This window comes from Oncorhynchus mykiss, chromosome 27, assembly GCF_013265735.2.
Source record: "Oncorhynchus mykiss isolate Arlee chromosome 27, USDA_OmykA_1.1, whole genome shotgun sequence".
In the NCBI taxonomy this organism is placed as follows: domain Eukaryota; kingdom Metazoa; phylum Chordata; class Actinopteri; order Salmoniformes; family Salmonidae; genus Oncorhynchus; species Oncorhynchus mykiss.
In genome coordinates this window covers 29217164-29289252 of record NC_048591.1, presented here as the reverse complement: position 1 = coordinate 29289252, position 72089 = coordinate 29217164, and the positions used below count along the sequence as shown (strand labels likewise).

General features: G+C 42.2%; 2 protein-coding genes and 1 long non-coding RNA gene across 3 annotated transcripts in view; 2 read left to right on the top strand and 1 right to left on the bottom strand.

Moving 5' to 3' along the window:
- LOC110507927 overlaps positions 1-3597 on the bottom strand; it is a 5680-nt gene extending 2083 nt beyond the window's left edge. Inside the window, exons 1-4 of the mRNA XM_021588348.2 lie at positions 2446-3597; positions 2159-2216; positions 1800-1859; positions 1383-1646 (exon numbers count right to left, since the gene is read on the bottom strand). Coding sequence (XP_021444023.2) covers positions 1383-1646; positions 1800-1859; positions 2159-2216; positions 2446-2967 — 904 coding nt within the window. The 5' untranslated portion in view covers positions 2968-3597. The remainder of the gene's footprint in view (positions 1-1382; positions 1647-1799; positions 1860-2158; positions 2217-2445) is intronic.
- A 242-nt stretch (positions 3598-3839) lies between these two features.
- On the top strand, positions 3840-11258 carry LOC110507265. The gene is made up of 5 exons (XR_002471095.2): positions 3840-4158; positions 4776-4879; positions 6945-7075; positions 9996-10160; positions 10280-11258. It is a non-coding gene; the product is annotated as an uncharacterized LOC110507265 (long non-coding RNA).
- A 26449-nt stretch (positions 11259-37707) lies between these two features.
- LOC110507151 lies at positions 37708-71388 on the top strand. The gene is made up of 11 exons (XM_036965627.1): positions 37708-37945; positions 49978-50091; positions 50585-50793; positions 57598-58621; positions 63616-64071; positions 64545-64644; positions 68294-68442; positions 68672-68784; positions 69235-69324; positions 69560-69682; positions 70371-71388. Exons 1-11 carry the CDS (start codon positions 37891-37893, stop codon positions 70590-70592), a joined length of 2655 nt encoding a protein of 884 aa, XP_036821522.1. The 5' UTR covers positions 37708-37890; the 3' UTR covers positions 70593-71388.
- The last annotated feature ends 701 nt before the right edge of the window (positions 71389-72089 follow it).

Below are 72089 nucleotides of genomic sequence, written 5' to 3'. Positions count from 1 at the left end.
CTAAGAACCCCAAACTTTTGAACGGTAGTGTATGTGTATGTTTTATTATTCTGTTTTTATTATAATGTATACAGGGCTCTCTAGTAAAATTGATTTTTCATCTCAATGTGACTCTCTGTTTAAATAAAGGTTAAATAAAAAACATGTAAAAAATATTGTAGTGTTTTTGTGGACTGTATTGTAATAAAACTCAGTTTTTGGTTTATTATCTTTGACATAGCAGTGGGGGCTTTGTCCTTGAGGAAATCTAAAGGACAAAATACTCAAAGAGCACATTTTCCATAACCTGTAGGTAGGACTAAGGTCTGAACAGACAGTTCAGGGCTTCTGTAAGGAACACAATACATGGTCTATAATTGGCATGTAGGTTTCTCACTTATGGGTGGAACATATTAGGATATGGGGGAGGGTAATGGACAGGGTATATGCAAATGAAATATTGTAGTATATACACTATAGTAATTACCGTAATGTTTTTGCAGACAGTAGTGTTTTTGTGGATGTGACTAGTATTTACTGTAGTGTTTGTGGTCTGTAGCATACTGTAGTATTTACTATAGTATTTTACAGTATACTACACCATTCTATAGTAAGTACTACACATAATAGAGATATACTACAGTGTGTCGTATAGTATTCTACAGTATAGTACAGTTTACTACTGAATTCTATAGAAAGTATCGTAGTATTCTATAGTAAACTGTAGTATTTTTTCATGTGAGATAGGCATGAGTGAGCAATAATATGTGAAATATCAATGCGGTTCCCATCCCATATTACCTCGCTAAGTATCCCTATTCCCTAAGTACAGCTCTGTCGACAGTGCCAGTCATCATGGTCAACAACCACTAATAGGTATTTGGCCTGACTCCCTACAGTTAATGATGAAGCTGCACATTTCTGTCATATTTAATGCAAATCAACAGATTGTTTATGGTTTGTTGCTGGGCTAAAATTTTTAGAGTTTTCTGTTGTTTACAGAGAGCAGATGTCAATATGCCTTGTAAGCCAAAATGTAATTGTTCAATAAAAAATGCAATTGTTTAGTGGTTCAGCCAAGCGCTGGGATATCCCTGCTGACATCCTGTTCACCACTAGGTGGCACCACAGAGCAGAGTTGAAGGATGTGAATGAACTTTATGTAGGACAGACAGCCTGTGTCCTGTGTGCGGGAGCATTTGCACAAGACTGTCTGTATGTATTTGTAGGCTACAACATGATTGTGTAAGAAATGTAGCCCATGGGAATTCATATTTATCTCCATCAGTAGGAATTTATCAGCATGCCAGAAGCTAAGACTATTATTATCAAAGCAGGGATTTGTACTTGTTCTGCCACTACCAGTAAATCATGGCCAGGTGGATTAGGGTGCACTTCCTCACCTATCCTGTAGAGGGTGCTGTTGCATACGTCCACCTCCCAGTAGAACTGACCCCTGATGATGACCACGTCCCCACACACCTGAGGGAGGGGATGGGGGGCAGACTCCTGGGATTCAGTGCTTGTTACTGACCCTGTGACCCTGTTTCCATGATGGCGAGAGGGTAGTGGCGGAGGGCTTGGTCCGTGGAACGTCACAGTGAGAGAAGAGGTGGAGAGATGGAGGGATGGAGCAGCAGCAGAGGGGTCCAGGGTGAACGTCAGACCTGGGAAGGGAGAGATGAAGACGAAAGAGCAGGTGAAACCTGATTTCCTCTAACCAGGGGCATTGTAATTAATAACATTTGTATTTTTACTCTTCTTCTACACAGTATATCAAGACATCCTTGGATAAAGAGTCTTGCATTGGACTCACTGACCTGAGACAGACTGTTCCATCTCCTCCTCTCGTAGATCTATAGTTCCCTCCAGTGATGAGCCTGCATCCATGGATACGCAGAGAGAAAAGAGACCGTTAAAACAGACACAACACAGTTGGCGCCATTTAAAGCCTTACTCAGTAAAGCATGTAGGGAAGTAAGCCTGCCAGATTCTCCTTAACCCACTTCATTCTCCCTTTCCCATGAGGCCTGACGGTATTCAGAGGAACTAGAGGCCCAACACCGTGATGAGTAACAGCAACAACAATAACAACTGCCTGGCATGTCTCCCAGTTTTAACCTTGAGCTCACAAAATGTGTCTAACCTAGACTAACTGCCAAGGTGCCATTTCACTCACCACATGCAGCAGTGATCTGGTCCGTGACATCCTCTTTGTCTCTGCCGAATGGATTCCTCTGCATGTGGGATTAGTGGAGGTGGGGTGGGAAGGAATGGGAAGATGTGTTAGGGAGGCTTATGTCACTGGGTCACTTGGAAGGGGTGACCTGTATCCATCCAAAGATTGAATAGGGCAATGGGAGAAGATTGTGCATCCATAAGGCTAGTGTGCCTCTCACTTGTCTAAAACAAAGATGAAATAAGCCTACCTATCCAACATGAAAAGAAAAGAACAAGCTTAGTTACCTGTGAGAAGGCCTTCATCCCTTCTTCCGCCTGGTCCCCAGCACTACTGGCTGTCCACCCAGGGGTCAGGGTGGGGTCGGGGGGCAGGCAACAGGTGGCAGAAGCCCACTCCCAGCATGGCAGCTCCACAGGGTGGCGACAGCAAGGGCACAGCACGGCACACACAGGCGTACTGGTAGAGCGGTGGTGGGCAGAATAGGTGCCACCACGGGAAGCATGGGACACACCGTCCCCTTCCTCATCCAGTACACATTGCCCTGCCCCCTCTCCACATCGCCCTGCCCCCTCTCCACCTCCTACACAGCGCCCACACAGGGTATGGGAGCATGGTAGGAGAAGGGCAACGTCAAAACCACGCCTACAGGACGGGCATAGAGAAGATTTAGCCAAATCATGATGACCCTCCTCTTCTCCCTTCTCTTCCTCTTCTTGTTCCGCCTCTTTTCCCTCCTCTTCTTCCTCACCCTGCTGATTGTCAATCTTTTGTTGTGTTCCGTCAAGACGGGGTGGTGTCCTACGCATTATTGGCAGATGAAAAGTTGAGTTGAATGCATTTATAGCTCAATATCATATCACATTTGTCAAATTTATTTTGCCTTCACCAAAGCAAAGGTCAGCATAGTAAACCTGTCTCTACAGTCGACATGTACTGTCGACAATTCAGTAGTAAGGGGGCCATCCCTGAATTAAGTCTTTAACCATTACAGTATTCCGAGAGCCTTTCCTTGGTCAACACAAAGGACACATGCTCTCCTATCTTCCTTAGAAATACACAATGAGGAGAGATCCCCCACTGTACAAAGATATCCTTTTCTAGGAGATTTCAAAAGAGATTTTTCCTCAACAGGTCACAAAGATATCCAACTCTGGTAAATCAAAGATCCTCTTCTTTGACAGATCAAAGATGTCCCCCACACAGATGGATGATGGATGACACAGTAGGCTGCATTCACACGGAGTGAGATGTTAGAGCTAGACCTATTTCTGTCCTTTTCTTCTGCCTCACTTTTGCTGTTCTATCTATCTCCCTATGCTGATGTTGAGCATGCTGTGCTACGTAGGTTGGCAAGACAGACAGAGGAAAATAAAATAAATGAAACAGAGAAAGAGAAAGGCAAATAGGAGAAAGAGAGAGAGAGAGCAACAGCCAGAGAAGAGAGCAGCCTTTTATTAGACACTCATTGCTTGCCGTTGCCATGGTGATGGCCTTCCATAAAGACGTCAGTAAAGCCGGCCCACTGAATGAAGACACACACACGCACACACGCACACACGCACACACGCACACACACACACTAGTGATTAATGTAATGGTCACACGCAGACACTCATAGACACTAATTTGTCATGCAAACCTTTTCCTTTCTGTATCCCTCTCTCCGTGTCTCCTCCTGTACTACGTAGATTATCTGAAAGGGTTTTCGCTACATGATGTGAATTTAAAGATCTGCCCCAGCTCTATCACCGTGGTTACACTTTCTGTCTGTCTCCATATGGGCTGGTGGGGCCATTGTTCCCCGGGCCACTCTACAACACCAGGGCCAGGTTGTGGTCAGCTAAAAATGGGCTTCTGGGGTGAAAGGGTGCAGGACGGAGGAGGGGTAGGAAGTAGGAGGAGGAAAGAGGGGAAGCAGGAGGATAAAGAGGGAGCTCAGTTGGTATAGCATGGCGCTTGCAACACCAGCATAGTGGATTTGATTTCCGGGACCACCTGTAAGTAAAAATATATGCCCCTATTTGGATAAAAGTGTTTGCAAAATGGTATATATTATTATATATACTGTATATTATAGGAGGACTACTGCGGCTGGGCAGAGAGGTAGGGGACTTATCTCTCCACTGAACTATTTCTAGTGTCTTTCACTCTAAACACCAAGCACGGCTTTTAATCCAATCTTGATATCAGCATAATTCACAGTGTGTGTGTGGTAGGAGTTGGAGTGGATAATGTAAACGGCATGAGAGTGCTCAGTGCTGACCAAACCTGCACGCAGTATGCATGTCCAAAGGTAATTTCTTAGCAAGCAAAATCCAGTGTGGTAGATTAGGCAATAGCTTCTATACATCCAGACATTATCAATATCCCAGGGATTAGATTATCTATTAACCCATGAAAGGAAATTGAGTTTGCCTAGGCCTACTCACAGGCACAATGACAATGTAGAAAATAAGAGATGATCAAACGATACTCATATTATAGTATCTTCTTTGAGCTAAAAGACAACCGGTTTGTCTTGTTCTATTCAGATGTGTTTTCCTGTATCCCATTTCATACCACTTTTGGGAGAGTTCTCAGGGGGACAATTGTTTCTCTTATGTTCCCACTGTAGACAGTGTCGCAAACGCCTATGATTCCCCTCCTGGATTAAATGGAACATGGGGACGAGCACCATGGAAGAAAATGCTGCTATTGAGGGGCGTCATGCGCACAAGAGTGAGTTATGGCTTTAAGCAGTGGGTATCCAACTGCGCTTTGCAATAGGCCTATATAAGATACTAATACACATGCAATGTGAATTATTTATGTTTTTGTTATCAGTGTGGTTTATTAGACCCCTCAAGTGATGATATATTAGTAAAATAAGTATATGCATGGTGAAAATATGTATGCTTTACTGAAAATGTGACACACTAACATAACATGTGACATACAAAGGGGAATTGTGTGCATTATTCATTGATATGCATTTCTTTAAGATGTTATTGGAATACACTACATTAGCAAAAGTATGTGGACACTTGCTGGTCGAACGTCTCATTCCAAAATCATGGGCATTAATATGGAGTTGGTCCCCCCCCTCTGCTGCTATAACAGCCTCCATTCTTCTGGGAAGGATTTCCACTAGATGTTGGAACATTGCTGCGGGGACTGGCTTCCATTCAGCCAAAAGAGCATTAGTGAGGTCGGCACTAATGTTGGCCGATTAGGCCTGGCTTGCAGTCGGTGTTCCAATTCATCCCAAAGGTGTTCGATGGGGTTATCAGGGCTCTGTGCAGGCCAGTCAAGTTCTTCCACACCGATCTCGGTGAACCATTTCTGTATGGACCTTGCTTTGTGCACGTGGGTATTGTCATGCTGAAACAGGAAAGGGCCTTCCCCCAACTGTTGCCACAGAATCGTCTTGAATGTCATTGTATGCTGTAGCGTTAAGATTTCCATTCACTGGAACTAAGGGGTCTAGCCCGAACCATGAACAACAGCCCCAGACCATTATTCTTCCTCCACCAATCTTTACAGTTGGCACTATGCATTCGGGCAGATAGCGTTCTCCTGGCATCCGCCAAACCCAGATTCGTCCTTCGGACTGCCAGATGGTGAAGCGTGATTCATCACTCCAGAGAATGCGTTTCCACTGCTCCAGAGTCCAATGGCGGAAAGCTTTACACCTCTCCAGCTGACGCTTGGCATTGCGAATGGTGATCTTAGGCTTGTGTGCGGCTGTTCGGCCATGGAAACCCATTTAATAAAGCTCCTGATGAACAGTTCTTGTGTTGATGTTGCTTCCAGGGGCAGTTTGGAACTCGGTAGCCAGTGTTGCAACCGAAGACAGACGATTTTACGCGCTACTCGTTCAGTTCTGTGGGCTTGGATGGCCTATCACTTAACAGCTGAACAGGTTGCTCCTGGACATTTCCACTTAACAATAACAGCACTTACAGTTGACCAGGGCAGCTCTAGCGAGGCAGAAATTTGACAAACTGATTTGTGGGAAAGGTGGCATCCTATGACTGTGCCATGTAGAAAGCCACTGAGCTATTCAGTAAGGCCTATCTACTGACAATGTTTGTCTATGGAGATTGCATGGCTGCGTGCTTGATTTTATACACCTGTCAGAAACGAGTGTGGCTGAAATAGCCGAATCTACTAATTTGAAGGGGCGTCCACATACTTTTGTATCTATATTGTGTGTCTTTTAAAATGTACCCCAATACATCTTTTAGGCATCTGAATGATGATCTTTCGTTTGTGCAAAACAATAAACATTTTTAAGGAGAAATATACACATCAGTTTAATAGTAAATATTCTATTGGGCCTATCCTTTTTAGATCATACATAGAAATATCATGTTTAGACTTGCCCAATAGAATTTTGAACTTTGATTTTATATATGGAAGATAAGATATCTGTTATGGTCTTTTGTTGGACCAGAGGGAAATCAGAGAATGGAACTTGGCATTCTTTTTGTTATTGAGCAGAACTTGTTGAAGCAGCTCAGTTCACCTGTTGGGTAATCTATGGACAGTAATAAAACAATGGCTTTTCTCAAGAAGATAACACTTGGCTTGGCTCCTGTGTTAAAAGAGTTTCAAAAAAGTCCCAAAGAAACACCCTGTGTAAGAGACATTAGGCGGAAACATATTGTGTGAATGTGGTCAAATCTACCTCTTTTAGAGCCACTGAACTGGTGGAGAAACAGAGGCCATCTTGGTTTTAGTCTGGGACACATTCACCATTGTAATCCTAAACCTAAATAATCTCTGCTCTTCACTCCTTTAGGACTTTTACTCCTGTTGTTGCTCGTGGTTTCTTCTAAGGTACCCAACGTCCAGACGAGATCAATCGACTTTGTGTGAGACACACACGACTGGAGAAACATGAACAACATGAAGGACCTGGAAGTTGCCATGGTGAGAAACAGACTTACACATTCTGTGTATCTTATCTGTATTATACAGTGCCTTGCGAAAGTATTCGGCCCCCTTGAACTTTGCGACCTTTTGCAACATTTCAGGCTTCAAACATAAAGATATAAAACTGTATTTTTTTGTGAAGAATCAACAACAAGTGGGACACAAACATGAAGTGGAACAACATTTATTGGATATTTCAAACTTTTTTAACAAATCAAAAACTGAAAAATTGGGCGTGCAAAAATATTCAGCCCTTTTACTTTCAGTGCAGCAAACTCTCTCCAGAAGTTCAGTGAGGATCTCTGAATGATCCAATGTTGACCTAAATGACTAATGATGATAAATACAATCCACCTGTGTGTATGTAACAGTATAAGTTTAGACCGTCCCCTCGCCCATACCCGGGCGCGAACTAGGGACCTTCTGCACACATCAACAACTGACACCCACGAAGCATCGTTACCCATCGCTCCACAAAAGCCGCGGCCCTTGCAGAGCAAGGGGAACTACTACTTCAAGGTCTCAGAGCAAGTGACGTCACTGATTGAAACGCTATTTAGCGCCCACGCTAACTAAGCTAGCCGTTTCACATCCGTTACATGTAATCAAGTCTCCGTATCAATGCACCTGCACTGTGATAGTCTCAGAGGTCCGTCAAGAGCGCAGAGAGCATCATGAAGAACAAGGAACACACCAGGCAGGTCCGAGATACTGTTGTCAAGAAGTTTAAAGCCGGATTTGGATACAAAAAGATTTCCCAAGCTTTAAACATCCCAAGGAGCACTGTGCAAGCGATAATATTGAAATGGAAGGAGTATCAGACCACTGCAAATCTACCAAGACCTGGCCGTCCCTCTAAACTTTCAGCTCATACAAGGAGAAGACTGATCAGAGATGCAGCCAAGAGGCCCATGATCACTCTGATGAACTGCAGAGATCTACAGCTGAGGTGGGAGACTCTGTCCATAGGACAACAATCAGTCGTATATTGCACAAATCTGGCCTTTATGGAAGAGTGGCAAGAAGAAAGCCATTTCTTAAAGATATCCATAAAAAGTGTTGTTTAAAGTTTGCCACAAGCCACCTGGGAGACACACCAAACATGTGGAAGAAGGTGCTCTGGTCAGATGAAACCAAAATTGAACTTTTTGGCAACAATGCAAAACGTTATGTTTGGCGTAAAAGCAACACAGCTGAACACACCATCCCCACTGTCAAACATGGTGGTGGCAGCATCATGGTTTGGGCCTGCTTTTCTTCAGCAGGGACAGGGAAGATGGTTAAAATTGATGGGAAGATGGATGGAGCCAAATACAGGACCATTCTGGAAGAAAACCTGATGGAGTCTGCAAAAGACCTGAGACTGGGACGGAGATTTGTCTTCCAACAAGACAATGATCCAAAACATAAAGCAAAATCTACAATGGAATGGTTCAAAAATAAACATATCCAGGTGTTAGAATGGCCAAATCAAAGTCCAGACCTGAATCCAATCGTGAATCTGTGGAAAGAACTGAAAACTGCTGTTCACAAATGCTCTCCATCCAACCTCACTGAGCTCAAGCTGTTTTGCAAGGAGGAATGGGAAAAAATGTCAGTCTCTCGATGTGCAAAACTGATAGAGACATACCCCAAGCAACTTACAGCTGTAATCGCAGCAAAAGGTGGCGCTACAAAGTATTAACTTAAGGGGGCTGAATAATTTTGCACGCCCAATTTTTCAGTTTTTGATTTGTTAAAAAAGTTTGAAATATCCAATAAATGTCGTTCCACTTCATGATTGTGTCCCACTTGTTGTTGATTCTTCACAAAAAAATACAGTTTTATATCTTTATGTTTGAAGCCTGAAATGTGGCAAAAGGTCGCAAAGTTCAAGGGGGCCGAATACTTTTGCAAGGCACTGTATACTGAACACAAATATAAATGCAACATGCAACAATTTCAAAGATTTTTCAGAGATGTGGTTCATATGGAAAAAATCAGTCAATTGAATTAAATTCATTAGGCCCTAATCTATAGATTTCACTTGACTGGGAATACAGATATGCATCTGTTGGTCACAGATACTGTGACTTAAAAATATAGGCCTCACAATTGGCCTCAGGATCTCGTCACAGTATTTTTGTGCATTCAAATTGCCATCAATAAAATGCAACTGTGTTCGTTGTCGTAGCTTATGCCTGCCCATACCATAACCCCACTGCCACCATGGGGCTACTCTGTTCACAATGTTGACATCAGCAAACCGCTCGCCCACAGGCCATACACATGGTTTGCGGTTGTGAGGCCGGTTGGACGTACTGCCAAACGATGTTGTAGGCGGCTTATGGTAGAGAAATTAACATTAAATTATCTGGTAATAGCTCTGGTGGACATTCTTGCAGTCAGCATGCCAATTGCACGCTCCCTCAAAACATGAGACATTTGTGGCATTGTGTTTTGTGACAAAACTGCACATTTTTAGAGTGGCCTTTTATTGTCCCTTATATTGTCCCCATGTGTAATGATCATGCTCTTTAATCAGCTTATTGATATGCCACACCTGTCAGGTGGATGGATTATCTTGACAAAGGAGAAATGCTCACTCAAATTTGTGCACAAAATTTGAGAGAAATAAGCTTTTTGTGCATATGGAACTTTTCTGGGATCTTTTATTTCAGTTTATGAAACATGTTGCATTTATATTTTGGTTCAGTGTATCTTTACCATTTCTTTGATCCATCCAGATTACCTGTAGTGGTTCAGACCAACTCCACTCCTCCCTTCAGCTACCCTGTGTCAGAATTCTAAAGGCCTCCTGGGATCAGAAATCCCAAAATCTAATTGATAAATTCAAAGTTTTAAATTGATTGCGCGTTTGTCTCAGTCTTTGTGTGTGTGTGTGTGTGTGTGTGTGTGTGTGTGTGTGCATCCCTAGCTACAACAGAAGCATGCTGAGGTGAGAGGGGCTCTGGGGGTATTGTTGGACAGTGTGGGGAGAATGAGGACACACACCAAACTCAGCTGTCAGTTATCTTTGCTGGAGAGACTAGAGCATGGAATCACAAACTACCTGCACATAGTCACCAACCTGGACATCACGGTGAGATGGAGCACGCACGCACACACACACACACATTAATTCTTGCCAGCCCTCTCTCTCTTGTCCTCTCTCCTATTCTCCCCTCACAAATACTTGACTGTGTGTCTGTTGGTCCACAGGATGACTTGACAGACTCAGATCCAGACCCAGGCTGTCCCAGCCAGCAGAGCCAGAGTCTGAACCAAGTGCCGCAGCTGTATGGCAGGGTGCTCCGGGGGAAGCTAGAGTGGCTCTCAATGGACCTCAGAGACAGCTGCTTGGGACAGAGATGATAACCTGGGATTTCTTCTCTCTCCCTTATCAATGCTGAACTGGATGAAGAATCTAGGGTGACCAGAAGACTGCACTAGCACTTCCTGGTGGAAGCTGTCTGTACAACATGGCAGTGTTTTGCTGCCACCTGGATTTATTGATGGAGTTACAGAGCCCTCTTCTGGTGATATACAGCATGGCATGGTGTGGCACTCGTTGAGGAAATAGGTGGGATCTGAGTAGGCTACAAATGGCTGCTATCAGAAGCAGGCACTGCCAGAGTCCAATACCCAGACCAAAGAGACTGGACCTATGCTCTTATTAGATATGACAATTCTAAAGACTGTTGGCCCCACTTTAAAGTGCTACTGTGCCAACACTTGCTACATTATTTTCTCAAATGGGAATATCCACAGAGTAAAGGTAGCCATACTATGCATGGATTTCCACAGCCATGTCAGGAGGGAAAGAAACATCCATGGTGGAAATATAGTTGGTTAAAATCGATTACTGCACTGGTTGGAAGAGGAATATTCATCAAAGCCATGCTTTTGAAGAATGACTGGTTTGGAAAAAGTTGTGCCTAAAAACAATCAAAATATCACGAGGGAGAAAGTGTATTCTATATGTAGCCTCTCTCTTTGGTAATATGATGTATATGATTGATATTAAAGTGCCCATGTCAACAAACACTGATATTTTATATTGGAACAATATTTGCTCATATTTCTGTATTTGCTTAAAATTTTAAATGTGCACAATATGGTCTATATTATGAAGTTTTCTAACAAAATGAAATCATTGATAAAGTGCATTCCATTAAAGGCCCAGTGCAGTAATCATTCAGTTTTTATTGTGTTTTGTGTCATTTTGTACAACAGATGACGAAACTAACACTGTAAAAGTGTGAAAAAACATGATCAGTATTATTTCCTGATAGTTGCTGGTTGAAAATACAATCCACACAGTACCTTCTAATCAGTAGGTTTGAGAAGGGTGCAATTGTGGCCAGCAATTCGGGGCGCTGCTGCATGTGGGCATTCTTGCATCTGCAGGAACCCCTCTTCATACTTCTATTGGTACATTTTTAAGCTAAGACTCCGCTACACAGTCAGGAGGTGGGGGCACTCCAGTACAGTAGCTGGCGGTAATCAGTGGTGTAGTGGAGGGTATATACCCACTTTTTTGGTGGGAATTGCATATATTAACTTCTTAATCCTCACGATGCGTATCAAAGTAGTGTAGTGGAGGTATACACTGTATCAACTAAGGCTGATGCAACTGATAAGAAGGTTTAGTTTAAACTATTATTTCTTCACATTTTCACTGCAGCACTGTGCACACGGCGGTAGGCCTATGCGCAAATGTTCCAATTTGTGGGAAAACACCATTCTAAAATGTGCACCACACGTGAGTGGTTTCATGGACAGAGATGGAAATATCTGTTTGAAATTTAGAAAGAGGGGAGATCTAAAGATGCAACAACTCATGGGTTGCAGATTTGATTTAAACTTTACTTTAACAGGTAAGACATATTGAGACCTAGGTCTCTTTTCAAATGTGCCCAGTATGATAGAGCATAAATATACACAATATTATATTATATATATAAATACAATATATATATATATATTATATATATATAAAATCAGCAAAAAAAGAAACCCCTTTTTCAGGACACTGTCTTTCAAAGATAATTCGTAAAAATCTAAATAGCTTCACAGATCTTCATTGTAAAGGGTTTAAACACTGTTTCAGACGCTTGTTCAATGAACCATTAACAAATAATGAACATGCACCTGTGGAACGGTCATTAAGAGACTAACAGCTTATAGACGGTAGGTAATTAAGGTCACAGTTATGAAAACATAGGACACAAAAGAGGCCTTTCTACTGACTCTGAAAAACACCAAAACAAAGATGCCCAGGGTCCCTGTTCATCTGCGTGAACGTGCATTAGGCATGCTGCAAGGAGGCACGAGGACTGCAGATGTGGCCAGGGAAATAAATTGCAATGTCCGTACAGTGAGACGTCTCAAACAGCACTACAGGGAGACAGGATGGACAGCTGATCGTTCTCGCAGTGGCAGACCACGTGTAACAAGTACAGGATGGCAACAACAACTGCCTGAGTTACTCCAGGAACACACAATCCCTCCATCAGTGCTCAGACTGTCCGCAATAGGTTGAGAGAGGCTGGACTGAGGGCTTGTAGGCCTGTTGTAAGGCAGGTCCTCACCAGACATCACTGGCAACAACGACGCCTATGGGCACAAACTAATCGTCGCTGGACCAGTCAGGACAGGCAAAAAGTGTCCACTGACGGGTCACGGTTTTGTCTCACCAGGGGTGATCGTCTGATGCGCATTTATCGTCGAAGGAATGATCGTTACGCCTGTACTCTGGAGCGGGATCGTTTTGGAGATGGAGGGTCCGTCATGGTCTGGGGCGGTGTGTCACAGCATCATCGGCCTGAGCTTGTTGTCATTGCAGGCAATCTCAACGCTGTGCATTACAGGGAAGACATCCTCCTTCCTCATGTGGTGCCCTTCCTGCAGGCGCATCCTGACATGACCCCCAGCATGACAATGCCACCAGCCATACTGCTCATTCTGTGTGTGAATTCCTGCAAGTCAGGAATGTCAATGTTCTGCCATGGCCAGCAAAGAGCCCGGATCTCAATCCCATTGAGCACGTCTGGGACCTGTTGGATCAGAGGATGAGGACTAGGGCCATTCCTGTCATGTACTGTCATGTTGTGTCTTGTCTCTGTCCTTTCCCTTCACCCTGTCTCCCTCTGCTGGTCGTTGTTAGGTTACCTTTTCTCCCCCGCTTTCCCCCAGCTGTTCCTTGTCTCCTCTGACTACCCATTCACCCCGTTTCCCACCTGTTCCCTTTTTCCCTCTGATTAGGTCCCTATATCTCTCTCTGTTTCTGTTCCTGTCCTTGTCGGATTCTTGTTTGTTGTGTTTCATGCCTGAGCCAGACTATCGTCATGTTTGCTGTAACCTTGTCCTGTCCTGTCGGAATCTGCCGGTCTATCTGAGCCTACCTATGTTTGGTTATTAAAGAAGCTCTGTTTAAGTTAGTTCGCTTTTGGGTCCTCATTCACTCACCGTAACAATTCCCCCCAGAAATGTCTGGGAACTTGCAGGTGCCTTGGTGGAAGAGTGGGGTAACATCTCAGAACTTGCAAATCTGGTGCAGTCCATGAGGAGGAGATGCACTGCAGTACTTAATGCAGCTGGTGGCCACAGCAGATACTGACTGTTACTTCTGATTTTGACCTCCCTTTGTTCAGGGACACATTATTCAATTTCGTTAGTCACATGTCTGTGGAACTTGTTCAGTTTATGTCTCTGTTGTTGAATCTTGTTATGTTCATACAAATATTTACACATGAAAATAAAAGCAGTTGACAGTGAGAGGACATTTCCTTTTTTGCTGAGTTTATATATATATATATATATATATATATATATATATATATATACAGTGCCTTGCGAAAGTATTCGGCCCCCTTGAACTTTGCGACCTTTTGCCACATTTCAGGCTTCAAACATAAAGATATAAAACTGTATTTTTTTGTGAAGAATCAACAACAAGTGGGACACAATCATGAAGTGGAACGACATTTATTGGATATTTCAAACTTTTTTAACAAATCAAAAACTGAAAAATTGGGCGTGCAAAATTATTCAGCCCCTTTACTTTCAGTGCAGCAAACTCTCTCCAGAAGTTCAGTGAGGATCTCTGAATGATCCAATGTTGACCTAAATGACTAATGATGATAAATACAATCCACCTGTGTGTAATCAAGTCTCCATATAAATGCACCTGCCCTGTGATAGTCTCAGAGGTCCGTTAAAAGCGCAGAGAGCATCATGAAGAACAAGGAACACACCAGGCAGGTCCGAGATACTGTTGTGAAGAAGTTTAAAGCCGGATTTGGATACAAAAATATTTCCCAAGCTTTAAACATCCCAAGGAGCACTGTGCAAGCGATAATATTGAAATGGAAGGAGTATCAGACCACTGCAAATCTACCAAGACCTGGCCGTCCCTCTAAACTTTCAGCTCATACAAGGAGAAGACTGATCAGAGATGCAGCCAAGAGGCCCATGATCACTCTGGATGAACTGCAGAGATCTACAGCTGAGGTGGGAGACTCTGTCCATAGAACAACAATCAGTCGTATATTGCACAAATCTGGCCTTTATGGAAGAGTGGCAAGAAGAAAGCCATTTCTTAAAGATATCCATAAAAAGTGTTGTTTAAAGTTTGCCACAAGCCACCTGGGAGACACACCAAACATGTGGAAGAAGGTGCTCTGGTCAGATGAAACCAAAATTGAACTTTTTGGCAACAATGCAAAACGTTATGATTGGCGTAAAAGCAACACAGCTGAACACACCATCCCCACTGTCAAACATGGTGGTGGCAGCATCATGGTTTGGGCCTGCTTTTCTTCAGCAGGGACAGGGAAGATGGTTAAGATTGATGGGAAGATGGAGCCAAATACAGGACCATTCTGGAAGAAAACCTGATGGAGTCTGCAAAAGACCTGAGACTGGGACAGAGATTTGTCTTCCAACAAGACAATGATCCAAAACATAAAGCAAAATCTACAATGGAATGGTTCAAAAATAAACATATCCAAGTGTTAGAATGGCCAAGTCAAAGTCCAGACCTGAATCCAATCGAGAATCTGTGGAAAGAACTGAAAACTGCTGTTCACAAATGCTCTCCATCCAACCTCACTGAGCTCGAGCTGTTTTGCAAGGAGGAATGGGAAAAAATGTCAGTCTCTCGATGTGAAAAACTGATAGAGACATACCCCAAGCGACTTACAGCTGTAATCGCAGCAAAAGGTGGCGCTACAAAGTATTAACTTAAGGGGGCTGAATAATTTTGCACGCCCAATTTTTCAGTTTTTGATTTGTTAAAAAAGTTTGAAATATCCAATAAATGTCGTTCCACTTCATGATTGTGTCCCACTTGTTGTTGATTCTTCACAAAAAAATACAGTTTTATATCTTTATGTTTGAAGCCTGAAATGTGGCAAAAGGTCGCAAAGTTCAAGGGGGCCGAATACTTTCGCAAGGCACTGTATACTGAACACAAATATAAATGCAACATGCAACAATTTCAAAGATTTTTCAGAGATGTGGTTCATATGGAAAAAATCAGTCAATTGAATTAAATTCATTAGGCCCTAATCTATAGATTTCACTTGACTGGGAATACAGATATGCATCTGTTGGTCACAGATACTGTGACTTAAAAATATAGGCCTCACAATTGGCCTCAGGATCTCGTCACAGTATTTTTGTGCATTCAAATTGCCATCAATAAAATGCAACTGTGTTCGTTGTCGTAGCTTATGCCTGCCCATACCATAACCCCACTGCCACCATGGGGCTACTCTGTTCACAATGTTGACATCAGCAAACCGCTCGCCCACAGGCCATACACATGGTTTGCGGTTGTGAGACCGGTTGGACGTACTGCCAAACGATGTTGGAGGCGGGTTATGGTAGAGAAATTAACATTACATTATCTGGTAATAGCTCTGGTGGACATTCTTGCAGTCAGCATGCCAATTGCACGCTCCCTCAAAACATGAGACATTTGTGGCATTGTGTTTTGTGACAAAACTGCACATTTTTAGAGTGGCCTTTTATTGTCCCTTATATTGTCCCCATGTGTAATGATCATGCTCTTTAATCAGCTTCTTGATATGCCACACCTGTCAGGTGGATGGATTATCTTGACAAAGGAGAAATGCTCACTCAAATTTGTGCACAAAATTTGAGAGAAATAAGCTTTTTGTGCATATGGAACTTTTCTGGGATCTTTTATTTCAGTTTATGAAACATGTTGCATTTATATTTTGGTTCAGTGTATCTTTACCATTTCTTTGATCCATCCAGATTACCTGTAGTGGTTCAGACCAACTCCACTCCTCCCTTCAGCTACCCTGTGTCAGAATTCTAAAGGCCTCCTGGGATCAGAAATCCCAAAATCTAATTGATAAATTCAAAGTTTTAAATTGATTGCGCGTTTGTCTCAGTCTTTGTGTGTGTGTGTGTGTGTGTGTGTGTGTGTGTGTGTGTGTGTGTGTGTGTGTGTGTGTGTGTGTGTGTGTGTGTGTGTGTGTGTGTGTGTGTGTGTGTGTGTGCATCCCTAGCTACAACAGAAGCATGCTGAGGTGAGAGGGGCTCTGGGGGTATTGTTGGACAGTGTGGGGAGAATGAGGACACACACCAAACTCAGCTGTCAGTTATCTTTGCTGGAGAGACTAGAGCATGGAATCACAAACTACCTGCACATAGTCACCAACCTGGACATCACGGTGAGATGGAGCACGCACGCACACACACACACACATTAATTCTTGCCAGCCCTCTCTCTCTTGTCCTCTCTCCTATTCTCCCCTCACAAATACTTGACTGTGTGTCTGTTGGTCCACAGGATGACTTGACAGACTCAGATCCAGACCCAGGCTGTCCCAGCCAGCAGAGCCAGAGTCTGAACCAAGTGCCGCAGCTGTATGGCAGGGTGCTCCGGGGGAAGCTAGAGTGGCTCTCAATGGACCTCAGAGACAGCTGCTTGGGACAGAGATGATAACCTGGGATTTCTTCTCTCTCCCTTATCAATGCTGAACTGGATGAAGAATCTAGGGTGACCAGAAGACTGCACTAGCACTTCCTGGTGGAAGCTGTCTGTACAACATGGCAGTGTTTTGCTGCCACCTGGATTTATTGATGGAGTTACAGAGCCCTCTTCTGGTGATATACAGCATGGCATGGTGTGGCACTCGTTGAGGAAATAGGTGGGATCTGAGTAGGCTACAAATGGCTGCTATCAGAAGCAGGCACTGCCAGAGTCCAATACCCAGACCAAAGAGACTGGACCTATGCTCTTATTAGATATGACAATTCTAAAGACTGTTGGCCCCACTTTAAAGTGCTACTGTGCCAACACTTGCTACATTATTTTCTCAAATGGGAATATCCACAGAGTAAAGGTAGCCATACTATGCATGGATTTCCACAGCCATGTCAGGAGGGAAAGAAACATCCATGGTGGAAATATAGTTGGTTAAAATCGATTACTGCACTGGTTGGAAGAGGAATATTCATCAAAGCCATGCTTTTGAAGAATGACTGGTTTGGAAAAAGTTGAGCCAAAAAACAATGAAAATGTCAAGAGGGAGAAAGTGTATTCTATATGTAGCCTCTCTCTTTGGGAATATGATGTATATGATTGATATTAAAGTGCCCATGTCAACAAACACTGATATTTTATATTGGAACAATATTTGCTCATATTTCTGTATTTGCTTAAAATTTTAAATGTGCACAATATGGTCTATATTATGAAGTTTTTTAACAAAATGAAATCATTGATAAAGTGCATTCCATTAAAGGCCCAGTGCAGTAATCATTCAGTTTTTATTGTGTTTTGTGTCATTTTGTACAACAGATGACGAAACTAACACTGTAAAAGTGTGAAAAAACATGATCAGTATTATTTCCTGATAGTTGCTGGTTGAAAATACAATCCACACAGTACCTTCTAATCAGTAGGTTTGAGAAGGGTGCAATTGTGGCCAGCAATTCGGGGCGTTGCTGCATGTGGGCATTCTTGCATCTGCAGGAACCCCTCTTCATACTTCTATTGGTACATTTTTAAGCTAAGACTCCGCTACACAGTCAGGAGGTGGGGGCACTCCAGTACAGTAGCTGGCGGTAATCAGTGGTGTAGTGGAGGGTATATACCCACTTTTTTGGTGGGAATTGCATATATTAACTTCTTAATCCTCACGATGCGTATCAAAGTAGTGTAGTGGAGGTATGCACTGTATCAACTAAGGCTGATGCAACTGATAAGAAGGTTTAGTTTAAACTATTATTTCTTCACATTTTCACTGCAGCACTGTGCACACGGCGGTAGGCCTATGCGCAAATGTTCCAATTTGTGGGAAAACACCATTCTAAAATGTGCACCACACGTGAGTGGTTTCATGGACAGAGATGGAAATATCTGTTTGAAATTTAGAAAGAGGGGAGATCTAAAGATGCAACAACTCATGGGTTGCAGATTTGATTTAAACTTTACTTTAACAGGTAAGACATATTGAGACCTAGGTCTCTTTTCAAATGTGCCCAGTATGATAGAGCATAAATATACACAATATTATATTATATATATAAATACAATATATATATATATATATATATATATATATATATATATATATATATATATAAAATCAGCAAAAAAAGAAACCCCTTTTTCAGGACACTGTCTTTCAAAGATAATTCATAAAAATCTAAATAGCTTCACAGATCTTCATTGTAAAGGGTTTAAACACTGTTTCAAATGCTTGTTCAATGAACCATGAACAAATAAAGAACATGCACCTGTGGAACGGTCATTAAGAGACTAACAGCTTATAGACGGTAGGTAATTAAGGTCACAGTTATGAAAACATAGGACACAAAAGAGGCCTTTCTACTGACTCTGAAAAACACCAAAACAAAGATGCCCAGGGTCCCTGTTCATCTGCGTGAACGTGCATTAGGCATGCTGCAAGGAGGCACGAGGACTGCAGATGTGGCCAGGGAAATAAATTGCAATGTCCGTACAGTGAGACGTCTAAAACAGCACTACAGGGAGACAGGATGGACAGCTGATCGTTCTCGCAGTGGCAGACCACGTGTAACAAGTACAGGATGACAACAACAACTGCCTGAGTTACTCCAGGAACACACAATCCCTCCATCAGTGCTCAGACTGTCCGCAATAGGTTGAGAGAGGCTGGACTGAGGGCTTGTAGGCCTGTTGTAAGGCAGGTCCTCACCAGGCATCACTGGCAACAACGACGCCTATGAGCACAAACTCATCGTCGCTGGACCAGTCAGGACAGGCAAAAAGTGTTCACTGACGGGTCACGGTTTTGTCTCACCAGGGGTGATGGTCTGATGCGCGTTTATCGTCGAAGGAATGATCGTTACGCCTGTACTCTGGAGCGGGATCGTTTTGGAGGTGGAGGGTCCGTCATGGTCTGGGGCGGTGTGTCACAGCATCATCGGCCTGAGCTTGTTGTCATTGCAGGCAATCTCAACGCTGTGCATTACAGGGAAGACATCCTCCTTCCTCATGTGGTGCCCTTCCTGCAGGCTCATCCTGACATGACCCTCCAGCATGACAATGCCACCAGCCATACTGCTCATTCTGTGTGTGAATTCCTGCAAGTCAGGAATGTCAATGTTCTGCCATGGCCAGCAAATAGCCCAGATCTCAATCCCATTGAGCACGTCTGGGACCTGTTGGATCAGAGGATGAGGACTAGGGCCATTCCCCCCAGAAATGTCTGGGAACTTGCAGGTGCCTTGGTGGAAGAGTGGGGTAACATCTCAGAACTTGAAAATCTGGTGCAGTCCATGAGGAGGAGATGCACTGCAGTACTTAATGCAGCTGGTGGCCACAGCAGATACTGACTGTTACTTCTGATTTTGACCCCCCTTTGTTCAGGGACACATTATTCAATTTCGTTAGTCACATGTCTGTGGAACTTGTTCAGTTCATGTCTCAGTTGTTGAATCTTGTTATGTTCATACAAATATTTACACATGAAAATAAAAGCAGTTGACAATGAGAGGACATTTCCTTTTTTGCTGAGTTTATATATATATATATACAGTGCCTTGCGAAAGTATTCGGCCCCCTTGAACTTTGCGACCTTTTGCCACATTTCAGGCTTCAAACATAAAGATATAAAACTGTATTTTTTTTGTGAAGAATCAACAACAAGTGGGACACAATCATGAAGTGGAACGACATTTATTGGATATTTCAAACTTTTTTAACAAATCAAAAACTGAAAAATTGGGCGTGCAAAATGATTCAGCCCCTTTACTTTCAGTGCAGCAAACTCTCTCCAGAAGTTCAGTGAGGATCTCTGAATGATCCAATGTTGACCTAAATGACTAATGATGATAAATACAATCCACCTGTGTGTAATCAAGTCTCCGTATAAATGCACCTGCACTGTGATAGTCTCAGAGGTCCGTCAAAAGCGCAGAGAGGATCATGAAGAACAAGGAACACACCAGGCAGGTTCGAGATACTGTTGTCAAGAAGTTTAAAGCCGGATTTGGATACAAAAAGATTTCCCAAGCTTTAAACATCCCAAGGAGCACTGTGCAAGCGATAATATTGAAATGGAAGGAGTATCAGACCACTGCAAATCTACCAAGACCTGGCCGTCCCTCTAAACTTTCAGCTCATACAAGGAGAAGACTGATCAGAGATGCAGCCAAGAGGCCCATGATCACTCTGGATGAACTGCAGAGATCTACAGCTGAGGTGGGAGACTCTGTCCATAGGACAACAATCAGTCGTATATTGCACAAATCTGGCCTTTATGGAAGAGTGGCAAGAAGAAAGCCATTTCTTAAAGATATCCATAAAAAGTGTTGTTTAAAGTTTGCCACAAGCCACCTGGGAGACACACCAAACATGTGGAAGAAGGTGCTCTGGTCAGATGAAACCAAAATTGAACTTTTTGGTAACAATGCAAAACGTTATGTTTGGCGTAAAAGCAACACAGCTGAACACACCATCCCCACTGTCAAACATGGTGGTGGCAGCATCATGGTTTGGGAGTGCTTTTCTTCAGCAGGGACAGGGAAGATGGTTAAAATTGATGGGAAGATGGATGGAGCCAAATACAGGACCATTCTGGAAGAAAACCTGATGGAGTCTGCAAAAGACCTGAGACTGGGACGGAGATTTGTCTTCCAACAAGACAATGATCCAAAACATAAAGCAAAATCTACAATGGAATGGTTCAAAAATAAACATATCCAGGTGTTAGAATGGCCAAGTCAAAGTCCAGACCTGAATCCAATCGTGAATCTGTGGAAAGAACTGAAAACTGCTGTTCACAAATGCTCTCCATCCAACCTCACTGAGCTCAAGCTGTTTTGCAAGGAGGAATGGGAAAAAATTTCAGTCTCTCGATGTGCAAAACTGATAGAGACATACCCCAAGCAACTTACAGCTGTAATCGCAGCAAAAGGTGGCGCTACAAAGTATTAACTTAAGGGGGCTGAATAATTTTGCACGCCCAATTTTTCAGTTTTTGATTTGTTAAAAAAGTTTGAAATATCCAATAAATGTCGTTCCACTTCATGATTGTGTCCCACTTGTTGTTGATTCTTCACAAAAAAATACAGTTTTATATCTTTATGTTTGAAGCCTGAAATGTGGCAAAAGGTCGCAAAGTTCAAGGGGGCCGAATACTTTCGCAAGGCACTGTATATATATATATATACAGTACCGTTCAAAAGTTTGGGGTCACGTAGAAATGTCCTTGTTTTTGAAAGAAAAGCAAACATTTTTTGCGCATTAAAATAACATCAAATTGATCAGAAATACAGTGTTGACATTGTTCATTTTGTAAACAACTATTGTAGCTGGAAACAGCTGATTTTTAATGGAATATCTACATAGGTGTACAGAGGCCCATTATCAGCAACCATCACTCCTGTATTCCAATGGCATGTTGAGTTAGCTAATCCAAGTTTATCATTTTAAAAGGCAAATTGATAATTAGAAAACCCTTTTACAATTATGTGGGCACAGCTGAAAACTGTTGTTCTGATTATTATTATTATATATATTTTTTGATGTCACCTTTATTTAACCAGGAGAGCCAGTTGAGAACAAGTTATCATTTACAATTGCGACCTGACCAAGATAAAGCAAAGCAGTGGGACACAAAACAACACAGAGTTACACATATACAAACGTACAGTCAATAACACAAAATAAAATGAAAATAGAAACATCTATATACAGTGTGTGTGAATGTAGAAGAGTAAGGAGGTAGGCAATAAATAGGATAATAAGAAAATAATTACAATTCAGGATTAATACTGGAGTGGTAGATGTGCAGATGATGATGTGCAAGTAGAGATACTGGGGTGCAAAAGAGCAAGAGGGTAAGTGAGGTAGTCGGTGTGCTATTTACAGATAGGCTGTGTACAGGTACAGTAAGCTGCTCTGACAGTTGATGCTTAAAGTTAGAGAGGGAGATATTTTTTGAAAAGCTCTGTTTACATATGAATCTTAATGTTAATATATTATAACATGAATGAAAATGACATATATATGGATGTCGCCAAAAAAAAAAGATTGGTAAATGTTGAATTAATATGGAAATGACTAAAAGTAACTCCACTTCATGTAACTGTTATTTAGAGATTTTTGCAATTTGTTCCAGTCATTGACAGCAAAGGACTGGAAGGAAAGGTGGCCAAAGGAAGTGTTGGCTTTGGGGATGACCAGTGCAATATACCTGCTGGAGCGCGTGCTATGGGTGGGTGTTGCTATGGTGACCAGTGAGCTGAGATAAGGCGGGGCTTTACCTTGCAAAGAATTATAGATGACCTGGTGCCAGTGGGTTTGGCGACGGATATGTAGTGAGGGACAGTATACAGGTCGCAGTGGTGGGAAGTATATGGGGCTTTGGTGATAAAACGGATGGTCATTTTTTTTATTTGTAATTTTTACCCCCTTTCTCTCCCCAATTTCGTGGTATCCAATTGTTAGTAGCTACTATCTACCATCGCTACAACTCCCGTACGGGCTCGGGAGAGACGAAGGTTGAAAGTCATGCGTCCTCCGATACACAACCCAACCAAGCCACACTGCAACTTAACACAGCGCGCATCCAACCCGGAAGCCAGCCGCACCAATGTGTCGAAGGAAACACCATGCACCTGGCAACCTTGGCTAGCGTGCACTGCACCCGGCCTGCCACAGGAGTCGCTGGTGCTCGATGAGACAAGGATATCCCTACCGGCCAAACCCTCCCTAACCCGGACGACGCTATGCCAATTGTGCGTCGCCCCACGGACCTCCCGGTCGCGGCCAGTTACGACAGAGCCTGGTTTCCAAGTCACCCGGGAGGCTACATCCAGTTTTCTGAGTGTTGGGGGTTGGGGACTATTTTGTAAATGACATCGCCAAAGTCAAGGATCGGTAGGATAGTTATACAAGGGTATGTTTGGCGGCATGAGTGAAGACGGCTTTGTTGCGAAGTAGGAAGCCAATTCTAGATTTCATTTTGGATTGGAGATGCTTAATGTGAGTCTGGAAGGAGAGTTTACAGTCTAACCAGACACCTAGAAGCAATAAGAAGCAATACAACTGGCCTTCTTTAGACTAGTTGAGTATTTGGAGCATCAGCATTTGTGTGTTCGAGTACAGGCTCAAAATTGCCTGAAACAAAGATCTTTCTTCTGAAACTCGTCAGTCTATTCTTTTCTGAGAAATGAAGGCTATTCCATGTGAGAAATTGCCAAGAATCTAACAAGAATAGAAAGAGGAGTGGGAGGCCCTGGTGCACAACTGAGCAAGAGGACAAGTACATTAGAGTGTCTAGTTGGAGAAACAGACGCCTCACAAGTCCTAAACTGGCAGCTTCATTAAATAGTACCCGCAAAACACCAGTCTCAATGTCAACAGTGAAGAAGTGACTCCGGGATGCTGGCCTTCTAGGCAGAGTTGCAAAGAAAAAGTAATCTCAGACTGGCCAATAAAAATAAACGATTAAGATGGGCTAAAGAATACAGACGCTGGACAGAGGAACTCTGCCTAAAAGGCTAGCATCCCGGAGTCGCCTCTTCTCTGTTGACAAAGAGACTGGTGTAATGTTGTGTTAAAATGGTGCCGGAAGAAATGGCAGCAGTTTTATGGTCGCCCAACCAATTGTGCTATTATGTGTTTTTTTTCACGTTATTTGTAACTTATTTTGTACATAATGTTTCTGCAACCGTATCTTTCGGCAGAAAAGAGCTTCTGGATATCAGGACAGCGATCATTCACCTCGGATTAGACAAAGATTTTTCTACAACAAGCAAGAATCACATGATATTCTCCAAACACCCGGCAGGGTCGACATCCCCGTTATTTGCAAGAGGAAGCGACGGGTACAGAGGACAAAGACCCAGATGCCTCGTCAGGGACCTGCAGAAGACGAGTGCACGAAATCTAAGGAAGTCTCTAGATTTTGCTCGCCTGAAGTAATGAATATTGTGATAAATTGCAGGCCACACTACTTGCCTAGAGAGTTTTCAGCTATACTTTTCGTAGCTGTTTATTTACCACCACAGACAGATGCTGGCACTAAGACCGCACTCAGTCAGCTGTATAAGGAAATAAGCAAACAGGAAACCACTCACCCAGAGGCGGCTCTCCTAGTGGCCAGAGATTTTAATGCAGGGAAACTTAAATCAGTTCTACCAAATTTCTATCAACATGTTAAATGTGCAGCCAGCGGGAAAAAAAATAGCACCTGTACTCCACACACACAGAGACACGTACAAAGCTCTCCCTCGCCTTCCATTTGGTAGATCTGACCACAACTCTATCCTCCTGATTCCTGCTTACAAGCAAAAATTCAAGCAGGAAGCACCAGTGACTCAGTCTATAAAAAAAGTGGTCAGATGAAGCGGATGATAAACTACAGGACTTTTTTACTATCACAGACTGGAACATGTTCTGGGATTCTTTCGATGGTATTGAGGAGTACACCACATCAGTCACTGGCTTTATCAATAAGTGCATCGAGGACGTCGTCCCCACAGTGACTATACGTACATACCCCAACCAGAAGCCAGGAGCTAAAGGGTAGAGCTGCCGGTTTCAAGGTGCGGGACTCCTGCTATTACTAATGCTGCAGAAATGTGCTTGAAAGCACTCTCCAGATCCATCGGATGTTGTGATCACAATATAGTAGCCATATCGAGGAAAACCAAAGTTCCAAAGGCTGGACCTAAAATAGTGTATAAGAGGTCACACAATAAGTTTTGCAGTGATTCATATGTTGTTGATGTAAAGAATATTTGTTGGTCCATGGTGTGTAACAAGGAGCAAACAGACGCTTGACACATTTACGAAATTGCTTATTCCAGTAACTAAGAAAATGACTGCAAACACTGTTAAATCCTTGTGGATTGATGAGGAATTGAAAAAGTGTATGGTTGAGAGGGATGAGGGAAAAGGAATGGTAAATAAGCACAACCGATTGGCAAATGTACTGCAAATTGAGAACTCGTGACTAAACTGAAAAAGAAACTACACTATGAAACACAGATAAATGACATAAAAAGAATGACAGTAAAAAGCTTTAATGATTTTTTTAATTGGCAAGATTAGCGAATTTAGGCATGACATGCCAGCAACAAAATGCTGACACCACACATCCATGTTTAACTGACCAAATTATGAAAGACAAGAAATGCAATTTTGAATTCCGTAAAGTGAGTGTGGAAGAGGTGAAAAAATTATTGTTGTTTATCAACAATGACAAATCACCGGAGTCTGACAACTAGGATGGAAAATAACTGAGGATAATAGTGGATGATACTGCTACTCCTATTTGCCATATCTTCAATTTAAGCCTACTAGAAAATGTGTGCCCTCAGGCCTGGAGGGAAGAAAAAGTCATTCCGCTACCTAAGAATAGTAAAGGCCCCTTTACTGGCTCAAATAGCTGACAAAGCAGCCTATTACCAATCCTTAGTAAACTTTTGTGAAAAAAATTGTGTTTGACCAGACACAATGCTATTTTACAGTAAACAAATTGACAACTGACTTTCAGCACGCTTATAGGGAAGGAACTTCAATAAGCACAACACTTGCACAACTGACTGATGATTGGCTGAGAGAAATTTATGATAAAACGATTGTGGGTGCTATTTTGACAGACTTCAGTGACACTTTTGACATAATCGATCATAGTCTGCCCCTGGAAAAACGTGTTATGGCTTCACACCTCCTGCTATATTGGGGATAAAGAGTTACTTGTCTAACAGAACACAGAGGGTGTTCTTTAATGGAAGCCTCTCCAACATAATCCAGGTAGAATCAGGAATTCCCCAGGGCAGCTGTCTAGGACCCTTACTTTTTTCAATCTTTACTAACAACATGCCACTGGCTTTGAGTAAAGTGTGTCTATGTATACAGATGACGCAACACTATACACGTCAGCTACTACAGAGAATGAAATGACTGCAACACTTAACAAAGATCTGCAATTAGTTTCAGAATGGGAGGCAAAGGAATAAGGTAGTCATAAATATTTGAAAACTAAAAGCATTGTATTTGGGACAAATTATTCACTAAACCCTGAACCTCAACTAAATCTTGTAATGAATAATGTGGACATTGAGCAAGTTGAGGTGACTAAACTGCTTGGAGTAACCCTGAATTGTAAACTGTCATGGTCAAAACATATTGATACAACCGGAGCGGAGATGCGGAGAAGTCTGTCCATGATAAAGCACTGCTCTATCTTCTTAACAGCAACAAGGCAGGTCCTACAGGCTTTAGTTTTGTTGCACCTGGACTACTGTTCAGTCATGTGGTCAGGTGCCACAAAGAGGGACTTAGGAAAATTGCAATTGGCTCAGAACATGGCAGCACGGCTGGCCCTTGGACGTACACTGAGAGCAAACATTAATCATATGTGTGTCAATCTCTCCTGGCTCAAAGGAGAGATTGACTTCATCCCTAAATGTATTTTTGAGAGGTATTGACATGTTGAAAGAACAGAGCTGTCTGTTTAAATGACTAGAACACAGCTCAGGCACCCATGCATACCCCACAAGACATGCCACCAGAGGTCTCTTCACAGTCCCCAAGTCCAGAACAGACTATGGGAGGCGCACATTACTACAGCCATTAGTACTGTACATGGAACTCTATTGCACATCAGGTAACTGATGCAAGCAGTAGAATCAGATTAGAAAATGTATAAAAATGCACTTTATGGAACAGCGGGGACTGTGAAGCAACTCAAACATAGGCGCAGACACATGCATACACACACATTGTCACAGAGCCTGGAGTGGTGGGTGCGGAGTAAAGCGCAGAGAGCAGAGGATAATGGAGGAAACCGGACTTTATTGCGGCATCCGACACTAACGCCCAAAACAACAGGCGAATATCAAAAAAATGTCCAACCCGACACAGGGCACAAACAGACAGGAACACTACACGCAACAATCTCGACTAACAGAAAACAAGCCCGCACAAAAACAGGTGGGCCTAACAGGCTTAAATAGGCCTGAGACAGGTGTAACCAATAAGACAGAAAAGGAAAAGGGGATCGGTGGCAGCTAGTAGACCGGCGACGACGACAGCCGAGCGCCGCCCGAACAGGCAGGGGAGCCACTTTTGGTGGAAGTCGTGACACACATGTTAACATACGCACTATACACACACGTACACATGGATTTTGTGTTGCATACATGTGGTAGTGGAGTAGGGGCCTGAGAGCACACACTTAGTGTGTTGTGAAATCTGTTATGAATGTATTGTAATGATTTTAAAATGGTATAACTGCCTTAATTTTGCCGGATCCTAGGAAGAGTATGAGTTTTTTTTTGCAGACCCTAGGAAGAGTATGAGTATGAGAGTTTTCATAGCCAATCATTCAGAGTTAGAGATAGCAGGTGCGGTAGACAGAGAGAGTCCTAAACAGCAGGTCCGAGACAAGGTAGCATGTCCAGTGAACAGGTCAGGGTTCCATAGCCGCAGGCAGAACAGTTGAAACTGGAGCAGCAGCATGACCAAGTGGACTGGGGACAGCAAGGAGTCATCAGGCCAGGTAGTCCTGAGGCATGGTCCTAGGGCTCAGGTCCTCCGAGAGAAGAGAGTGAGAAAGAGAGAGAGAAGGAGAAAGAGAGATAAAGAGAGAGAATTAGAGGGAGCATACTTAAATTCACACAGTACACCGGATAAGACAGGAGAAACACTCCAGATATAATAAACTGACCCTAGCCCCCCGACACATAAACTATTGCAGCATAAATACTAGAGGCTGAGACAGGAGGGTTCGGAAGACACTGTGGACCTGCCCGACAATACCCCCGGACAGGGCCAAACAGGCAGGATATAACCTCATCCACTTTGCCAAAGCACAGAGGGATATCTTCAACCCCCAACCTACTACCCTGAGACAAGGCCGGGTATAGACCACGAAGATCTCCCCCACGACACAAGCCCGAGGGGGGCGCCAACCCGAAGATCACGTCAGTGACTCAACCCACTCAAGTGATGCACCTCTCGAGGGATGGCATGGAAGAGCACCAGTAAGCCAGTGACTCAGCCCCTGTAATAAATCCCAGTGGCGAGAGGGGAACCGGCCAGCCAGAGACAGCAAGGGCAGTTCGTCATTCCAGTGCCTTTCCGTTCACCTTCACACCCATGGGCCAGACTACACTCAATCATAGGACCTACTGAAGAGTTTCTGATTCTTGCAATGTTACGAAGATGAAAAAAAGCTGTCCTTTAAATATTCTTGATATGTTCGTCAAAAGAGAGATATGTTTTTTTAAGGAAAAGTACCAGTCAAAAGTTTGGACACACCTACTCATTCCAGGGTTTTTCTTTATTTTCACAATTTTGTATATTGTAGAATAATAGTGAAGACATTAAAGCTTTGCAATATCAAAAATGGAAGTAACCAAAAAAGTGTTAAAAAATGTACAAATATTTTATATTTGAGATTCTTCAAAGTAGCCATCCTTTGCCTTGATGACAGCTTTGCACACTGTTGGTATTCTCTAAACCAGCTTCATGAGGTAGTCACCTGGAATACATTTCAATTAACAAGTGTGCCTTGTTAAAAGTTAATTTGTGGAATTTCTTTCCTTCTTAATGTGAGCCATCCAGTTGTGTTGTTTTTTATTTTACCAGGCAAGTCAGTTAAGAACAAATTCTTATTTTCAATGACAGCCTAGGAACAGTGGGTTAACTGCCTTGTTCAGGGGCAGAATGACAGATTTGTACCTTTTACCAAGTCTCTTGGGGTATGTCTCTATAAGATTGGAACATCTAGCCACTGGGAGTTTTACCCATTCTTCAAGACATCTCCAGCTCCTTCAAGTTGGATGGGCTCCGCTGGTGTACGTACAGCAATCTTTAAGTTATACCACATATTCTCAATTGGATTGAGGTCTGGGCTTTGATTAGGTCATTCCAAGACATTGAAATGTTTCCCCTTCAACCACTCGAGTGTTGCTTTAGCAGTACGTTTAGGGTCATTGTCCTGCTGGAAGGTGAATCTCCGTCCCAGTCTCAGATCTCTGGAAGACTGAAACAGGTTTCCCTCAAGAATTTCCCTGTATTTAGCGGCATGAAAAACATCCCCACAGCATGATGCTGCCATCACCATACTTCACTGTGGGAATGGTGTTCTCGGGGTGATGAGAGGTGTTGGGTTTGTGCCAGACATAGTGTTTTCCTTGATGGCCAAAAAGCACAATTTTAATCAGAGTACCTTCTTCCACATGTTTGGGGAGTCTCCCACATGCCTTTTGGCAAACACCAAACATGTTTGCTTATTATTTTTTTTAAGCAATGGCTTTTTTTTCTGGCCACTCTTCCGTAAAGCCCAGCTCTGTGGAGTGTACGGCTTAAAGTGGTCCAATAGACAGATGCTCCAATCTCTGCCGTGGAGCTTTGCAGCTCCTTCAGGGTTATCTTTGGTCTCTTTGTTGCCTCTATGATTAATGCCCTCCTTGCCAGGTTTATTGTGGTGCCATATTCTTTCCATTTTTTAATAATGGATTTAATGGTGCTCTGTGGGATGTTCAAAGTTTATAACGTTTTTTATAACCCAACCCTGATCTGTACTTCTCCACAACTTTGTCCCTGACCTGTTTGGAAAGCTCCTTAGTCTTCATGGCGCCGCTTGCTTGGTGGTGCCCCTTGCTTAGTGGTTTTGCAGACTCTGGAGCCTTTCAGAACAGGTGTATACATACTGAGATCATGTGACAGATGACACTTAGATTGCACACAGGTGGACTTTATTTAATTTAACTAATTATGTCACTTCTGAAGGTAATTGGTTGCACCAGATCCTATGTACGGGCTTCATAACAAAGGGGGTGAATATATATGCACACACACCACTTTTCAGTTTTTTATTTTTGAGCATTTAAAAAAAATTCACTTCACCAATTTGGACTATTTTGTGTATGTCCATTACATGAAAATCCAATAAAAATCCATTTAAATTACAGGTTGTAATGCAACAAAATAGGAAAAAAGCCAAGGAGGTGAATACTTTTGCAAGGCACTGTAATCCAGTTTAGGAAGTAAGCTACTAATGTTCAGATGCCAGTCTTTTACAATGTTTAGCCCTTTCCTGCAGTCAAATGACCTAGTGGCCTCATGAGTGGAATGTTATTAATATTTTTCATAATTCCATAATAAATCAGCGTTCTTTTTTTTAAACCCGCGGAAAATGCAGTGTTTCTATGTCAAATGATGATGTACAGAACATGTAATATTGGGATGCAAATTCTAAATGGAATACATTTCAACTCTATAACCCATAACCATGTGAGTGAGGTATGTACATTTCTTTCAAAGTAGATTTGTATAAGACTACCAAGAAACACTGTGTGACCCTGACTTAGCCCACTGAGTATCCAACTCAAATAAGCTACGTTCAAAAGGCAGTTGAAGGCCCTGTCTGATGGTTGATATTAATATAGTGGCTATACGATTGCATAGAACTGCACCATTTGTTCTATCCCTATTAGTAAAATAGGAAAGGGTAGAAATTGGAATTGCTTTTCAAGGTTAGCGCCATAGGCCTCAGTCAATATGAGGAATGCACAGAATAATAAAAATTTAACTAGGCAAGTCAGTTAGGAACAAATTCTTACTTATAATGATGTCCTACCAGGGAACAGTGGGTTAACTGCCTTGTTCAGGGGCAGAAAAACAGTTTTTTTTTTACCTTGTCAGCTCAGGGATTAGATCCAGCAACCTTTCAGATACTGGCCCAACGCTCTAACCACGAGGCTACCTGCCACCACTGTAACCAATGATGGAATGTTATAAACTGACTTACATGGGCCCTCTACATGATTTGAAAACTGAGGGGGTATTCAAGTTTATGGAATTCAAATTGAAATAAAACAGACCACGGTGGGCTTCTCTTTTGGGCTAACAATAGCAGATATAATAGTGGAGTTCAAACTAATGGATACATGATTACAACTGACAACACCTCTGGCAGTATTGATAACAGTTTGACGATAACGCTTAGAAAGGATGGGAGGTATTACCTGATTGGGGCTTGGTCTGTCTCTGTGGGAGTCCAGGCTCCTAGATGGTTTGAGTGGAGTCCATCTCTGTAGAGCATTTTTTGTTCCCAAAAGGTGATGAAATTATCAGTAAAAGTCATAGTCATTAAGCCATATATGAAGTGTTAAGAGCCTGCTGAACCTTTCACAGCCGCGACCCAGCGACGGCACAGGGCCAGAGATAATTGCTTGCAGATGTAAGAGAAGAAATCCGTACTGCCCTGCCCACTTCACTGTTGCGCCAAGCAGAGGAAACTGCAGTTCTGAAATACATCAAAAAGCGTGAAGACTTCTGACTGAAGTCCATAAACACCGCAGAATACAAGTATGCTGGCAAGAGGATCCTATCTGGTGCGGAGATATACAAGGCCTATGGCGTCATCACAACAGTGTCTCGCCACCTTGGCCTGGATGAGGGCAAGGTTCTTGGCAGTCTGGCGAAGTACACTTCCAAGCAAGGGCTTTGGGATGGAGATGCAATATGGCAGTCGTTTCAACATATCTCATCAGCCACCTGGTGGAAGGGACTTTGTGGATCTGAGGCTCTTTCCCCTATTACCTCCATCATCCTCCAAATCGCACCAACGTCAGCCGCCTCAGAGCGCAACTGGTCCTTGTTTGGGAACACACACAACAAAGAACACAACAAGCTGACCAATACTAGGGTTGAAAACTTATTGGCCATACAGGCAAATTTGAGGCTTTTTGAGCCTGATATTGAGCCTGATATTGAGCCTTCCTCAACAAGGTTGGAAGTGACAGTGAAGATGAGGCCTCAGAGTCTAATGTTCAAGAGGTGGACATTGAGGAGGTCCAGGGAGAAGACATGGAAGCCTGAGAGGAAGACAACCAAAGCTTTAGTTTCTAGACTAGCATTTTACAGATGTATGTTGAAAACATTTTTGGAAGATGCGGTGGATCATTGGGAATCATTCAATGTTCCCTTTCTTTTGTTGTTCGGTAAAATCATCCCATGTGAAGAGTCAACTCATTTAATTAAAGTTAAATTCGTAACTACATTTTTTTTTCTATTGGAAGGATTTAATAATTTGCAATTTGTCTAATTATGATACAGCAAAAGGTTTATGTTTCTGTCTCCATATGATATGGCAAATATTTCCAAAGCAAAAAACATTACTTTAAATGGTATTAATATTAATTTGCATATATTGCCATTAATTCCCATATATTCTTGTTAATTCCCATATATTCCCGTTAATTCCAATGGAAAGTTTCTGCCTCTAAATATTCTTCAAAATGTGCAACCCTAGCAATAACACAAGAATAACCATCATAAAAATGTTTAAAGACAAAGTTTCATACTTCTAAATGTCTTGAAGGATGAAACTACATGAGTTTTCATAGCCTACTGTTATATTACACAAAGACAAACCCAGTTGGTCAGATGATGATCATTTTTCTCTGGAGGATGCAAAGCACACATTGAGCAGTCTTGCTTCGCATTGAAGACTGGAAAAAAAAGAAGACCATATTTTTATGCATTGTTGACACATTTAAAGACTCTTTCTGGAACCCATAGTTCTAAAGGTTGTGCTTCAAAGATAAAATATGTCCCTCACAGTTGCATACTACATTGTTCTCTCACTGTGCTTTACCCCCTTCCCACACCCTGTAGCAAAGGGTTTCCCAAAGCTTGTCTTTCTGCTGTACACAACTCATTGGAGCCAAAAGTTTACCTCGAAAACACAGAGTCAACCTTGTTGTAAGCTACTGTAAGTCTGAATTTCCCTCCTTTTTTCTGTATTTCCTGTTAGCTTAATGCAGAATAAAAATAACATCTCCTCCTAATGGCTAAGACATAAAAACAGCAAGGTTCCATGAGATCACCATGTGGGATTTAGAAATATATGTAACATGAATTACAATAACTACAGTAGGTACATCAAACCTACAGCAAAGTACATTAAACGTCCCAAAATGTATTTTCCAGTATCAGTATTTCCTTTTTCATGCTTTATTCCTGAAGTAATGGATTCAACTGTTCAACACTTACAGCCAAAAGTTTAATACCCCGGGTATTCCCAGAACACATTCTGGAAAGTCTATAGATTCAGTGGTCACTTTATTAGGTACAACCCCCCTTGCATCTGGAACAGCATGAATTCAAAAAAGTTGATGAAACTGGGAAAGGAGATGGAGTGTATTTAAGTATTTAAGTCTAGTTTGAGTTTATTACAGTCAGTACAAGCTGAGTGTTGGAATGATTAAAAAAACAGTTTTGGAACTTTTCTGAGTTACCATCACAGACTGTGCTGTCATTTTGCATATTCTAAATTTCAAACAAACAGTAACAGAATACCTGAATACTTCTTAGCATTCTTTAGTTTCTAGCAAGCCAAGCCCACTGGACTTGGTGTATGTCGGAGCAGTTTATTTTTGTGAATGAGGTGGTGAACTTAATAAAGTGGCAACTAAGTGTAGATATCACAAACAACTCCTTTTGAGCAGTGTCTGTCTGTTATACGTTTCATCAATGGGTATAATGGTAAATCTGATCCCCAAGGTCCTCATAGGCTCACTTGGATATATATACAGTGCCTTGCGAAAGTATTCGGCCCCCTTGAACTTTGCGACCTTTTGCCACATTTCAGGCTTCAAACATAAAGATATAAAACTGTATTTTTTTGTGAAGAATCAACAACAAGTGGGACACAATCATGAAGTGGAACGACATTTATTGGATATTTCAAACTTTTTTAACAAATCAAAAACTGAAAAATTGGGCGTGCAAAATTATTCAGCCCCCTTAAGTTAATACATTGTAGTGCCACCTTTTGCTGCGATTACAGCTGTAAGTCGCTTGGGGTATGTCTCTATCAGTTTTGCACATCGAGAGACTGACATTTTTTCCCATTCCTCCTTGCAAAACAGCTCGAGCTCAGTGAGGTTGGATGGAGAGCATTTGTGAACAGCAGTTTTCAGTTCTTTCCACAGATTCTCGATTGGATTCAGGTCTGGAATTTGACTTGGCCATTCTAACACCTGGATATGTTTATTTTTGAACCATTCCATTGTAGATTTTGCTTTATGTTTTGGATCATTGTCTTGTTGGAAGACAAATCTCCGTCCCAGTCTCAGGTCTTTTGCAGACTCCATCAGGTTTTCTTCCAGAATGGTCCTGTATTTGGCTCCATCCATCTTCCCATCAATTTTAACCATCTTCCCTGTCCCTGCTGAAGAAAAGCAGGCCCAAACCATGATGCTGCCACCACCATGTGTGACAGTGGGGATGGTGTGTTCAGCTGTGTTGCTTTTACGCCAAACATAACGTTTTGCATTGTTGCCAAAAGTTCAATTTTGGTTTCATCTGACCAGAGATCCTCACTGAACTTCTGGAGAGAGTTTGCTGTACTGAAAGTAAAGGGGCTGAATAATTTTGCAAGCCCAATTTTTCAGTTTTTGATTTGTTAAAAAAGTTTGAAATATCCAATAAATGTCGTTCCACTTCATGATTGTGTCCCACTTGTTGTTGATTCTTCACAAAAAAGTACAGTTTTATATCTTTATGTTTGAAGCCTGAAATGTGGCAAAAGGTCGCAAAGTTCAAGGGGGCCGAATACTTTCGCAAGGCACTGTATATTCAAACCAAGCTGCTTACCTATTGCAGATTCAGTCTTCCCAGCCTGGTGCAGGTCTACAATTTTGTTTCTGGTGTCCTTTGACAGCTCTTTGGTCTTGGCCATAGTGGAGTTTGGAGTGTGACTGTTTGAGGTTGTGGACAGGTGTATTTTATATTGATAACAAGCTCAAACAGGTGCCATTAATACAGGTAACGAGTGGAGGACAGAGGAGCCTCTTAAAGAAGAAGTTACAGGTCTATGAGAGCCAGGAGTCTTGCTTGTTTGTAGGTGACCAAATACTTATTTTCCACCATAATTTGCAAATAAATTCATTAAAAATCCTACAATGTGATTTTCTGGATTTTTTTTGTGTACCTATGATGAAAATTACAGGCCTCTCTCATCTTTTTAAGTGGGAGAACTTGCACAATTGGTGGCTGACTAAATACTTTGTTTTGCCCCACTGTACATATGAAACTAGGACATTAAAACACTGCCAGAATTCTTTCATCCACATCCATTCACATAAAATATGTATTTTAAAGTATAAATCCCTTTCTAAGACAACTGTCTTTCTGGACGTTTCAAAAGGTTTGCAAATAGATCTTTCTGCAAGTAATGTGAATTGAAAGGGATTTGGTAATACCTATGTAGGTGATGTAGTTTCTACACTGGTATAATGGGTATAATGTGTGGTAGTTGCACACCTCCCTGCTGAATTATGGTGATTTTGGCCAGTTTATATTTTTTTCATGATCTTTTGTGAAACAAATTCTCAGGTAGGCTTTGTGCTAGCAGTTTAAGAGAGAAAGAGATCAAAGTGCATAGGGACAGCCTTGTTGAAGTGAATTTCTATAAAATCAAAACTGGAATTTGTCCTCAAAACAAAGGTTGTAAAAGTATGCAAGACATTTATAAAATAAATCATACTTAGGTTTATGTTTCTGTGACAAACAGTGAATTAGTTATTGATTTATACCGCTTTAAATTGTATTTTATAGATGTTATATATTTCTATCAAGTCAAAACTGGAATTTCTACTAAAAAACGTTGTAAAAGTATGCTAGACATTTATAGAATAAATCATACCTAGTTTGATGATTCTGTGACAAACTATTAATTAGTTATTGATTTTTATATGGTTTTTGACGAATGTCTGATGAATGTCTGTTGAATGTCCGAATGTGTGAATATAAAACCAATTTTACCTCGGTCTGGTACCTTAACAGGGAGCCATCAAGCCGCCTGTATTGCTGGCCTTGCCTGCTTTTTGGAAAGTCTGAGCCTTGGTCGGAAGGTGGGTACAGTGACCTAAAGAACATCAATCGTTTAGCTAAAATATTGCTTTATTATTCATAGATTTTAGATGTGTAGATTTTTTTGTAAACATTTTTGCAAAATGCTAAATATCCATTGTTTAGTTGGAATGGAATGTTCATGTCCTGTGATGTCCTGTGATATGTGGTTTTCTCACCTAGCTGTCGTAAGATCGCTCTGCATCTGCAAAATGACTCAAATGTAGAATGCAAATGTTTTACATAAAGATGTATTGAATATTTTTGTGAACCCACTAATTTCTATCTTGTCTCATTGCTGCAACTCCCCAACGGGCTCGGGAGCTGAAGATCAAGTCATGCGTCCTCCTAAACATGAACCACCTAATCATGCTTCTTAACACCCGCCCACTTAACCCGGAAGCCAGCTGCTCCAATGTGTGGGAGGAAACAATTGATAACTGAAGTCAGCCTGCAGGTGCCCGACCCACCACAAGGAGTCACTGGAGTGCAATGAGCCAAGTAAAGCCCCCCCCCGGCCAAGTCCTCCCCTAACCCGGGCGATGCTGGGCCAATTGTGCGCCACCCTATGGGACTCACGGTCACGGACGGTTGTGATACAGCCTGGATACGAACCAGGGACTGCAGTGACGCCTTTTGCAAAAAAACATGATTATTTGTCTCTCTGAAATGAAACCATCAAGTGATATATTTTAAACAAATACAGTATATGCCTGTCATTGAACAACCCCATGCCATGATTAGATCATGTAAAAACACACCAATCTCTTTAATAATTTCTTCAAACAATAAAAGCTAATTTACCAACATTTCTGAAAATGTATAAATAGAGTTTTGGAATGAACTCTTAAAATAGATTGTTTACAAACAATAGAGAAAAACAAGCATATATTTTTGGTTTTGATGGGGTTACAGCTAAATTAAAACGTATAAAACATGTATAAGTTAGACTATATTCCTGAAGAATCAATGTCTATATATCATTAATTTAAAAGTCTAAAAATGAATGTAGCAATCGCAGATTGCCCCTTCAAAAGACAATATTAAAAAAAGGTGTCTAGGGTAAATTTCTGCAACTTCAGATGTTCATAATTTTCATAGATAAGAAGGATGTGTCTAGCTTTGAAATGTCGGTTTATTTAATGCATGTCAAACATCAGGCTACAAGATAGGCGTGCACCGATGTGCATATCCATGAGTGTACGGCATTGGAAAATAGAATTCATTTCACGAGGCAGAACTTCCTGAATAGTTCTGACAAAAAGGATCTCTTGTTGTCCCTGTGTTGTTGTTTATGAGGTAACTTTCCCGACTATCCTCCGGCAGTGTCCTGTAACAGGTAGAGACTGACGTAAGAAAACCGTAAATGTATTTATAACCTCAGCGCTCCGTGGCGCGTGCATCAGATGCTCGGGTGATGGCTGAGCTGGAGTCGCTGCATTTCTCCGTGGGTATCCTCGGGATCTCCGGCGGTAAGTCCAGATGAAAATTTTGAATTCTGACTGATCATTTCTATTTCCAATACTTTTTTTTTATAGCTTTAAGCCGTCTAAAGAAGTATTCCTGTATTGCGATATATTATTGAGTTTATTGAGCTATGAGAAGTTTATCATAAAACAATACCTAGCATGGATAACCAACTATTGACGACTTCATAATAGTTCATTGATCGACAATCGAATCACATTCGATAAGAAAAGGAGTGGGAACTTTTATTTGTTGTTATTTTTGGTTTTATTTATCCTAATATGTCTCATATTGTGATCACACATTTTTTTGTGAAGGTTTATATAGTCGCTGTCTGATGAACTCCGTTGTTGCAATTCTATTTTTTGTACATTTATTTGAAGTAACTCAACTCAATGTACTCTGAACATTTCATGACTCTAGGACCAAGAACATTTATTCAAAATAGTGGCATGTTTGTTATTGGGAAAATATGGAGGAAAAAAAATCCTACAAAGTTTCTGTTTTGGAAATACGAGGTTTTCATCAGACAGCGACGATAGTATATGTATTATAGTATACATTAATGTAGATTATCAATTAATTCGCTTATTTTTTTATTTGGTTTTCTCAAAATGGCTTAATAAGAGACATGAGCAGAGATGGCACCACAGGTCCCAGAGTGGGGATTTTTTTCCTTCTGATGGTAAGCAGGTAAAACTACTGGTTGTTTCAGGGACTGGTTGTTTCAGGAGTTGTCCTATTGCCTGGGGCAAGTAAACTGGGTATTTGGAAAGTTGAGCTTGCTCTAAAGTTGCCCCAGGTGATTTTTTTATTACTGAAAACAACACAACTGTAAAGAATTCCAGTAAACATAAAACTGATCTTTCTGGTTAATCCGCATTGATAAGTAAGTGATGGACAATTTATGGCATGGCAGCCGGGCAGGTTGAGCCTGCTCTGGGGGATGCCACATTAGCCAGGTGATAAAAACTGATCAGCAAACAATTTCAGTAGACTAACATAGGACTTGGAGCTATACTCTCCTTTCCCGCTAAACTGGAGTACAAACCACGCCCAGGTTTCTGTGAAATAAATAGGAGCAGAGGCGTACGTACATACATACATACATTTCCTGAATTTTAAAGGCCCAATGCAGCTGTAAAAAAACAACTTATCTCAATATCAAATCATCTCTGGGCAACAATTAAATACCTTACTGTAATAGTTTTCCATTAAAGTGATCAAAACGAAACAAAACTAGTTTTTCTTTGCAAAAAAATTATTCTCATGCAAAAAATGTTGAGTGGGGAGTGGAAGGGCAACAAAGTGGTGCATTAACCACAGTGTGATCAATTCACCAGAGAAGAAGAGCCTAATGGGGGGGAAATGTAGCCTAACCTGAAAACTAGCTGTTATTAGCAGAGAGGTTTGGAACTGGTCTATTCATTTATACTAAACCCGCTGATTAAGACATCCTGTGTTGATTGTATTTTCAACCAGCAACTATCAGCAAATACCTGCGGTGATTGTTAGCTGTTGTACAGTATGATACAACATTTGATATGATACTGAATTTTCACTGCCATTACTTCTCTGGAAGGTTTTTAGAAAACATACACTGAACCAAAATATAAATGCAACATGCAACAATTTCAAAGATTTTACTGAGTTACAGTTCATATCAGGAAATCAGTCAATTTAAATAAGATAATTAGGCCCTAATTTATGGATTTCACATGACTGGGAATACAGATACACTACATGACCAACAGTATGTGGACACTGCTCGTTGAACATCTCATTCCAAAATCATGGGTATTAATATGGAGTTGGTCCCGCCTTTGCTGATATAACACTCTTCAGGGAAGGCTTTCCACTAGATGTTGGAATATTGCTACTGGGACTTGCTTCCATTCAGCCACAAGAGCATTAGTGAGGTTGGGCACTGATGTTGAGTGATATGGCCTGTCTCGCAATCTGTGTTTCAATTCATCCCAAAGGTGTTCGATGGGGTTTAGGTCAGGGCTCTGTGCAGGCCAGTCAAGTTCTTCCACACCGATCTTGACAAACCATTTCTGTATAGACCTCGCTTTGTGCACAGGGGATTGTCATGCTGAAACAGGAAAGGGCCTTCATCAAACTGTTGCCACAAAGTTGAAAGCACAGAATCGTGTAGAATGTCATTGTATGCTGTAGCGTTAAGATTTCCCTTCACTGGAACTAAGGAGCCTAGTCCGAACCATGAACAACAGCCCCAGAACATTATTCCTCATCCACCAAACTTTACAGTTGGCACTATGCATTCGGACAGGTGGTGTTTTCCTGGCATTTGCCAAACCCAGATTCGTCCTTCGGACTGCTAGATGGTGTAGCGTTATTCATCACTCTGTAGAACGCGTTTCCACTGTTCCGGAGTCCAATGGCGACAAGCTTTATACCCATACAGCCGACGCTTGGCATTGCGCATGGTGATCTTAGGCTTGTGTGTGGCTGCTTGGCCATGGAAACCCATTTCATGAAGCTCCTGACGAACAATTATTGTGCTGACATTGTTTTCAGAGGCAGTTTGGAACTCGGCAGTGAGTGTTGCAACCAAGGACAGACCATTTTTATGCACTACACGCTTCAGCACTTGGCTGTCCCGTTCTGTGAGCTTGTGTGGCCTACCACTTTGTGGCTGAGCTGTTGTTGCTCCTAGATGTTTCCACTTCACAATAACAGCGCTTACAGTTGACCAGGGCAGTTCTAGCAGGGCAGACATTTTATAAACTGACTTGTTGAAAAGGCATCCTATGAAAGTCACTGAGCTCTTCAGTAAGGCCATTCTACTGCCAATGTTTGTCTATGGAGATTGCATGGCTGTGTGCTCGATTTTAGACACCTGTCAATAACAGGTGTGGTTGAAATAGCCGAATCCACTAATTTGAAGGGGTGTTCACATGTATATTTTGGTCACAGATTCCTTAACTAAAAGGTAGGGGTGTGGATCAGAAAACCAGTCATTATTTATTTGGTGTGACCAACATTTGCCTCATGCAGCGCGACACATCTCCTTTGCATACTGTAGAGTTGATGAGGCTGTCGATTGTGGCCTGTACAATGTTGTCCCACTCCTCTTCAATGTCTGTGCCAAGTTGCTGGAATTTCTCGGGAACTGGAGCACGCTCTTGTAGATGTTGATGCAGAGCATCCCAAACATGCTCAATGGGCGAAATGTCTGGTGAGTATGCAGGCTATGGAAGATCTGGTTAATTTTCAGCTTCCAGGAATTGTGTACAGATCCTTACGACAGGCTGTGGAGTATAATGCTGAAACATACATTTTTGTTACATTTATTTATTTAACCTTTATTTAACTAGGCAAGGCAAGTCAGTTAAGAACAAATTATTTTATTTTATTTATTTGATTTATTTCACCTTTATTTAACCAGGTAGGCTAGTTGAGAACAAGTTCTCATTTACAACTGCGACCTGGCCAAGATAAAGCAAAGCAGTGTGACACAGACAACAACACATGGAGTAAACAATGAAAAAGACAATAACACAATAAACAAGTCAATGACACAGTAGAAAAAAGAAAGTCTATATACAGTGTGTGCAAAAGGCATGAGGAGGTAGGCAATACATAGGCCATAGGAGCAATAATTACAATTTAGCAGATTAACACGAGTGATAAATGAGCAGATGATGATGTGCAAGTAGAGATACTGGTGTACAAAAGAGCAGAAAAGTAAATAAAATAAAAACAGTATGGGGATGAGGTAGGTAGATTGGGTGGGCTATTTACAGATGGACTATGTACAGCTGCAGCAATCGGTTAGCTGCTCAGATAGCAGATGTTTAAAGTTGGTGAGGGAAATAAAAGTCTCCAACTTCAGCGATTTTTCAATTCGTTCCAGTCACTGGCTTTGGGGATGATCAGTGAGATATACCTGCTGGAATGTGTGCTACAGGTGGGTGTTGTTATCGTGACCAGTGAACTGAGATAAGGCGGAGCTTTACCTAGCATAGACTTATAGATGACTTGGAGCCAGTGGGTCTGGCGACGAATATGTAGCGAGGGCCAGCCGACTAAAGCATACAGGTCGCAGTGGTGGGTGGTATAAGGTGATTTGGTAACAAAACGGATGGCACTGTGATTCACTGCATCCAGTTTGCTGAGTCGAGTATTGTAAGCTATTTTGTAGATGACATCGCCGAAGTCGATGATCGGTAGGATAGTCAGTTTTACTAGGGTAAGTTTGGCGGCGTGAGTGAAGGAGGGCTTTGTTGCGAAATAGAAAGCCGATTCTTGATTTGATTTTGGATTGGAGATGTTTAATATGAGTCTGGAAGGAGAGTTTACAGTCTAGCCAGACACCTAGGTACTTATAGTTGTCCACATATTCTAGGTCAGAACCGTCCAGGATAGTGATGCTAGTCGGGCGGGCTGGTGCGGGCAGCGAACGGTTGAAAAGCATGCATTTGGTTTTACTAGCGTTTAAGAGCAGTTGGAGGCCACGGAAGGAGTGTTGTATCGCATTGAAGCTCGTTTGGAGGTTAGTTAGCACAATGTCCAAGGAAGGGCCAGAAGTGTACAGAATGGTGTCGTCTGCGTAGAGGTGGATCAGGGAATCGCCCGCAGCAAGAGCGACATCATTGATATATACAGAGAAAAGAGTCAGCCCGAGAATTGAACCCTGTGGTACCCCCATAGAGACTGCCAGTAGTCCGGACAACAGGCCCTCCGATTTGACACACTGAACTCCGTCTGCAAAGTAGTTGGTGAACCAGCCGAGGCAGTCATTAGAAAAAACAAGGCTATTGAGTCTGCCGATAAGAATACGGTGATTGACAGAGTCGAAAGCCTTGGCCAGGTCGATGAAGACGGCTGCACAGTACTGTCTTTTATTGATGGTGGTTATGATATCGTTTAGTACCTTGAGCGTGGCTGAGGTGCACTCATGACCAACTCGGAAACCAGATTGCACAGCGGAGAAGGTATGGTGGGATTCGAAATGGTCAGTGATCTGTTTATTAACTTTGGCTTTTGAGGACTTTAGATAGGCAGAGCAGGATGGATATAGGTCTGTAACAGTTTGGGTCTAGGGTGTCACCCCCTTTGAAGAGGGGGATGACCGCGGCAGCTTTCCAATCTTTAGGGATCTCAGACGATTTACAATGACAGCCTACACCGGCCAAACCCGGATGACGCTGGGTCAATTGTGCGCCTCCCTATGGGACTCCCAATCAGAGCCGGTTATGATGCAGCCTGGATTCGAACCAAGGTGTCTGTAGTGATGCCTCTAGCTCTGAGATGCAGTGCCTTAGACTGCTGCGCCACTCGAGAGCCTGAGTGGCGTGAGGTGATGTGATGGTGGCGGATGAATGGCACGACAATGGGCCTCAGGATCTCGTTACGGAAATCTGCATAAAAATTGCCATCGATAAAATGCAATTGTGTTCGTTGTCCGTAGCTTATGCCTGCCCATACCATAACGCCACCACCACCATGGGGCACTCTGTTCACAATGTTGACATCAGCAAACCGCTCGCCCACACAATGCCATACACACTGTCTGAAATTCTTTGGTTGCACAAACCCCCAGTTTCATCAGCTGCCGGGTGGCTGGTTACTGACGATCCCGCTGGTGAAGAAGCCAGATGTGGAGGTTCTGGAGTGGCATGTTTACACGTGGTCTGCGGTTGTGAGGCTTGTTGGACTTACTGCCAAATTCTCTAAAACAACGTTGGAGGCAGCTTATGGTAGAGAAATGAACATTACATTCTCTGGTAACAGCTCTGGTGGAAATTCCTGCAGTCAGCGTGCCAATTGCAGGCTCCCTCAAAATTTGAGACATCTGTGGAATTGTGTTGTGTGACAATCCATGTGCAGGGATTTGACATTAGAGGTTGACCGATTATGATTTTTCAACGCTGATACCGATAACGATTATTGGAGGACCAAAAAAAGCGGATTATTTTTATTTATTTGTAATAATGACATTTACAACAATACTGAATGAACACTTATTTGAAATTAATACAATACATCAATAAACATCAATTTAGCCTCAAATAAATAATGAAACATGTTCAATTTGGTTTAAATAATGCAAAAACAAAGTGTTGGAGAAGAAAGTAAAAGTGCAATATGTGCCATGTAAAAAAAGCTAACGTTTATGTTTCTTGCTCAGAACATGAGAACATATGAAAGCTGGTGGTTCCTTTTAACATGAGACTTCAATATTCCAAGGTAAGAGGTTTTAGGTTGTAGTTAATATAGTATTTATAGGACGATTTCTCTCTATACCATTTGTATTTCATATACCTTTGACTACTGGATGTTCTTATAGGCACTTTACTTTTGGCAGTGTAACAGTATAGCTTCCGTCCCTCTCCTCGCCCCTACCTGGGCTCGAACCCAGCCACCCTCGAAGCATCGTTACCCATCGCTCCACAAAATCCGTGGCCCTTGCAGAGCAAGGGGAACAACTACTCCAAGTCTCAGAGCGAATGATGTTTGAAACGCTATTAGCGCGGACCCCGCTAACTAGCTAGCCATTTCACATCGGTTACACCAGCCTAATCTTGGGAGTTGATAGGCTTGAAATCATAAACAGCTCAATGCTTGAAGCATTGCGAAGAGCTGCTGGCAAAATGCACGAAAGTGCTGTTTAACTGAATGCTTACGAGCCTGCTGCTGCCTACCATCGCTCAGTCAGACTGCTCTATCAAATCATAGACTTAATTATAACATAATAACACACAGAAATACGAGCCTTTGTTCATTAATATGGTCGAATTCGGAAACTATCATTTTGAAAACAAAACGTTTATTATTTCAGTGAAAATCGGAACCGTCCCGTATTTTATCTAAGGGGTGGCATCCCTAAGTCTAAATATTGCAGTTACATTGTTGTCGTGTCTTTGGCTATGCCGGATTAAGTGATATGACATGCTATTTTATAAAATCCTTTCCCTGTAATTAATATTACCTGATTGAGCTAATCATGTAAATTTAATTAACTAGAAAGTCGGGGCACCACAAAATAATATTTATAGAGCAGTTATCTTCCGAAAAAACTCTTAAAGACCTAGTAATATTTTACATCAATAGCAGTCAATATTAATCGTCACCTTATAAATTCTTGTAAATTCTTGGTTATCTTCACGAACCCTGGCTAACAAGTTGAATCAGCAATACAAAATTAGGTTTAATTATTTATTTACTAAATACCTAACTAATCACACAGAATTACATATACACAGATTGAATCATACCTTGATTACAAATTATGTCATAAAGGAAAACGTCCCTAGCGGAATCTTATGCATTCTATATTACCGCCCATTTGGAAAAGGAAAATGCAATAAGTATTTACTCTGAGCTGCGCTTCAATAGGTTGGTGGTAGATGGAAGGCCATGTTGCCTTCCAGAGTCATTTGTCCTTTGAAGAGTGTCCCTGGTGGTGAACGGGAAATGTTGTAGTGTCGTCGTTGTGTGGTAGACGGGATACTCTGTCTGTCCTCTCCTAGCCCACGTTTACAGCGGGCGCTGCTAACTCAACGGCTAGGAGGTATCACTTCTGTAGCGAATAAGAGTTCAAAGTTCATACCATTCGCAACCAAAGCTCACGCTGAGGTTGGCTTCGTTCTGTAGTTATTATCTGAATCCTTCTGACATTGGACCGTTGTCCTAATGTACCCGGAACAGATGTTACATTTTTATCAAGGGCTTATATAGTGGAGGGAGAAGGGTGTGTTTCATAGTTTATAACCCATGTCTCTTCACAGGGGCGGGCCACTGATTGAGCAGAGCCCTAACCTTATGAAAACCCAAATCTCTCATTTCTCAGCTAAAATTACATTTAACCTTTTCACAAATAATTGTATATTTAAACATTTAAATTGCACAACAATTCCATGTGTATCTGATAACTATAATGTGTAGACTTTCCCAGATACAGTTTAGGTCGTCCTGTCATCGGTCATAATGTCTCAGATGACAACCGAACTGACATCATATTCATTAAGTAACAACGCATATTTTCAACTGGTTCTATTACCAAAATATGGTTCCTTTCCCTCCACTTGTTTGATGTTCCCAGACTCTCTATGTTTAACAAAGGCTATTCAAGAGTCCCTCTGTAGAGTCAAGAGAGAGGGAAGGGAGAAAGGTATTTATGGGGAGGGTCATAAACCTTACCCACAGGCCAACGTGATGACATTGTACAACCTTCAATGTTATGTCATAATTACTTAAAATTCTGGCAAAGTAGTTCGCAACGAGCCAGGCAGCCCAAACTGTTGCATATACCCTAACTCTGCGTGCAATGAACGCAAGAGAAGTGGCACAATTTCACCTGGTTAATATTGCCTGATAACCTGGATTTCTTTTAGCTAAATATGCAGGTTTAAAAATATATGCTTCTGTGTATTGATTTTAAGAAAGGCATTGATGTTTATGGTTAGGTACAGTCGTGCAACGATTGTGCTTTTTTCGCAAATATGCTTTTGTTAAATCATCCCCTGTTTAACGAAGTTGGCTGTCTTTGTTAGGAATAAATAGTCTTCACACAGTTCGCAACGAGCCAGGCGGCCCAAACTGCTGCATATACTCTGACTCTGTTGCAAGAGAAGTGACACAATTGACCTAGTTAAAATAAATTCATGTTAGCAGGCAATATTAACTAAATATGCAGGTTTAAAAATATATACTAGTGTATTGATTTTAAGAAAGGCATTGATGTTTATGGTTAGGTACATGTTGGAGCAACGACAGTCCTTTTTCACAAATGCGCACCACATCGATTATATGCAACGCAGGACACGCTAGATAAACTAGTAATATCATCAACCATGTGTAATTAACTAGTGATTATGATTGATTGATTGTTTTTTATAAGGTAAGTTTAATGCTAGCTAGCAACTTACCTAGCTTCTTACCAAATTTGCGTAACAGGCACGCTCCTCGTGGAGTGCAATGAGAGGCAGGTGGTTAGAGCATTGGACTAGTTAACTGTAAGGTTGCAAGATTGAATCCCTGAGCTGACAAGGTAAAAATCTGTCGTTGTGCCCCTGAACAAGGCAGTTAACCCACTGTTCCTAGGCCATCATTGAAAATAAGAATGTGTTCTTAACTGACTTGCCTAGTTAATAAAGGTGTAAAAATATATATATAAAACATTTAAAAAATCGGCCAAATCGGTGTCCAAAAATACAGATTTACGATTGTTATGAAAACTTGAAATCGGTCCTAATTAATCGCCCATTCCGATTAATCGGTCGACCTCTATATGACATAGTGAGTAATCAGTTGTAAAAGGGTTCATTTTGGAAATGATAGGACCAGAGTTGTTCTAACCAGGTCACATAGTAATAAAAAAAAACTCCTGAAAAAACTCCTGGCCCTAGGGAGAGTGAAAACTCTGTCTGAACTACTTGATGTACTTGTTCATTTGTATAACATTTTAAAGCAAGACTAACAGGGGTTTCCATTACACAGATAACTGCGATTAGACAATACAACTAACAGGGCTGCATCATAGGCCTATATAAATCTGTAATAAAACAATTACTGGTGCATTAACACAGTTTAATCTACTGTACCAGTCAAAAGTTTGGACACACCTACTCATTCCAGGGTTTTTCTTTATTCTTACTATTTTCTAAATTGTAGAATAATAGTGAAGACAAAACTATGAAATAACACATATGGAATCATGTAGTAACCAAAAAAGTGTTAAACAAATCTAAATATATTTTATATTTGAGATTCTTCAAAGTAGCCTCCCTTTGCCTTGATAACAGATTTGCACACGCTTGGCATTCTCTCAAGCAGCTTCATGAGGTAGTCACCTGGAATTGATAGGTGAAAATTGTCTGTTAATTGAATGATTAGAATATTCCGCCCTGAAACATATAATTGTATGGAATTGATTAGAATGTATAAAATCATAATCAATAAATGTGTAGTCCTAGTCAGAATTAGGGTAAAACAATATGCCTTTGGTATTTTAAACAGACTGTCTGAGCTCGGTGCTGACCTGACTAGAGATTTGGGAGAGAACGGGGAGTACGTCTCAAGGACAAAGTCACTTTCTCTGTCGGCTAGGTAGTGAGACAGACAGTGTGTGTAGCAGGACATGTGTGTGTCTCGGTTTGTGTGCATGTGTGTGTGGGTATGTGTGTATGTGTGTCTGTTTGTGTGTGTGTGTGCGTATGGCTGTGTGAATGTGTGGGCGTGAGAAGTCAGTATTAAATGAATTGTTTTGTATTCTTGACTTCAGAACGTTCCGTGAATAAACCTTTTTGACTATTTAGCTGGGCCTCCATCTGTTTCATTCGACCTGTATCTTACAAATTCTGGTTTGCAGACTGAGAGTAATATAATTACATTTGGTGCTGTACCTGGAGAACATAATTATCTTATTAGGAATACATTTCAATTAACAGTTGTATCTTGTTAAAAGTTAATTTGTGGAATTTCTTTCCTTCTTAATGCATTTGAGCCAATCAGTTGTGTTGTGACATGGTAGGGTTGGTTAACAGAAGCTAGCCCTATTTGGCAAAAGACCAAGTCCATATTATGGCAAGAACAGCTCAAATAAGCAAAGAGAAATGACAGTCCATCATTACTTTAAGACATGAAGGTCAGTCAATGCGGAACGTTTCAAGAACTTTGAAAGTTTCTTGAAGTGCAGGCGCAAAAACCACAAAGCACTATGATGAAACTGTCTCTCATAAGGACGGCCACAGGAATGGAAGACCCAGAGTTACCTCTGCTGCAGAGCATAAGTTAATTTAAGTTTTCAACCTCAGAAATTGCAGCCCAAATAAATGCTTCACAGAGTTCTGGTAACAGACACATCTCATCATCAACTGTTAAGAGGAGACTGAATGAATCAGGCCTTTGTGGTCAAATTGCTGCAAAGAAACCGCTACTAAAGGACACCAATAATAAGAAGAGACTTGCTTGGGCAAAGAAACACAAGCAATGGACATTAGACAGGTGGAAATCTGTCATTTGGTCTGATGAGTTTATTTTTCCAACCGCCGTGTCTTTGTGGGATGCAGAGTAGGTGAACGGATGATCTCTGCATGTGTGGTTCTCACTGTGAATCATGGAGGAAGTGGTGTGATGGTGTGGGAGTGCTTTGCTGGTGACACATTCATTTACAATTTAAGGCACACTTAAGCAGCATGGCTACCACAGCATTCTTCAGTGATACGCCATTCCATCTGGTTTGCGCTTAGTGGGACTATCATTTATTTTTCAACAGAACAATGACCCAACACACCTCCAGGCTGTGTAAGGGCTATTTTACCATGAAGGAGAGTGAATGTAGTGCTGCATCAGATGACCTGGCCTCCATAATCACCCAACCTCAACCTAATTATGATGGTTTGGGATGAGTTGGACTGCAGAGGGAAGGAAAGCAGCCAACAAGTGCTCAGTATATGTGGGAACTCATTCAAGACTGTTGGAAAAGCACTCCTCAAGAAGCTGGTTGAAAGAATGCCAAGAGAGTGCAAGCTGTCATCAAGGTGGCTACTTTGTGGCTTTGTGGCTACTTTGAAGAATCTCAAATATAAAATATATTTTGAATTGTTTAACACATTTTTGTAATTACATGATTTCATAGTTTTGATGTCTTCACTAATATTCTACAATGGAGAAAATAGTAAAATAAAGAAAAACTTTCTGACTGGTACTGTATGTCATCACTTTTAGTTGATTTAATTTTTCCTGTCAATCATTTTGGATTGAAAAGGCCTAGGTAGCCTAGCCAACCAAAGTTTGAATGCAATACAATGCACACGCATATAGTCGCACAGGAATTCGACCATAGGCCACAGGCTACTAATTGTGCGTATGTTGACCAATCACGAGGCAACATGTTTGCTCCCCCATTGTGGATTTGAGTGAAAGTGGTCAGGTGCTTCAGTCAAGTTGCGGTACAGAAACTTGGATCTGTGTTCATGGGTTCTTGTCAAACAATTGGCTCTTTTTCTGAGTTGGTTTGGTCTAAAGCCTGCTGTACTTTTACCTTTTCTGTTGGTTTCTCCTACAGGTTCTCTGCTGCTGTTGGTGAATAACTATGGCAGCTCTCCTGACAAAGACTTCATCCCCCATACTGCACTGGGGGTGCTGCTGCTCATCATCGCTTCCCTTTTGGCATACTCTGGTAGCCTACCTACTGTTTATTACTCATATAAATGTTAACCATACTCTGTTACCCTTTCTATGTGCACTATTTCTATGCTTCCATTTCTTGAGTTTTGTTGTTGCGTCTCTTTCTTTCGGTTTTGTTCACCAGCGTCAAACAGCTTTAAATGCAATATATTGAACATATTGGTTTAGATGGACACATGATTCTCTACACTATACATTTCTTGTTTTGTCATATAAACAAATATTAGGCAAACAATTAGAATTCTAGCATCCAGGAAATGGCGGAGCACCATTAACTATGCTAACGTGGACTAAGGCATGCATTCATGATTTCATTGTATTGACTGTGTGTTTGAATGTGGTATTAGCCAGAGATCAATAAATGTTTTTCCCTCCCTCCCTCCCTCCCTCCCTCCCTCCCTCCCTCCCTCCCTCCCTCCCTCCCTCCCTCCCTCCCTCCCTCCCTCCCTCCCTCCCTCCCTCCCTCCCTCCCTCCCTCCCACTAGGGGTGCGTCGCAGCCTGTCCCAGTCCCAGTTGTTCTCCAGTGTGTGTCTGACCGTGTCAGCCTTGTGGTGTGGGTCTGGACTGGTCTACCTGCTCGTTGGGGAGGGGTTGGTGGGGACTACAGAGCTGAGGTCCTCTTTGGTCCCTGGCCTAGCAGCCTTCACCCTGGCCTTCCTCATACTGGCTACAGTATCTGTCCTCCAGAGAGAGGTGTGTGTAATTATCTACAGTATCTATCATATCTATCTACATACAGTGCCTTGCGAAAGTATTCGGCCCCCTTGAACTTTGCGACCTTTTGTCACATTTCAGGCTTCAAACATAAAGATATAAAACTGTATTTTTTTGTGAAGAATCAACAACAAGTGGGACACAATCATGAAGTGGAACGACATTTATTGGATATTTCAAACTTTTTTAACAAATCAAAAACTGAAAAATTGGGCGTGCAAAATTATTCAGCCCCTTTACTTTCAGTGCAGCAAACTCTCTCCAGAAGTTCAGTGAGGATCTCTAAATGATCCAATGTTGACCTAAATGACTAAGGATGATAAATACAATCCACCTGTGTGTAATCAAGTTTCCGTATAAATGCACCTGCACTGTGATAGTCTCAGAGGTCCGTTAAAAGCGCAGAGAGCATCATGAAGAACAAGGAACACACCAGGCAGGTCCGAGATACTGTTGTGAAGAAGTTTAAAGTCGGATTTGGATACAAAAAGATTTACCAAGCTTTAAACATCCCAAGGAGCACTGTGCAAGCGATAATATTGAAATGGAAGGAGTATCAGACCACTGCAAATCTACCAAGACCTGGCCGTCCCTCTAAACTTTCAGCTCATACAAGGAGAAGACTGATCAGAGATGCAGCCAAGAGGCCCATGATCACTCTGGATGAACTGCAGAGATCTACAGCTGAGGTGGGAGACTCTGTCCATAGGACAACAATCAGTCGTATATTGCACAAATCTGGCCTTTATGGAAGAGTGGCTAGAAGAAAGCCATTTCTTAAAGATATCCATAAAAAGTGTCGTTTAAAGGTAGCCACAAGCCACCTGGGAGACACACCAAACATGTGGAAGAAGGTGCTCTGGTCAGATGAAATCACAATTGAACTTTTTGGCAACAATGCAAGATGTTATGTTTGGTGTAAAAGCAACACTGCTCATCACCCTGAACACACCATCCCCACTGTGAAACATGGTGGTGGCAGCATCATGGTTTGGGCCTGCTTTTCTTCAGCAGGGACAGGGAAGATGGTTAAAATTGATGGGAAGATGGATGGAGCCAAATACAGGACCATTCTGGAAGAAAACCTGATGGAGTCTGCAAAAGACCTGAGACTGGGACGGAGATTTGTCTTCCAACAAGACAATGATCCAAAACATAAAGCAAAATCTACAATGGAATGGTTCAAAAATAAACATATCCAGGTGTTAGAATGGCCAAGTCAAAGTCCAGACCTGAATCCAATCGAGAATCTGTGGAAAGAACTGAAAACTGCTGTTCACAAATGCTCTCCATCCAACCTCACTGAGCTCGAGCTGTTTTGCAAGGAGGAATGGGAAAAAATGTCAGTCTCTCGATGTGCAAAACTGATAGAGACATACCCCAAGCGACTTACAGCTGTAATCGCAGCAAAAGGTGGCGCTACAAAGTATTAACTTAAGGGGGCTGAATAATTTTGCACGCCCAATTTTTCAGTTTTTGATTTGTTAAAAAAGTTTGAAATATCCAATAAATGTCGTTCCACTTCATGATTGTGTCCCACTTGTTGTTGATTCTTCACAAAAAAATACAGTTTTATATCTTTATGTTTGAAGCCTGAAATGTGGCAAAAGGTCGCAAAGTTCAAGGGGGCCGAATACTTTCGCAATGCACTGTATATATCTACAGATGTACACTCTTAATTTGACCAGTTTTGTTGCAGGGAAATGACTCATAACTGCAGCAACAGGATTTTAACATTCAGTCCATTTAAACAGTTCCTCCGATGTAATGTTCCTTTATCGGTGGTTAGGCTATTAGCTGGCCAACATTAGGCTGCATGAAAAGTGCATTATTGTTTGTTTTTCTCAATCGCTTTGGCTCATTTTTTTTAACAGTCTTAACATTCTCTGAACTCTAAGTGCAATTGCCACCACTGTTTTATGGGACATCACAACTCTATTGCATGTCTGAAAAATGTGTAACTCACCCAAAACATTTAACTCATGCTTCAAAACCTAGTTATTGTGACAGTAAATTGGCCAATGCCGCCAAAATTTAAAGGATATACACATTTGTATGTAAACAGTACATTTTTGTAACAGAAAATTCACATTTGCATGTCCATTTTTACATATTTCTTACATGTATAGTGAATAGCAAATTAGCCACAAAATGCCCCCCCCCCCCCCCCCCCCAAAAAAAACCTGCAACAATGAAAAAACCTGCGTAGTTCTGTAAAAAAATAATAAATTGTACCTCCTCACAGTACGTAACACTACAAGTACCTATCTTCTTGGTGGACATCCTGTCACTCTTGTTGGTCTGGCCAGAGATTTTCGTCAACATCACATCTGATGTTTTCCCTTGTGATGCACCGGGGGAAAAATCTCCTTGCGTGGCACAACCATCCTCTGCAAAGATCGCCTGTGATGTCCTCAGAAGCAGCATTCATGGCATCTAACAGAGACATCTGATCTTGTGCCCGATAGGCATATACTTTCCACCTCCATGCTGAACAAAACTCTTCTATTGGATTCAGGAATGGGGAGGATGGTGGAAGAACTCCATTGTTATCCTTTCATGCGCAGCAAACCTTTCCCTAACAATGTTGGTTCGATAGAAGCTGACATTATTCCACACAATTACATAATTTGGCAAATCTGGTCTAGCTAAACCTCTTTCGTGTTCTGGTATTAGGTCTCTGTAAAGTGTATTTAGGAAGGCCAGGAGAAGTTGGGTGTGATAGGGCCCAATGTGTGGAATATGTGTGCTCTCACCATTCTCAGAAATGGCAGCACACATTATAATATTGGCCTGGTGTGGCAATTGGGGCTCGGTGTCCAATGAGATTGCAGCCACGTCTCCTGCCTTTGGCCAGATTGAACCCAGCTTCGTTCACAAAAACAAGAATGTGGGTAATTTCATGCCCTTCCAGCTCCATTATGCTCTATATAGTAACACAGAAACAAAATATAAAGTTAGTTTTACATAGCCTATTCTAGAATCAGACAGTTTAGTAAAGTAGACATTCTTTCTGTTCTTATGGGTATCTACAAATTTCAAGAAGTATATACAGTGCCTTGCGAAAGTATTTGGCCCCCTTGAACTTTGCGACCTTTTGTCACATTTCAGGCTTCAAACATAAAGATATAAAACTGTATTTTTTTGTGAAGAATCAACAACAAGTGGGACACAATCATGAAGTGGAACGACATTTATTGGATATTTCAAACTTTTTTAACAAATCAAAAACTGAAAAATTGGGCGTGCAAAATTATTCAGCCCCTTTACTTTCAGTGCAGCAAACTCTCTCCAGAAGTTCAGTGAGGATCTCTAAATGATCCAATGTTGACCTAAATGACTAAGGATAATAAATACAATCCACCTGTGTGTAATCAAGTTTCCGTATAAATGCACCTGCACTGTGATAGTCTCAGAGGTCCGTTAAAAGCGCAGAGAGCATCATGAAGAACAAGGAACACACCAGGCAGGTCCGAGATACTGTTGTGAAGAAGTTTAAAGTCGGATTTGGATACAAAAAGATTTACCAAGCTTTAAACATCCCAAGGAGCACTGTGCAAGCGATAATATTGAAATGGAAGGAGTATCAGACCACTGCAAATCTACCAAGACCTGGCCGTCCCTCTAAACTTTCAGCTCATACAAGGAGAAGACTGATCAGAGATGCAGCCAAGAGGCCCATGATCACTCTGGATGAACTGCAGAGATCTACAGCTGAGGTGGGAGACTCTGTCCATAGGACAACAATCAGTCGTATATTGCACAAATCTGGCCTTTATGGAAGAGTGGCTAGAAGAAAGCCATTTCTTAAAGATATCCATAAAAAGTGTCGTTTAAAGGTAGCCACAAGCCACCTGGGAGACACACCAAACATGTGGAAGAAGGTGCTCTGGTCAGATGAAATCAAAATTGAACTTTTTGGCAACAATGCAAGATGTTATGTTTGGCGTAAAAGCAACACAGCTCATCACCCTGAACACAACATACCCACTGTCAAACATGGTGGTGGCAGCATCATGGTTTGGGCCTGCTTTTCTTCAGCAGGGACAGGGAAGATGGTTAAAATTGATGGGAAGATGGATGGAGCCAAATACAGGACCATTCTGGAAGAAAACCTGATGGAGTCTGCAAAAGACCTGAGACTGGGACGGAGATTTGTCTTCCAACAAGACAATGATCCAAAACATAAAGCAAAATCTACAATGGAATGGTTCAAAAATAAACATATCCAGGTGTTAGAATGGCCAAGTCAAAGTCCAGACCTGAATCCAATCGAGAATCTGTGGAAAGAACTGAAAACTGCTGTTCACAAATGCTCTCCATCCAACCTCACTGAGCTCGAGCTGTTTTGCAAGGAGGAATGGGAAAAATGTCAGTCTCTCGATGTGCAAAACTGATAGAGACATACCCCAAGCGACTTACAGCTGTAATCGCAGCAAAAGGTGGCGCTACAAAGTATTAACTTAAGGGGGCTGAATAATTTTGCACGCCCAATTGTTCAGTTTTTGATTTGTTAAAAAAGTTTGAAATATCCAATAAATGTCGTTCCACTTCATGATTGTGTCCCACTTGTTGTTGATTCTTCACAAAAAAATACAGTTTTATATCTTTATGTTTGAAGCCTGAAATGTGGCAAAAGGTCGCAAAGTTCAAGGGGGCCGAATACTTTCACAATGCACTGTACAGGCATCATTGAAGTACAGTAAAACTCTCTGTACAATATACCATGTGCAACCCAATGGTTTACCTGGACATACTTCACTCTGTCACTGTTCCTCTCAAATGGCACCTTGTAGAGTTGTTTCATAGTCATTTGACTTTTTTCCAAAACGGTCTATAGTGGAAATGCTGACAGAATTGATATTTGCGAAGATATTGTTGTCATTTATGATTGCACTTTAGATTTCTTAGCCTGATGGAATTGTTGACTATGACCATGTTGCAAATGTCTTGTTCTTGCTGATGACTGAATACTGCTGCTCTGCCACCAGCATGAGGTTGTTGTGCAGTCCTATATATGACATGTAGAGCTGCTCTGCCATCAGCATGAGGTTGTTGTGCAGTCCTATATATGACATGTAGAGCTGCTCTGCCATCAGCATGAGGTTGTTGTGCAGTCCTATATACGACATGTAGAGCTGCTCTGCCATCAGCATGAGGTTGTTGTGCAGTCCTATATATGATACGTAGAGCTGCTCTGTCACCAGCATGAGGTCATTGTGCAGTCCTATATATGACATGTAGAGGTCGTTGTGCAGTCCTATATACGACATGTAGAGCTGCTCTGCCATCAGCATGAGGTTGTTGTGCAGTCCTATATATGACATGTAGAGCTGCTCTGTCACCAGCATGAGGTTGTTGTGCAGTCCTATATATGACATGTAGAGCTGCTCTGCCATCAGCATGAGGTTGTTGTGCAGTCCTATATATGACATGTAGAGCTGCTCTGCCATCAGCATGAGGTTGTTGTGCAGTCCTATATATGACATGTAGAGCTGCTCTGCCACCAGCATGAGGTCATTGTGCAGTCCTATATATGACATGTAGAGCTGCTCTGTCACCAGCATGAGGTCATTGTGCAGTCCTATATATGACATGTAGAGCTGCTCTGCCACCAGCATGAGGTCATTGTGCAGTCCTATATATGACATGTAGAGCTGCTCTGTCATCAACATGAGGTCGTTGTGCAGTCCTATATATGACATGTAGAGCTGCTCTGCCACCAACATGAGGTCGTTGTGCAGTCCTATATATGACATGTAGAGCTGCTCTGCCACCAGCATGAGGTCATTGTGCAGTCCTATATATGACATGTAGAGCTGCTCTGCCATCAGCATGAGGTCGTTGTGCAGTCCTATATATGACATGTAGGATTCACAAAGAGATCATGTTACAGATAGTATATTGTATTCAAATTGTACTGTATTACTGTATATTCCTCATACATATCTTATGGTACATTGTGATTTTCAGACTTGCATTTACCTTTACAATAGTTGCTGTATTGTTGTGAATGAGATGCTGTTTTCCCTACGGAATGTTTGCACAACTGATGACACTGTGAACCTGTTTACATTAGCCTGTGCTCTCCGACCAGCCTCTTCCATTGCCAGACCATGGTTTATGACATGGTCTACAATTGAGACTCTGATTTCATCAGGGACTCTTATCACAAACATTCCATGTCATAGATATTTATGGAATATACATGTATGCCTGACAGATTTTGATAATTTAATGGATAATTTTGCATGTGATGGCTCACATGATGAAATAATGTTTAGAAGTTGTGAAGATTATGACAATTTCACTGAGAATCAACTCATCGGTTTTGATCAGTCATGTGCATGTAGTTATTATGCAAATTGTAGACAATTGTACTTACTCTTGTGCACACGTGCAAAAAAACATGCAATTTGCTTAAATTAATAAGAAATTCAAATCTGGTGTGAGCAAGAAACTAATTGTTCAGAGATTTGAACTTATTGTTTTGGAGAAAAAAAATTGTCATTCGAAAATTGAGCCAAAGCGATTGAGAAAAACTCTAACATAACCAAGTGTTGATGCAGGTTTTCTGTGAAGTTAGGTGAATCCTGTTGTGCAGGAAAATTCGCAACAATAACAGAGTGAATAAATTAGGATCCTACATCTGTATCTTTCTATCTATATAGCTAGCTAGCTAGCTGTCTATCAATTTGAATGGAGTTGAGAATCGAATAGAAGACACATTTTACATTGTTTGCTGTAACATATGGAAAATAAAGTTGTATTGTTGTATTGTAGGTGGTCCTGTTAATCATCTCCCTGTCTATCAGCCTGGCCTGTGGGCACCAGATCGCCGGCCTCTCCTCCCCGGGGTTCGGCCAGTCTGCCACGGCCGCCTGCTACCTGCTGGTCACCCTGGTGGGGGCTTACTTCGGCTGTGGCCGCCTGCTCTCCTTTATCACCCAGGGAAGGGTGGAGGCTCCTGGTACAGGGCTGAGAAGAAGGGCAGGGGGTCAGGGGTCAGGGGTCAGAGCTCCAGAGGACTGTAACGACGTGGTGCCTGTAGGCCTGGTGATGAATCTGCTGTCTGCTAGTGTAATAGCCTGCCCCCTACTGGCTGTGGTTCCTCAACTCGCCCCGGGTCACGTCCCCTGGCTTTGGACGGCTGCTGTATTCCAGCTAGTTGTGTGTGTCCTCTCCTACAGATCCATGGACTCCCTGACCGCCACCTTCTACGGCTTCACCTCCATCCTGCGCTTTGCTGAGGGCTACAGCGCTCTCCTCACAGCCTTCTCCATCCACACCTCCTCCCCTATCCCCTTTCCCGTTGTCTTCGCTGTTCTATTCTTCATCCTGGCTCTGTTCAGCTGTCAGAAGAGTCTAGCTGAGGGTCTCTACCAGCTGTTCTACGTGGCGTATACTATCGCCCTTGCAGCCCAGCCCTCCCTCTCCTTCCAGTCTGGGGCGCAGGGCGTCCAGGCAGCCATCTTTGTTGTGTCAGCCGTGATGTTACTGGTCACCTCCTACAACAACGTCTCGGCCAAAAGGATTCCTACGGGGGAGGGCGTGTTCAAGGCCCTGGTGACGCGTGTCAGCAGCCTGACTCTCCGTCCCCACGACAGACACAGCCAAGCTCCCTACCTGGGCTACTCCAGGTATGCTGACGCAGAGGTGTTAGGTCACGCCTGCTCTGTCCTCGCTGTCTTCTCTATCACGGCATCCATGGGGGACCGGGCCCCGCTGGGCGTGCTGGTCCTGCCCTGGGCTGTGGTGGCAGGCGGCGTCCTCCAGCTGCTGGTCGGCTCCGTGGCCTTCTCCCGTGGTAAGACCTTAAAACTTCTTAGGGCTGCAATCCCGTTAATGGGATCGATATGACAACAGCCAGTGAAGGTGCAGGGCGCCAAATTCAAAACAACAGAAATCTCATAATTAAAACATACATGTCTCTTATATAGTTTTAAAGGTAATCTTGTTGTTAACCTTCCTCGACAACATTCCGCTGAAATTCAAAAATATTTTTTTGAAATATGTAACTTTCACACATTAACAAGTCCAATACAGCAAATGAAAGATAAACATCTTGTTAATCTACCCATCGTGTCCAATTTAAAAAATGCTTTACAGCTAAAGCACAACATATGTTAGGTCATAGCCAAGTCGAAAAAACACAGCCATTTTTTCCAGCCAAAGATAGGAGTCACAAAAAGCAGAAATATAGATAAAATTAATCACTAACCTTTGATGATCTTCATCAGATGACATTCATAGGACATCATGTTACACAATACATGTATGTTTTGTTTGATAATATTCATATTTATATCCAAACATCTCAGTTTACGTGATTTTGTTGGCTCAGTTGGCGCCTTACGTGGAGTAACGTTTTGATTCCAAAACATCCTGTGATTTTGCAGAAATACTCATAATAAACATTGATAAAAGATACAAGTGTTTTTCACAGAATTAAAGATAGACTTCTCCTTAATGCAACCGCTGTGTCAGATTTAAAAAAAACTTTACGGAAAAAGCATCATCTGAGAACGGCGCTCAGAACTCAAACAGCCAGAGGAATATCCGCCATTTTGGAATCAACAAAGTTAGAAACAACACCATAAATATTCACTTACCTTTGATGATCTTCATCAGAAGGCACTCCCAGGAATCCCAGTTCGACAATAAATCATGGATTTGTTCCATAAAGTTCCATCATTTATGTCCAAATAGCCACTTGTTGTTAGCGTGTTCAGCCCAGTAATCCATCTTCATGAGGCGCAGGCACTTCATCCAGACAAAAACTTGAAAAGTTCTGTTACAGTCCTTTAGAAACATGTCAAACGATGTATGGAATCAATCTTTAGGATGTTTTTAACATAAAACATCAATAATGTTCCAACCGGAGAATGACTTTGTCTTCAGAAAAGCACTGGAACGAGAGGTAACTCTGTCGGGAGCGTGCGTCATGAGACCAAGGCTCTCTGCCAGACCACTGACTCAACGAGCTCTTATGAGCCCCTCCTTTATAGTAGAATCCTCAAACCAGTTTCTAAAGACGGTTGACATCTAGTGGAAGCCGTAGGAAGTGCAACTTTATCCATATCTCAATGTGTATTCGTTAGGCCAAGCTTTGCAAAACTACAAACCTCAGATGTCCCACTTCCTGGTTGGATTTTTCTCAGGTTTTCGCCTGTCATATGAGTTCTGTTATACTCACAGACATCATTCAAACAGTTTTAGAAACGTCAGAGTGTTTTCTATCCAATACTGATAATAATATGCATATATTAGCATCTGGGACAGAGTAGGGGGCAGTTCACTCTGGGCATCCAAAAGTGAAAATGCTGCCCCCTATACCAAAAAGGTTAATCCCACCACAGTGTCCGATTTCAAATAGGCTTTACAGCGAAAGCACCACAAACGATTATGTTAGGTCACCACAGGTTTCCAGCCAAAGAGAGGAGTCACAAAAAGCACAAATAGAGATAAAAATTAATCACTAACCTTTGATGATCTTCATCAGATGACACGCATAGGACTTCATGTTATACAATACATGTATGTTTTGTTTGATAAAGTTCATATTTATATAAAAAACTCTCAGTATACATTGGCGTGTTACGTTCACTAGTTGAACTTCAGAGTGTTTTCTATCCAATACTAATAATAAAATGCATATATTAGCAACTGGGACTGAGGAGCAGGCCATTTACTCTGGGCACCTCTGGGCACCTTTCACCTCTGGGCACATTTTTATGCCAGCAGCATACCACCCTGCATACCACTGCTGGCTTGCTTCTGAAGCTAAGCAGGGTTGGTCCTGGTCAGTGTCTGGATGGAAGACCAGATGCTGCTGGAAGTGGTGTTGGAGGGCCAGTAGGCACTTTTTCCTCTGGTCTAAAAAAATATCCCAATGCCCCAGGGCAATGATTGGGGACACTGCCCTGTGTAGGGTGCCGTCTTTCGGATGGGACGTTAACCTTTCTGATCTCCCCATCCCGGATCCGGGTTCGTGAATACAGACTCAAGCTCATTACCATAACGCAACGTTAACTATTCATGAAAATCGCAAATGAAATGAAATAAATATGCTAGCTCTCAAGCTTAGCCTTTTGTTAACAACACTGTCATCTCAGATTTTCAAAATATGCTTCTCAACCATTGCAAAACAAGCATTTGTGTAACAGTATTGATGGCTAACGTAGCATTTAGCATTAGCATTCAGCTGGCAACATTTACACAAAAAAACAGAAAAGCATTCAAAAAAATCATTTACCTTTGAAGAACTTCAGATGTTTTCAATGAGGAGACTCTCAGATAGCAAATGTTCAGTTTTTCCTGAAAGATTATTTGTTTAGGACAAATCGCTCCGTTTTCTGCGTCACGTTTAGCTATGAAAAAACCCCTGTATCCAGGATTGTGTAAATCTATCAGCAAGCTCATTAGCATAACACAACGTTAACTATTTATGAAAATCGCAAATGAAATGAAATAAATATGCCATCTCTCAAGCTTAGCCTTTTGTAAACAACACTGTCATCTCAGATTTTCAAAATATGCTTCTCAACCATAGGAAAACAATAATTTGTGTAAAAGTAGCTAGCTAGAGTTAGCATTTCGCGTTAGCATTTAGCGTTAGCATTAGCGTTAGCATCCAGCACGCAACATTAACAAAAACATAAAAGCCTTCAAATAAAATAATTTACCTTTGAAGAACTTCTGATGTTTTCAATGAGGATACTCTCAGTTAGATAGCAGATGCTCAGTTTTTCCAAAAAGATTCCTTGTGTATTAGAAATAGCTCCGTTTTATACATCACATTTGGCTACCAAAAAAAATCCATAAATTCAGTCCTCAAAACGCAAACTTTTTTCCAAATTAACTACATAATATCGACTGAAAACATGGCAAACGTTGTTTAGAATCAATCATCAAGGTGTTTTTCACATATCTCTTCATTGATACATCGTTCTTGGACACATGCTTTCTCCCCTGAATCAAATGGTAAAGTAGAAGCAGCTGGCAATTGCGCACCGAATTCGACGCAGGACACCAGGCGGACACTTGGAAAATGTAGTCTCTTATGGTCAATCTTCCAATGATATGCCTACAAATACGTCACAATGCTGCTAAGACCTTGGGCGAACGACAGAAAGTGTAGGCTCATTCGTTGCGCAATCACAGCCATATAAGGAGAGAATGGAAAACAGAGCTTCAGAAATTCTGCTAATTCCTGGGTGATGCATCATCTTGGTTTCGCCTGTAGAATGAGTTCTGGGGCACTTACAGACAAAATCTTTGCAGATTCTGAAACTTCAGAGTGTTTTCTTTCCAAAACTGTCAAGAATGCATAGTCGAGCATCTTTTCGTGACAAAATATCGCGCTTAAAACGGGAACGTTTTTTATCCAAAAATGAAATAGCGCCCCTAGAGCTCTAACTGGTTAAACGGGTGTCCTGACTCTCTGAGGTCATTAAAGATCCCATGGCACTTATCGAAAGAGTAGGGGTGTTAACCCCGGAGTCCTGGCTAAATTCCCAATCTGGCCCTCAAGCCATCACGGTCACCTAATAATCCCCAGTTTACAATTGGCTCATTCATCCCCCTCCTCTCCCCTGTAACTATTCCCCAGGTCGTTGCTGCAAATGAGAACTACTCAATATTGCCCCTGCAGCTACTCAATCTTGAAATAAATAATGGGGAAATTGAGCAAGCTTAGATGACTAAACTGCTTGGAGTAATACTAGATTGTAAACTGTCATGGTCAAAACATATTGATGCAGTAGTAGCTAAGATAATAAAGCAATGCTCTGCCTTCTTAACAACCCTATCAACAAGGCAGGTCCTACAGGTACTAGTTTTGTCGCACCTTGACTACTGTTCAGTCGTGTGGTCAGGTGCCACAAAAAAGGACTTAAGAAAATTGCAATTGGCTCAGAACAGGGCCGCACGGCTGGCCCTTAGATGTACACAGAGAGCTAAAATTAATAATATGCATGTCCATCTCTCCTGGCTGAAAGTGGAGGAGAGATTGACTTCATCACTACTTTTATTTTTGAGAGGTATTGACATGTTGAATGCACCGAGCTGTCTGTCTCAACTACTGGCACACAGCTTGGACACCCATGCATACCCCACAAGACATGGCACAAGAGGTCTCTTCACGGTCCCCAAGTCCAGAATAGACTATGGGAGGCACACAGTACTACATAGAGCCATGACCACATGGAACTCTATTTCACATCAAGTAACTGACGCAAGCAGTAAAATCAGATAAAAAAAACAGATAAAAAAACACCTTATGGAACAGCGGGGACTGTGAAGTAACACAAACATTGGCACAGACACATGCACACTGTACACGCACACACGCGCTCTATGTAACAGTACACCTTCCGTCCCTCTCCTCGCCCCTTCCTGGGCCCGAACCAGGGACCCTCTGCACACATCGACAACAGCTACCCTCGAAGCATCATTACCCATCGCTCCACAAAAGCCGCGGCCCTTGCAGAGCAAGGGGAACAACTACTTCAATGTCTCAGAGCGAGTGACGTCACCGATTGAAACGCTATTAGTGCGCACCCCGCTAACTAGCTAGCCATTTCACATCAGTTACATATACATACACATGGATTTAGTACTGTAGATATGTGGTTGTGGTGGAGTAGGGGCCTGAGGGCACACAGTGTGTTGTGAAATCTGTGAATGTATTGTAATATTTTAAAATTGTATAAACTGCCTTAGTTTTGCTGGACCCCAGGAAAGCAGCAGCTAATGGGGATCCATAACAAATACAAATACAAATGTGTACATTTCCGGTAGGTAAGACCCTTGAGAGCATGGCGTTTGTCCTGTATGGTGTCATGTGGTCTGTCTGGGGGCTGACGCGGTACGGCGGGCTCTACGGGGACACACGGGGATTCAACCTGGCTGTGGGCATCATCAGCTTCCTGTTGTTCAACAGTCTGGTGACGGTAGGAGCGCTGTTCCTGAGCGTAGCCTGGGTTGTCTATGCCGCGACCTTTCACCTCATTATCATCTCCTTCCTCCTGGACGCCATGGGAGCACTGCCTTATGGGTATGACATCGGGGTGTCGATAGTGTTTGGCCTGATGTCATTCTACTGTTTCCTGTCTGGTCTGTTCAGCCTGACCTTCCTGACACCCCAGTTGCCCCTGGGACGGGCGTTAGTCAGGCTGAGTGGGACGGGAGGAGGAGGGAAGGACATCTGTCTTCATGTCCCTGCACGCAAGGCCACGGCCGTCCACCAGATAGCAGGTGAAACATAAGGGGGTACCTTTCCTGGGCTCAGTCCCAAAAGGCACCTTTTTCTCTATCTTATTTAAAGTAGTGCTTTATGTTATAGGGCATAAGGTGCAATTTGAGACAAAGAACTGGTCACCAACTCTGCTCTTGGTGAAATACTGTGGGTGCAGGGTTTTGCTTCATTCCAGTACTAACACACCTGATTCAATGTCCTGGTGAGCAGAATGCAGGGTCTCAGTGCTGGACTGAAACAGCAAATCTGCACACCCAGTAGCTCTTCAGAACCATGACAATCATTGGTCTAGTCTAATGCATCATTCTCATGAAAACACTATGAATAACAGGCTGTGTGTGTATATTTGTGTGTGTGCGTGTGTGTGTGTTGAGGCTGACAGGACCACTTCATTGCAAATTCTTTAGGTCTTTAGTTAGTTGGGTTATTGATGTGTCTCAACCCAACTCTCCCTATCCCTCTGTGTCTCCAGAGATCATGAAGAGTGGAGGTATATGTGGGATGCCCACTGACACGGTCTATGTACTGGTGGCAGCTTGTAACAGACCGGACGCTGTGGAAAAGGCCTACAAGTGAGTTTCAATTACACTGCATACTAGGTCGTTATACGTACATTGTAAAATATCATTTCATTAGATGAAATTAATAAACTTTGTACTCACAATGCTTCATAGTGGTAGACTGGTCCCAGATCAATTTTAGTTGTCTCGACAACTCCTCTGTCACGACCAAGACAGTTCAAACAGATCAAGGACCAGGCTATCATACTGCATTTAAACTAACTATTCTCCTTGTCTCTCCCTGTGTGCTGAAGGTGTAAGCAGTATGTTGTGGATGACCCTCAACTACTTTTCTCCTTGCCCCCCTTCTGACACCCAGGTGGCGACACGCATCTCTGTGTGCCTATCAGATATCTCAACTTATCCCACCACCTCCAGCTCAACCTTGACAAGACGGACCTGCTCTTCCTCCCTGGGAAGTCCTGCCCGCTCAAAGACCTCTCCATCACGATTGACAACTCCACGGTGTCGCCCTCCCAGAGTGCAAAGAACCTTAGCGTGACCCTGGACAACACCCTGTCGTTCTCTGCAAACATCAACATATTGACCCGTTCCTGCAGGTTCATGCTCTACAACATCCTTAGAATACCACCATACCTTACACAGGAAGTGGCGCAGGTCCTAATCCAGGCACTTGTCCTCTCCCGTCTGGACTACTGCAACTCGCTTTTGACTGAGCTCCCCACTTGTGCCATCAAACCCCTGCAACTTATCCAGAACACTGCAGCCTGCCTGGTTTTCAACCTTCCCAAGTTCTCTCATGTCACCCCGCTCCTCCACACACTCCACTGGCTTCCAGTTAAAGCTTGCATCCTCTACAAGACCATAGTGTTTACCTATGGAACAGCAAGAGGAAATGCCCCTCCCTACCTTCACGCTATGCTGAAACCCTACACCCCAACCTGAGCACTCCGTTCTGCCACCTCAGGTCTGTTGGCCCTCCCACCACCCAGCTCCCACTCAGCCCAGGCCAAGCTCTTCTCTGTCCTCCACCCAAAACTCCCATCTTCCGAAAACATCTGAAATCCTACCTCTTCAAACAGTATCTTAGATAATCCTCCTCCCCAACCACTTAACCAGCACTTGCACTTGGGCTCATTGATTTGAAAAATAAATGCAAATGTTATTTACATGTGAAAAATGAATACCATATTACATTTTTTTTAACACATTTTTATTTAACCTTCATTTAACTAGGCAAGTCAGTATATACTGAATTTGCTATAGGCCTATTGTTTACCTTTTTGTTGGTGACACTTTGATAACTTGGTCACATGCAACTGTTTAAAGGACAAATCCACAGATGAAACGATAACAATATGACCACCCAGCCTCTGTTTTGGTAAAAAGCAGAGGGATGGGCCTGGAGAAATGTAACCACTCTCAGATTAATAGACAGCTATGAATTCAAGGACTGACCATCCATGATATCAAATTATTGTTTTAACCATGTTATGAGGCTATACAGGGTTTGTTTACGTTTACAATGTTTACAAACATTGGAGAAAAACAAGATAATATTTTAGGATCTCATGGAGTGTGACAGTTGAGCTAAGCTCAAGAGTTATAAGTTATATTATTTAAGAATCAATGGATATACAGTACAAGTCAAAAGTTTGGACACACCTACTCATTCCAGGGTTTTTCATTATTTTTACTATGAAATAACACATTTGGAATCATGTAGTAACCAAAAAAGTGCTAAAACAATCAAAAAAAGTTTTCTTTTTGAGATTTTTCAAAGTAGCCACTCTTTGCCTTGATGACAGCTTTGCACACTCTTGGCATTCTCATGCTTCATGCTGGGAAAAGGCCTTAACCAACAATGCAGTTCAAGAAATAGAGTTAATAAAATATTCATGTAATAAACTGAAGTAAAAATAATAAAATCAATCAAACAAAAAGTAACACAGGAAGTGTACATAACAATAACGGGGCTATATACAGGGGGTACCGGTACCAAGTCAATGTGCGGAGTACAGGTTAGTTGAGGTAATTTGTAAAGTGGCTATGTATAGATAATAAACACACGAGTAGCAGCAGTGTAAAAGCAAAAGGGGGGAGGGGGGGATCAATGTAAATAGTCCGGATGGCCATTTGATCATGGCTTGGGGGTAGAAGCTGTTAAGGAGCCTTTTGGTACCGCTTGCTGTGCGGTAGCAGAGAGAACAGTCTATGACGTGGGTGACTGGAGTCTTTGACAATTTTTTGGCTTTCCTCTGACACTGCCTAGTCTATAGGTCTTGGATGTCAGGAAGCTTGGCCCCAGTTAGGTACTAGGCCGTCCAAAAAGAATGTAGCAACAACAGATTGTCCCTTTAAGTCTATCAAAAGTGTGCGAGCTTGAGCATGTGTCCATTAGGACTATGGATTTTTTTTATCAGCATGAATTAGATTGAGCAATAAAAGCCCTACTTTTACTCCGTAGGCTGGGATCCACACTATGCAGCTGTTGTTCCATAGGCTGGGATCCACACTATGCAGCTGTTGTTCCATAGGCTGGGATCCACACTATGCAGCTGTTGTTCCGTAGGCTGGGATCCACACTATGCAGCTGTTGTTCCATAGGCTGGGATCCACGCTATGCAGCTGTTGTTCCGTAGGCTGGGATCCACACTATGCAGCTGTTGTTTCGTAGGCTGGGATCCACACTATGCAGCTGTTGTTCCATAGGCTGGGATCCACACTATGCAGCTGTTGTTCCGTAGGCTGGGATCCACACTATGCAGCTGTTGTTCCATAGGCTGGGATCCACACTATGCAGCTGTTGTTCCATAGGCTGGGATCCACACTATGCAGCTGTTGTTCCATAGGCTGGGATCCACACTATGCAGCTGTTGTTCCGTAGGCTGGGATCCACACTATGCAGCTGTTGCAAGAGCACATTTTTCACTGGCTGTCCACTGGTTTCAAAAACAATGACTGATAGGCAGCTTAACCTTCTTGAATTCAACCATTATTGGGTTCAAATACACATTAAGATTTGTGAATAGCCATCCACAACAACCACAATCCGTAAAATGCAAATAGCTAAATGAGAGAGCAGAAGTGTGATTCACATCAATGCACTATTTAGATATCAATAATACGTGATATTCGTATCACTGTAGACTACACCACTGCTGTCATCTTCACCTCCAAGCGTTTATTCAAGTTGGATGATCTTTGGATGCCGACAGCAGTGGCACCATTGGAAGACATAGCTTGGACTGTAGCCTACAAAAGCCTATTCCTGCTCTTTTCCTGTGATCCATCAAACACATTTGGTGTGTCATCATAGTGGTCTCTGACTTGTGGTCAGACTCACTCGGGTGGAACAAATTTAAACTTGCCCCTTTTTTCAATGCTGATTTGAATGTCATTGAGAAAACAAAAATGTCAAAGATTTTTTTCCGCAAACATCCTTTCTGAATTTAAAAGTAATCCTCAAAGTGATAATTTCGTTTATCAAAAGTATCTGTAATCTGAATACAATATATTTTGCTGGTAATGTAATGGATTACAGTAACTGTTTTTTTTGTTGTAATCCCTTACATGTAACGGATTATATGTAAAGCGTTACTTCCCAACCCTGTTAATAACTTATTCTACTCGTCTCTAACTGTGTGTTGCAGGTGTAAGCAGCATGTTAATAACATTATATTTGTCTCTCCCTGTGCAGGTGTAAACAGCAGGCTCAGGACCGGCCCATGTCTCTGTGGGTGTCCTCTATTAACCAGTTAGAACCGGTCAGATCCCTGCTGTCTGCCCTGCTCTGGGACTTCATGAGCGCAGCTTGGCCCTCCTCTATCAGCATGGTCATAGCCAGGGGTGGGTTATTAACACTGTGTGTGTGTGTGGTGTGTGTGTGTGTGTGTGTCTGGTGTGGTGTGGTGTGGTGTGGTGTGGTGTGGTGTCGTGTGGTGTGGTGTGGTGTCGTGTCGTGTCGTGTCGTGTGGTGTCGTGTGGTGTCGTGTGGTGTCGTGTGGTGTGGTGTCGTGTGGTGTCGTGTCGTGTCTGTTAGTTATTATGATGAGTATGTCCTGTCTTCCCTCACCAGGTCCTTGGATGGAGATGTTTGGTCTGGGGGAATCAGCTAAACACATCGGAACCCCTCAGAGCATTGCTATCAGGAACCCAAACTGTGCTGTGGCTACTCATCTTATCAACCTGGTATGAACCCTAACCATGACCTCTATCCCTAACCCCTGACCTCTAACCCTGACCCTGATTGTGCTGTAGCAACACACCTCATTAACCTGGTACGATCACGGATTAATTACAAAAGATACAAAATATAGTACATAAAATGTATTTTTATTTTTTATTTAACCTTTATTTTATATAGGCAAGTCAGTTAAGAACAAATTATTATTTACAATGACGGCCTACCCCGGCCATACCCGGACAACGCTGGGCCAATTGTGCGCCGCCCTATGGGACTCCCAATCACGGCCGGATGTGATGCAGGCTGGAAACGAACCAGGGACTGCAGTGATGCCTCTTGCACTGAGATGCAGTGGCTTAGACCACTGCGCCACTTGGGAACCGCTACATACATTATACAGCATCTAAATGGATGCTTGCCATTGTTGCCAGATAATATTATGTTCTGTTCTGTAGGTGGGTCCCATTGCTGTGACGTCAGCCAACCCCACAGGAGAAGCAGACACCACACACCACAACCAGGTGTATGCCAAGCTGGGAGACAAGGTGAAATAGGCACACAGACATGTCATAGTTCAATTGAGTCAAAACTACAATCGGAAATGTAAAAAAAGATTGTGATTTTCTCACTCACTCACTCACTCACTCACTCACTCACTCACTCACTCACTCACTCACTCACTCACTCACTCACTCACTCACTCACTCACTCACTCACTCACTCACTCACTCACTGTCTGTCTGTCTGTCTGTCTGTCTGTCTGTCTGTCTGTCTGTCTAGGTGGATGGTGTGTTGTGTGACGGCCCTTCCCCAGAGAACATCGCCTCCACTGTGGTTGACTGCACCAAGATAGACAGCGGCCATATTGGATTCTTCCGAGTGGGCCTCATTCCCAAGTCTCAGGTAAAAACAAGGCGGCTAACATGACAAGAACCTCAATACTAGCACCGACCGTTAACATGACATGACAGTAACACCACCTCATGTCCTGTATGTAATGGTTGTTGTGGTGTGTGTGTGTGTGTATGGGCGTGCATGCTGGGCCGGCTCTTGGTTGGGGGCCCCCGCCAAACCCTCGAGTGCAAAACATTTTAGTGGGCCCCCCTTTATTGTCGGGGGAAAGAAGTACATTTCCTGCAATTCTACACATTTTGCCATGACTTACGCCATGTTAATATGAAATCTGAGTGAGAGTGACTAACACAATCAATGGGGGCCCTCTGGAGGTCAGGGCCCCTGGGAACGTGCACTTTGGGCTCGGTCTGTAATTGGGACATGATTACTACAAGTTTAGATAGTCGGCTAGACTAACTTACCAATCTAATAATTGCTTGCTGACATGTGTTAATGGAGTGACTGTCAGTGACTGGATATAACAAGAGGAAAACTGCTGATGAACAAACACATTTCGAAATTGCACCTTGTTTTCGACTATTCTAAATTGAGACCTCCCATTTTTTTTGGGGGGGGGGGGGGGGGGTCGTGTTCTGCCTGTGTCGCTTATGTGTGTGTCTGTCTGTATAATGTCTGTAATGTTCTGTGTGTCTGTGTGTATAATGTCTGTAATATTCTGTGTGTGTGTCTCTGCCAGGTGCTCCAGATCTTTGAGGAGGTCCAGAAGAGGCATTCTCACGGTCAGATTAACCCAGGGTTTGAAGCAGACCTCACAGAGCCTGACCCTAACCCTAACCTCACAGACCCTCAGAGGAACACAGAAGAAGACAACACAGAGTCTACAGAGTCCTCAACTGTTCCACCACCTACCCAGTCTCCTGCCAACATGGACACCTCTACACTAACAACACAACCATGAGACTGCCCAAGCTACAACTAGTCTGGCTAACACATACTGTAACTCTCAAAATCCTCCAGACTTCATAGTCTGGAAAGGTTCTTTTGATGTTGTTGTCACGATGTGTTGATAATGAAGGGGATGTGCCCTCAGACTTCAAGGCAGCTGGTTGGATATCCCATGTTTGAAATTGAATGAATCATGATCTATGTTTTACTTAATCACCGCCTCACGAAACCACACTGTCATGTGTCGCTCATCTGCTTCCTGTTTACATACAGTAGCTACAGCAGGGGAGCAGGCACGGGTGGGCCTGAGAGGACTAAGACTAAGCTCCCCCAAAATTTGTTTTGAGTTTGATATTTGACATGCTCTCTACTTGTCAGTGTTCCAAATGGAACATTATTTGTATTTTTCCTAAAGATGCAAACACCGTCAGATAGAATTGATAGCAGTCAGTGCACTGGGTTAGTCAGATTTGATGAAATATAAAATAACGAATGATGTATATAAACCCTGGATTGCTGATGCTACAGTATGTATTGGCCATTGAGAGGCTTTGAAGCCACCGGTTGGTCATATTGGCACTCCCCAGTAGGAGCAGTCCTCCATAGGAATTAATGGAATTCTACACTATTTATATAAAATGTTTCAAGGACATTTTTGTTGTAGTTGGGACAGTAATATTTGTATTCTCAAAAAATTATTCTTGTTTGTATGTATGAGAGATGTTTTCTGTTTAATTTTTAGCTCACATAATATCATTTAAAAGTACTCATGAATGTGTCTGTAATAGAATAAATGTGGCTAAAACTAATGTAGACATTAATAAATGCATTTCTATAACTTCCAAAATATTTTTTACAATGGTGGGGAGTGCCAAGATGGAGGCACAGTGGCTTCAACACAGCGCCCTTAATCAGTCATCTAGTGTACAGTGCCTTGCGAAAGTATTCGGCCCCCTTGAACTTTGCGACCTTTTGCCACATTTCAGGCTTCAAACATAAAGATATAAAACTGTATTTTTTTGTGAAGAATCAACAACAAGTGGGACACAATCATGAAGTGGAACGACATTTATTGGATACTTCAAACTTTTTTAACAAATCAAAAACTGAAAAATTGGCCGAATACTTTCGCAAGGCACTGTAGAAACGGGAGTTTGTAAAAAGGCTGTGGTTTGAGAGGTCTTGATCAAGGAATGGTTTCTTGTGCAAGGGGGTGATGGCAGTGATGCTGAACAGTGATAGCACCGTCTTAATAACACCTCTTGGAACCTATTCACCTTTTGGAATGGATCACCACCACAAGCTATTGTCAGTGCATGTAGATAATTAAAGGGCATTTTTTACATGTGTATGTACTGTAGAGATGTAGGATCTTAATTTGCTTACCATTTTGTTGCAGTACATTTCAGGCACAGCAGGAAATGCTAACTTGTACTGCATTCAAGGTATAAAAAGGCTTCTAATTTCCACTTTAAATTGTCAGACTTGATTCACCCCATAGGAATGACCA

What these genes read in the sequence shown, in the direction of transcription:
- LOC110507151 (XM_036965627.1), top strand. Translation starts at nt 37,891, where the DNA reads ATGGCTGAGCTGGAGTCGCTGCATTTCTCCGTGGGTATCCTCGGGATC. An exon ending in CTCCGTGGCCTTCTCCCGTG is followed by an intron (nt 58,622 to 63,615) that starts GTAAGACCTTAA and finishes CATTTCCGGTAG; the next exon opens with GTAAGACCCTTGAGAGCATG. An exon ending in CAGCATGGTCATAGCCAGGG is followed by an intron (nt 68,443 to 68,671) that starts GTGGGTTATTAA and finishes TTCCCTCACCAG; the next exon opens with GTCCTTGGATGGAGATGTTT.